Below are 62,686 nucleotides of genomic sequence, written 5' to 3' on the forward strand. Positions count from 1 at the left end.
TTTCCTTAATACTTACTAGCTAGTAGGGCTGACAAATCGTGCGGATTGGGTCGTTATCAGGTCAACCTGATAATGACCCAATCCAATAAGGCCTAACCCGAATCCGACCTGTTAAGGAAACTGTAAATCTGAACACGGACCCGACCTGCTAGCTTCAAATCCGAACACGACCCGCACCCGACACGAACCCGTTATCGGCACGATATAATATGGGTTGACACGACACGATAACAACCCGAACCTGATATTACACGATTAAAACCTAATATTACACGATTAAACCTTAATTTTTAACCTAATTTACACAATTAAAATTCATTTTATACTATTTAAACCTAATTTGTAAGAAATTAAAAAATTAAAGTAATATATATTTTTAAATAATAATAAAAATAATATTATTATTTCTTAATGGGTTACCCGTATCCGACCCGAACCCGACCCGAAATTATTGGGTTCTTAATGGATCAACCCGATAAGGACACGGATCCAATAAGACTTGACCCCAACCCAATAATTTCGTGCGGATTCATATCAGATTATCGTGTCGTGTCGAAAATTGCCAGCTCTACTAGCTAGTCAAACTTTTTTACTTGATTCTCAATTTGAAAATTAAGGTTTTGGTGTTTGTGGAATATGTAGGGTAGGTAAAAAGATCGAAATACTGATACATCGGATATCGAAAAATTTGTATCAAAGTTTTTGTATACCATGATTTTTTATATGGTATGATAGCTTCGTTACGGTTTCATATACCGTGATAGTCCGTCTCTAAAAAGTATGAACTTTCTTATTTTGGAATAGTTAAACAACACATTGTCATAAATATCATTTTATTTACAACTTATACAATTACACTAAACTATTAATGACGTGGAACTCACTTTCCATTAACACTATTTATACTACTTTTTATCTCTCTCTTACTTTACCAATTATACATTAAAACTCATGCCGAATCAAATGTTCATACATTTCAGAGATAGAAAGATTAATTTTTATTCATACCGAATTTTCTGTATTGTATACCGTGCGTACCTATCCCCTATAGATATGTGTGTTAGCTAACGTTTAGTAAAAAAAAACACATAATTTTGGTTTGCGGTTGAAAACTACTATAGACTACATTTAAAAAGTAGCCCAATAACACAGTAGCTCATTTGGTAGGCAATAAAACAATAAATCCATGAAGAAAACCTAATTGTAAATCCAGAAAGTATGGGCCGTTCCACTATTCACCCGTCGATAGTTATGTAGATAGATTATAGATATAGATCTGCAAACTGTATTTTGTGAGAATACTAATTGTGGAAAGGGATTATATTTCAAACTACTATTTGTTACTACCTCCGTCCACCAAAATTCGTCCCAGTTTGACCGGACACGGGTTTTAAGAAATATAATGGAAAGTGGGTTAAAAAAGTTAGTGGAATGTGGGCTTGACTTTTATATATTAGTTTTATAATAAAATGTGAGTAGGAATGAGTTAGTGGAATGTGGGGTCCACTACCAAAAATGGTAAAAGTGAAATGAGACAAATTTTGGGGGACGGACGAAAAAGGAAAGTTGGGACAAATTTTCAGGGACGGAGGGAGTATATCTCTAAAAAATTACTCCCCATATCTCATAAAAATATACCCTCTTTTTCAGTTCATCTCATAAAAACATATATTTTCTAATTAAAAAAATTTTGATACTCATTCTCCCTCGACAATATTTTAATTATTTTTATTTCTTGCATTAAAAATCACAGGGAAGGAAAAAGTAATAAGCATGGAGTACTCCATTTAGTTATAGCATTAATCAATTGATAACAACCAAAAAAATTGAAAACTAATATAGACAATAATGGAATTCAAAATTTTGTTGGTGTTTTGGTGTAAATATTCAAAGAGTGATAGTATTATATATAGAACACACATACATTCATACAACGCCTGGGCATATATCTCTCTCTATTTCAATTTTCATCTTATCTCCCTTGTCGTCCTAGCTCACCTTCTCTATCCTCTCCCTGACCCCCCTGAGTGCCGCAAGCAGCGCTATCGTCTGTGGAGGTTGTATTTGATGCCGCAAAAGGGGGCGAAACACTGTTAGGAGGAACCCTACCTCAGACTAGCCGCCTCAACAATTAAAACCCTAGATCCATCAGATTAACATACATATACATATATTTTTTGTTGATTTTCGAATCAAAAAGATGGCGACTTCTGCGCCTCAATCTCAATCTCAATCTCAGCCTCCCTCCGCTGACGAAGAACTGCTCAAGAGGAGCACCGATTGTGTTTACTTTCTTGCTTCGCCTTTAACTTGCAAAAAGGTCCTTTTTCCTTTCCCTGTTTTTCCTCTCTGCGATTTTTTACAGTGTTTTCTATGTGTATTTTCCACACTTCCTGTGATTTATTTGAATACAGACAAATTCGATTTTTTGTTAATAATTCCACTGAGAATTAGATCTTCCTTGGGGAGGATTGTAATGTTTTTCCGTAGATTCTTGGAATTTAGTGAAAGATTAGGGCCTTAATTTAGGATTTATTTTCAAATACTGGTTAATTTCGGTTAGGATAGTGCTTTGTAGTTTGGCCTTGGGAAAATGACGAATTTTACATACATAAGTTTGATCTATTTTTTCCTGCATTCATGTCTTTATCTGTTTGCATCAGAATTTGATGTTATCATTAAAAGTGCTGAACTCACAACATGCTTGGGTTAAGGAAGGTATGGAGGAACGAATGACTAATTTACCTATGAAAATTGTAGATTATGTGTTGCTGTTTTGTTTCTTAGTTTCCTTTCTTGATTAGTGGAATGGATGATTAGTGTGAGGAAGGAAGATGTATGATTATGCTGATATGATTCATTGATTTCTAAGATACTACATTTTCCTTACATTGGATAAGATTCTGCTGAGCTAGTAGATAAAAACCCTCTCTGGAACAATACATCCCTTTGCTGAAAATATTGTTATAGATTATGTTCTGTGTATGCTTGTTGATTGATTTATATCTTGTAATTTTATCCTTGTGGGAGTTGGGTAAAGTTTTGTAGAGATGTATTCTTATATTCAAAAGCAACTCCTTGCCCAGATTATTCATGCCAGTCAATTTTTTGATTCTGTAGTACAGGAATTTTTATCCTTCATGGTGTTTCTCCTTTAGAAAATTTCTTGATGCAGTAATTAATTGGAATTTCTTAATAGAATATGTACTTGTATTCAGTTCTGAAACAACTGATTTCTTATTGGATTTAAGATTACATAAAAATTCAGTTTTGCGCATTCAAAGATTGAGTGATGTGATGATGTCGTTTACATGGACCAAAATTCCACATCAATGATTATGTATTTGAATTCTTTCTGCAGGGAAGCGAATGTGAGTACCGCCATAGTGATGTTGCACGGATGAATCCAAGGGACTGTTGGTACTGGTTACATGGCAACTGCATGAATCCGAAGTGCGCGTTCCGTCATCCGGTTAGTCTGATATGAGTTCTCATATAAAATATTCCTTTTAGTGATGACTTTTCCTGGATGAGCCTGGACTTAATGTGTCTAGTATTTCTGTTGCATTGTGCTGCTTAATAAGATATCCTTTCTATCTCTGTACTTTTCTCTTCAGCCTCTTGAAGGATTGCTGGGAACCCAAGGGCCTTCATCTGCTGGACCCTCTGCACCTGTGCCTCAGGCTGTTATAGGGCCTGCATCACATGGCCAAAATGCCTTTTTCAACAAGCCATCCGCGGCATGCGTATTTTTTCAAAAAGGGCACTGTTTAAAAGGTGATTGGTGCCCATTTCTTCATGCGCCAACTGCCTCAAATACCAAAGCCATACCTGTTCCAGTAACAGGATCTTCTGTTGACTATGCAAATATAAGTAAGCCTTCCAGCGGAGTTGAGAAGCCTTTGCAACAGAAGGTTACACCTATAAATGTAGCCAAATCATTTAATGATACTGCACGGGTAAAACCACTGCCTGCAGTTGAATCTACTGCTCCTAGATATGAATCTGCTGTAAGCAGGAAGGTTCCACAAACATCAGGGAGTAATGTATTCTCCAGGTACAGGACTGCTACTCCTGTATCTAATGGGCACCCAGGCAGCTGGTCCAATCACGCTCAGCAATCTCACCTGCTCGATGAACCTGAAAGCATGTACAACAAGGATGCAGAAGAAGTTTCAAGGGAGCCTTCTCCTGGATTTGATGTTCTTGTTGACGATGAGGGAAGAAATTCTGAGTTCTATCCAGGTGAAGATAGATATGGGATGTCCAGAGAACATGAACATGGGAGTGAATATGAAATTAATCGCTCTGCTGACTACAACTTGATTGCTGCTAATGATGATGATATTTATCTGGGTTGTCATGGTTATGACTCACTTGATCACCACAAGGGACGGTATGCTTGGGAGCAACACCGAGCTTCATCTGAAAGAATGTCTGGAGGGTCTTATCATGAAAGGAGGCCATATGGTCGGCAAGAGAATCATGGTCAAGTTGATGAACATGATCTCAGGCACCGTCTATCAAAGCATAAGAAGCCTAATGGTTTAAGATCTGTCATTAATCATGAACATGCCCGTGATATGCATGTAAGAGAGAGAAACTACTGGGGTTCACATAGGGAGGAGCAACGGAATACCTCGAGGGAGAATTCTCATGGAAGTCGCCTTCGAGGGAGAATACGACTTCCTGAAGGATCGTCTTCTCCAAACAACAGGGATATGATTAGGACTACTGATCGTATCTCCTCACAACCAGGAAGAATCCGTGACAGAATAAAAGGAAGGCCAGAAGAAGCTTCCAATGGTGGTGCAAAGAACTATCGAGGTCCAGACTTAAGAAGAGACTTTGTAGGCGAGAATAACGGTGATTTTGCTAAACCAAAAAGCCTAGCAGAACTGAAGAACCAGAAAAATGCTGATTCTAGTAGACAGGACATGACCGGTCAACAATCACTTGGCAAGAGAAAATATGTGAGTGATTGGCATCAACATAGTGAAAATGATCTTGCATTTGAAGGACCTAAGCCACTACTAGAGATTCTAAAGCGGAAGAAACGTGAAACAAGTGGAACTATTGTGGGTATGAATTCATCGGGCGCTGAGGGTGTCACAGGGGAGAAAGTCCAGGAAGAAAGCGAGGGTGCAACTGAGGAGCCCATTACTCAAATTGGAAATCATAAGGAAGTTGATAAGCCTATGTCAATTCAAACGATGGAGGCAGGAGAGGGTAAGCCAGAAGCTGAAGATGGTGAACTTGGTGAGGATCCAGAATCTGAACCCTATGAGCAGAAAGACGGGGAGTCCGATTATGAACAAATGGGTGGGGAGGATTACGTGATGTATGAGGATGGTGAGAATGGAGATGCTGTAGAGGAATACGTTGATGAAGAAGAAGAAGACGACGATGAGTTTGCAAAAAAGATGGGTGTTATGTACTCCTGAAATCCGAGGCTCTTGACGCAGCCTTTTGTCTTGAGAAGTGGCAAGTTTATAATAGACTCGCCTAATTTTGATTTCAGAAGTAGAGTAGTGCCGTATGTACCATTAGAAACCTCCTTTTAATGTGGAGTATTAAACCTCTGGCTGGATCTTTTCTTTTTCCCTTTTTGTAGTTCCTATATTTACCAGTTAAATTGCTCAGAGTTGGATTATGATTTTAACATCAGAAGATGAATAATAGTTGTTGGCATCATGCCTTTTTCTCCCACATTTCTTCGTACTTAAAAGGTTCTCTGTGGGAGTATGTTTTTATTTTCATTGCAGCCAAAATTTTCAGTTCTAGTTGTGGTTGTGTATAATTGGGAACTACAGCAGTTGGATGTCAAGACCGCATTCTTCCACGGAGGAGATTTGGACGAGAGTGGTGTGAGCCCATGAATAGTGTTGAACAAAGTTTTGAGCTAAGGGCATCATGCTAATGCTCTCGATTTTCTCAACGTAGCTAATTATCTGGAGATCATGAGTTGATGTTGTTGTACAATAACTTTGTACAACAAATATACTTACTATAAAATGAAAAGAATTACTATTATTAATTTATGTCATTTATTATTATTATTAGTAGTATTGTTCTGCTAGCAAATTAGCCTCTTCCAAAATAACCACAAACATTCTGTTGTGTACATATATTTACTGGCTGCACAAATAGTTATGCGTTTACCAAAACAGATACAAAGACCAAAATGACGTGGAGTAGTATATTATATCTTGACGACCTCAAGAACATGTCTTGTCAAATCAAATATGAATAAAATTGGTCTCTCAAAGAATACTTTGTCCTAGAAAACCTTATATTATATGTAGTGTAATTAAAAATAATTGCATTCGGTAAAGAAAGCTTGAGGCTCAACTCAATAACAAATGAACCAATATAATCAATGGTATTCAACTCGGCTAACAAACACATACACAGAGGGCAAAAGAACAGAGATGACAGATCATGCACTTCTAATTTCAAAAGTACATTTTCCACTTTGACGATTCGAAAGCAAAGAGAGAAATTTTGTAAACTGCGAGTGAGAGGGTTGGATATGGACACAACTTAAAATGATTGATCATCACATTTCTGCTCCAAATTCATCGTATCGCAACCCTTCATATCCAACCATGTCCAGCACTTGGCTTTGTCACCTGATAGGATGATACTGTGTGATCCCTCGTTTCGGAGGTAGTTTTCTTAATATGAAGAGCACCAGTGCTGACGGTAATATCTCCACCAGCTGCAAAACCATTTCTTAACCACATCACACCTTCTACAACACAATCATAATCACAGAACTAAGTAGCATAAGAACTACTAGTAATTAACAAGAGAGCACATCCACACACTATGATTCTGTCAAACTGGCTTCCTTGAGCATTCAATATATATTCAAGCATCTAAGACTTTCTGGATGAGAAAATAAAGCTGAAGATTACATTTCCGGAACACTGTATTTAGACATAGTACTGCTTAAGTACAACAAGCTTCACTATTTAAGGCAGATTAATTTTTCATTTTACATATAGTCTTTAGTCCACCAAAATACAAGTGTGTTGTTACTTTTAGGTGCAAGTGTGGGGCAATTGAAAAAACAATATTCAAACAACTCTTAAGATACGGCTTCTATACCAGATTTGTAGTACAATATAGCAGGAAAAATTTCTCAACACCAACCATCTACACCAAAAGAGCCCAGATATAAAGAAACCGAGATAAATAATGACAGTTTCACTTATTTTGTTTCAGTTAGGGTATGATGAGCATGAATGACAAATCAGTAGCAATTCTCAAAATAAAGAGCATATGAATCCTACCAGATAGTAGATAAAATTCAAGATAGGATGATCCAGAAGATCCAGATCAGCAGCTGGGTCAAATGCATCGAAGCACATCTGTAGGATGTGTCACAATGGAAGAAACAAAGTCAGGAAGCAAAAACTGGAAGATTTGAGTCAAATCTAAGACTACAAAAAAGTACAATATATAAAGAATATGTACATTTAATATGAAGATGAACGCACCCAAAACAAGTACACTGGCATACCAACATGTGCATATATATAGAAGGGTGCATAGCAGATATGAGGGACAATATAGAGTTATTCTATTCAGCATCCTAGAGCACAAGAATATCACAGCCCTCTGTCCAGAGACATCAGCCACACCATTTAAGACCAGAATTTAAGGTAACTTCTAATATGGGAAAGGCATTTGGCTATTTCCAAATATATTACTTTGTGAAATACAACTCTCTGTACTATGTGATCTACATGCATCTGTAAAGCATAAGTAGAATTTCGGGGACAACACGCCATTTTTATCTATCTTGGTGATTTCTGTTGAACTTATTTGGGGTTAATTGCCGGAAATAACACAATGCTTCAGAACTTGAAATTTATCATACCTTTAGTTAACTACCTAGATGGGGTTGAGTTCAGGAATGATTTGCAAATCAAATTTCTTTGAAACGGTTTTATTATCAATTTCAGAACATCTTACATGACCCTCAAAATAGAAACGGAGTTATCTTCATGACCAATAAACATTTACCGATTGAACTAACAAGGGTTTTCAAAGTCAAAGATGACTAGAAGTCTAACACAAACCAAAGTATATCATTTCACAAGTTAGACTAAACACAAAACAAGCAAATAGCAATCTGAATCTTAAGAGTAGGATAGGACTTACCATAATGCATCTAACCAGAAAACACACAAAACAAATCGTGGTTACATAGCCAACCTGAGTGAGCAAGAGAGAGGAGTAAGGGAGAATTAGAACATGGACAACCAAATAAGAAAACCCCACAAGAAAAATAAACTTAAAAACCTCCTAAAATAAATCCACCACCACCAGTCCATACTCCACACCATACCTCCTGTAGTTTCTTGCGACGTCCTTTTGACTCCACGGGGAATCGTTGTAGCATTAAGAATAACCTTCACAAAGAAGACATCAGGTTCAGGTTCAATATGAATCCACAAAATGTTACTACAAGTAGAAGAAACTATATGAACATTTTTCATAACCCAAAACCAACCGTACATGAATGAAATACAAATTAGGTTCAAAATAAACTTTGTAAACCAGATTCCGGAAGAAAATATGCAGACAACATTTGAGAATTTTATAAAACGACTCTGCACTGCAATTATAGAATCTTGCAAAGTTATACAGACCAATTTTATCGCAGGCACTAGCGTCAACAGGTTGAGACTATAAATCATACCCTCCCCCTCTAACAGTTTAGATAAGGTTGTCATTAGTTCAAGTAGTTAAGGGGTTAAAATTATTACATAAGTCTGACTATAGTACAAATCAATTGTCTAAGGGAGGAAAATATACCTTCCACCATAGAGAAGAAACCCCAGGGAAGCAAATAAAGAAATACCTGCACATTTCAGGTTCCTCAAACAAAATGAAAAAAAAAAAACAACTGATGCATGTAGACAAGATTAATGTAATGAACCTGCAAAGAACATCTTGGATAAAACTACCACTACATGTACAGGCTTCCACCATAGAGCCAACCATAAAATCATCTGCAACAAATTACAAGAGAGGTCATTTGAGAAAATATGTTCTTTATGAAATGTTTGAATTTGAAACAGCCAGCACCCTACTGATTTACTAAGATAGCATATATTTTAGGTGTTGCAACTTGCAAACACAACCAATATCTTTTAATCGAAATCCATCATCATAGCACAGGGTGCACATCAAGGGAGAATGACCTCCACAAGAGTAGAAACTGGAATTTGCCAATCATTCGGAATATAATGGTTCTATAAATATTAAATAAAGAAATTGTATAAAACATTTGCACCCAAAGAGTGATACATTGTCTAAGAGAAAATAGTATAAATGCATTCAAGAAATGTGGTTGTAGATAGGTCATAGGTGGAACATAAACAAGAGCAGGTTCAGTACACTCAGTACAACATCTCACAAACAAAGAACCTTTATGATTACTCGAATAAATTCCTATCCAGAAGAGATCTAATTAATGAACTTCATCTGATCTAGGTGTTCATTTCTACAGCAGCCCATTCTCAAAATCAAAGAACCCTGTCACATGACAACACATCTTTGTATAGAAGTATAGAACCATAAATTTAATGAACTTAAAAATGAAATCACATGATCCTATCATCTACTTCACACGAGATTAAAACTGGGCAAGATAGTTCACCTGAATGAAATAAACAACACCATTCACTGTGTAAAAGGTGGGCCTCAGACCGTCCGTAGATACAGCACGAGCCTGCCATATTTTTTGAAAGTAAATATTTTGCCAAATAGGATATCGCAATCAAAGCAAGCAAATCATAACGAAAGGATCTAGGTTGAACCTGATAGTAAATTTCTGCCCAAAATAGTACAAGCAGCGCATACGTCGTGAAAAACGCAAGACTTGGCAAATCAAGCAACACGTGATGCGTAATCTTCCCAACAAAAATATCAATCAGAACATAATATTACTCCAACATTAAAGAGAGAATAAGAATGGAATGCAATCGATACCTCTGGTTCCAACTTCTGAACATCCCGACGAAATACAAACACAATGCAGCGAACTAACAAACAACAAAACATAATAATTATTTACATGACAAGGAACTAAGAAACTACTGGATAAAAGAACATCAGGCGAGGTATAGAAAAATTGCATATGAAATGAGAACTTAAAACTAAATGTACATGATACAGACCTCCATTGACCAAGAAATTTAGAAAATGGAATACTTTCTGAGTCGTCCAACCATACTCAGGTACTCTCAACTGTATCCTAACCAGTTGCACCTAGTACAAGGCAATGCAAATAACAAAATCAATTCAATTAACTGTCAACAAGATATTTCATCATAAGTTAGCAAACTTGAAAGATTCTACAAATATAATTAAAAAAAACAATGACATCGAATGCTCGAGAAGTATTCCCACGATGCCAAATTCCAATATAATAAAAGTATACCATTAGATCAAAAATTTAACTTCGACAAGGAAGAGTTGGATTTATGGGTAAAAAAATTCATTCCGCACTATTTATTTGATTTTATCCTGGAAAAGCCAATCCATCATAAAAATTAACGTCGATGCAAAACAAAATCAAATCAAAAGGGCGTGAATAGTTACAAGAGCAACAATTGCGACGATCCCATAAAGCGCAGCGAGGACATGGAAAATACGGTCCTGCCAAGCGGCAGAGTGATTGACTATGTCCCACCAATTCGTGGCGGCCTTGAGGTGGAGCGCCACGAAGGCCTCCTCCGCCGAAAGGCCAAAAAGCCCCGCCACCATATCAGCAGGCCGGGCAATCAGAGATTGAGGATTGAGAAAAATTGGTCCAAGAAAAACCAGAAATTGAGGGTTAATTGGATTTGTTTGGAATTGCGGTGAGGGAAGGAAGGGCGGAGAAGAAAGTATATGCGATGCGTAAACACGTGGATGCGTGTTGGATTTACAATTTACAAATACAAGGGAAGGAGAGAGCTTTTTCGTTTGAATGGATTGTGTTTTGCCAATCAGAACCAAAGAAGAAATCTCTCGACTTCGATCACCCGCTTGGCTCTATTTAAATTTCTAATTTTTTCCAATATAACTATAAATCAATCAAATTAAAACTAAAAATTACACAACATCTCTTTCAATATGAATAATAAATCATGAAAAAAATAATACGTCTGATTATTTGCTTCTAAATACACAATTTTTTAAATCTATATAATTCACTTTTGAATTTTTTCTTCAACAAACAATTTCAATCAATAATTTTTTATTGTATGAATAGCACAATCTAATTTATTGAATGAATGACAAATTTTATGAAATATTGTGTATACATTTGGGAATGTTGGATTTCAAATTACATTTGGTTCGATATATTTACAATTCACTATAGTACAATCGCGATTTGTAGCTGCGCCTATTACATATGTATAGATTAAACAAAATCATCTAACTCTGTTCACAAAAACACATCAAGCTACTGGAACATATAAGAGGTGTTCGGTTTGTAAGATTGTATTCGAGATTAAATTTGTAGCTTTGTTTGGTTCATGAGATTCAACCTCACAATTCAATCCTAGATGAATAATCATGAGATAATTAGTCTAATCTCTATGACTAAAATAATCTCACAACTCAATCCTAGATTGTATCTTATTGTTATTTTTTATTGAAAACCGAACACCAGATGTGAGTTTTATCATACATATCTAAAGTGAAAACTAAAAAAAATATTACTACTAAAATTTATGTATTGGCTTTCAGGTCTGAAATTACCTCTGTTTCCTCTTCTCCCTTACCAAATACTTTTCTTACTTCCAATTTTACTCTCGTCTGATTTGATTCAGTTGTTTGATGCGTTATGGTTTTTCCTTAAATGAATTTCTTGGCGATTTCAGTTGTTAAAGAAGCAAGGATGGAAAGAAGGAACTGGTCTTGGTGTTTCCGAACAGGTTGGTGTTTCAAAATTCTAATCACTATCTATCCAGTGTTTTTCTTTATCTCATATTCAAGTTAATGTTTTGTTAGATTGATGGATTTGAGTTCCCAAAATTTGTGAGGAAACAGAAAAGTAGTCTTTTTAAGGGATCCTGATGCTTGTGAGATCTTATGTGCAAAACAGAGATAGTTTTGAAAAGTCATACTACTAAATGTTAAGCAGCGTATTTATGTGGCATATATTGCAGTCATGGGTAGTTTGTCTTCCATGGTCATCAAAGAGTGTAACACTTTGGCCCTGCTATTCGAAACCATTTTGCATTGCACATGTAGTTTTAAGATATTATACCTCTTTGCTAGTGTACTTGTCGTTGATAGAGGTCCTTAATTAACACAGGCCAGGCTGGAGCCAATAGCAACTGCTGTCAAGAAAAACAAAAGAGGTGTAGGTGTGGGAGCAGAAGAGGCAAAAGTTCGTTCCAATCAACAAATCAAAAGTTAAGAAGGATAAGAAGGATGATGCAGAAGTAAGTAATGAATTTCTGTTTGGAAGATCAATTGATTTTTTTGGTGTACTTTCAGCTACATGGTACTCATGTTTAACTGTTGTAGCTTCAATGATGCACGTGTATGTTATTTTTCATTAGGTTATGTTTTGTGCGGTACAATCATATACTATTCAAACTGCAGCAGGCTGATGAAATGGAAGAAACTTTCAAGTTGCTAGAATATTTGTTTAGTAGAATTGCAAATCCATTTAGATTTGTATGCGCAACTAATAATTTTGATACTGGACATAATCACAAAGAACACTGTTAATGAGATGTATAATGCCTATGAACTTGTTTTGATGACGTTAGAATATACCAAACAATCTTGAAAAGGTTTTTTTCTCAAGCTTTTGGAGATGTCTATGTGAGCAGTATACAACTACTAGAAAATTGTATCCTATTAAAACACTTCAATTATTTGGATTCCTTATTGCCTAAATTCATCAGGAAAGCCAACAACTAGGAGTACTAGAGCTAGGGAGAGTTGAATAAGGATGGATATTGTGATTGTTGTATTGTGGGACAGCCAGTTTCCACATATTTGCATGGCATCAGCATTATGTAATAGTTGATTTACTGTGTGATCATTGCATGTTGTAGTCTCTGATTTATCTACTACGACAAAATATCAATTTAAAAACTCTAGGTAATGCCTTATAGTGAGAGGTACTGGTATGCAAAATATTAAGTTACTTGGCATAAGCAGATGATGCAATGGAACCAGAATCAGGTTCGAATGATAAAACCTGGCAAATGTACTAATGGTGTTTTATTTAAGGAAGTATAGTTTTGGTCTTTGGAATCCAGTTCAGAAATTGTGATCATTTCACTAGGATTAGTAAATATCCCTATTTTCTAATCAGTTCATCTTTTCAGTCACCTGAGACTAAAGTACGAGGCGCCTCAAAGAAGATAAGGAAGGTTCAAGAGTTTGAAAAGAAGATGCAAGAAAAGGAATTTGATCGGGATTTCTTCAGGATGTTCTGGCCAGATAACGTCTGAAAATTTGTTTGTCTCAGGAGTCAGGAAATTGATCTGGAAAAGGTACTTCAGGATGCATGATATTGGCATTTCTGTTCTGTCCAATGACAGTCGTGAAAGTGCTCTTATATGAGTTATGGTTTAGCAGCGGGCCTTCATTGTTATCTGAAGCTTTCCTTCCAATCGAAAGTTATTTCCTTTACCATGTTACTGCCTCTCACCGCAGTTCTCACATAATGTAAAATGAGTGAGAAAATTGGTTCATTATTTTTTCCAGGTAATTCTGAAAAGTTTGCGTATGTCCTCTCCTTTACTAGTAAATGTTATGCAGTGGCTTTTTTTGTGGACAGCTCATGAAGGAAATATAGTGTATATGTATATTGCAAAAAAAGAGGTAACAATGGGGAACACTAATTCTTCATTTGTTGAGTCTGTATAAATAATTATGTATACTTTTTTTGTACGTAAAAATTTAAAATGAAAATTAAGTTGTGAAACATAGAAATAAAATAAATTTTAATTTATGTTCTTGAGTAGAACCGAAAATTAACGAACCCGAAAGTGCAGAACGGAAATTAAACTAAAAATCTCTATCGATCTCATGATAACCGAAATATTCTATACAGTTCTCAGTTACCCGAGAACCGATAAACCGAATCATCAGTCTTACTTAAAATGGGCAAAAATGTGCAAGTCATAAACCCCAAGGACCTGTTGAAAAAATTACAGACTATAAATCTTTCCTATAATTCCCAAGCGCTCGAAGCCCACTGTCAGCTTCACAATTCATCGCCATGGCCGCACCTTCGAGAGAGAGAATCAACCAGGACGGCGTCCGAAAAGCCACGAACGCCCTCCTCAAGTGGAAGAAGAAGTCATTCCTCTCACATTCCCACGACGAAAACGCCGCTAACGAAGAAGAGGCCGACGATTTCATCTACCTCTCCGTAACCCTAAAAAAAGTCCCGCCGCGAAACCTCTCCGCCGCTCCCCACCAAATCCTCCTCCGCCGCTCGCTCCTCTCACAAGACTACACCGCCTCGAACATCTGCCTCATCGTCGACGGGAAGAGAATCACCGCCGAATCGGCGCAGAAGATTCTGCTCGCCAAGGGCATCCCCTTCGTAAAAAAGGTGTTCAAGCTGGGGAAATTGAAATCGGATTACGATTCCTTCGAATCGAAGAAGAAACTCTTAGATTCGTTCGACTTGTTTCTGGCTGACAAAAGCGTGGAGGCGATGCTGCCTAAGGTGCTGGGGAGGGTGTTCTATAAGAAGAGGAAGAAGATTCCTGTGCCGGTGGATTTGAGGGGCGATTGGAAGGAGGAGTTGGAGAGGGCGTGCAGGTCGAGTTTGTGGTGCTTGAGCAGTGGGACTTGCAGCTCGGTGAGAGTGGGGAGATTGGGGGCGATGGAGAGTGAGGAGATTGTGGAGAATGTATTGGATGCTGTTGATGGTGTAGTTGGTATTGCTCCGAGAAAATGGGGTGGGATCAGGTGTTTGCATTTGAAGTTATCGGATTCATTGGCATTGCCCATATATGTGGATGAGGTCTCTGATGGGAAAATGGGATCTTCTTTGGTGAAGAGGAAATAGTTTGGTGATTTTATTCAGTTGCAAGTTTTGGCGAAGATTAGTCTCTGATTGATGAGTAAGTTATTACCAGTTTTGAACTTTTATTGGCTTTGATGAATGGCGATTCTTGTTTGTTCTTGTCAAAGTTTGATTTTGTGGCTGGTTGACATAATTATTATGAATTGATGTTGGAGGAAAGATTGTATCTTGATTTGAATTCTAGGATTATAAATTCTTGAAACATGAGAGGCAATTAGAACTAGGGTAATGCTTCATAGCAAAGCAATTTAAATGGACTAGAGAAAATGACAACTTTGATAGTGGCAACAAAATTACCAATACACTTGATCAAGGATAATCAAAACACAAATACTAATATGAGCAAACAAGCAGCAGCAAAACAGTCGTATAAAGAGAGGGTTTGGTCAAAAGAAGCTTTCAAGCTTGGACATAAGGTAAAGGTAATCTACCTCCTCAAGGTAGATCTTTGTCTGATCCAGCACTCGCCTTCATCTTGACCTCCTTCAAGAATTCGTCTAGACCAAAGGGATCTTGCTCCTTGTCAAACTCAACAGGCATGTCTCTTGGGCCAGACCTCTCGGATGTACCTGTGAATGCCCTGTCAACCTTGACGCATTTTATCTTATCAAGCTGTTCATCGGCACCACCATACATCTCATCATCACGGTCATTCAAAGCAGATTGAGCAGTAAACAGGCCCTTGTCGTAGATGTTGTAAGCGTCGTCCGTGCCAAAACCAAAACCAGAATCCATCCCTTTCTCCTGGTTGAAGAGCCTCTGATCATACATAACTTCACCCCCTCCTGCACCAGTGTTGGCCATCCCAAGAGCCACTTTCTCACTGATATCGCGGTCTCTATCCCGGCTTATCTTCCACTTCTTCCCCTTGCCACCATCTTTTGCCTCCAGTCTTCTTTCCCTCACTCTCTCTCTTTGCCGAATATTTTCCCTGTCAATCTTTCCTCTTTATCTTCTTCTGTTTCCTTGTGGCCATCTCTATATCCCTTTCACACACCACAATCATATAACCATCATCAGAAGAAGCTACTCCACTTTTCTTAATTCTAGCCTTCTGTGCCAACACCCGTAGTTCCATATATTTCTTCTCCTTCATCACCATCTCCCTTTGAACCTTTGAACGTGCTGCAACAGCCTCTCTAGCTTTCTGTTCTCCAACGTACAGAGCCTCGGATAACATAGCATTATTATCACTAATCCGAACCTCCTGCAGCCCACTGCCATCAGCAGCCATCCGTTTGTCGAGAGGAATCACATAGCCTTTAGAATTCTTCCAGTTAGATATGCTAGGTGGGATTTTCCACTCCTGCTGGTCCTTCACAGTCACGGGACGAGGGGGAGAATGCATAACTGGGACTGGTGGAGAACCCGAACCTCTCGGAATTCTCTTGTGCTTGAACTTGGGAGGCTCCAAAGGATCTACCGCCATTCCCACCACGCGAATGATTCTCCCTTTAGCACATGCCGACTGCTGAGACGGCTTATACCTGATGAACGTAGATTCCGCAGACGATTTAGGAACATTTTTTTGGCTGTGAAGCACTCAACCTAACATTCACAATCTGCTCTAATGCAGCCCTGGTTTGCTGTGTTGTCTCATCAATCTCCATCTGCTTCTCATCAAGATCCATTCCATCCTCCTTCGCAACATCCTAGGCAAACACTGGAACAAGATCCGAGTGCTGATAATACACAATCTTCTTCGCATTCTCACCCTGACTCAAAGAATTTGCATAATCAATCCTCCCAATCCCAAATAGATACTACGCGTAATGAATCTCAGGAAACGCCCCTCCATCCCCAAAATCCTCAGGCTTCGACGGCTTAAACCCTGCCCGTTTCATATAAGGAGGCACTGAATTAGCCGCATTATCGAACTCCACCATGGTTCGATTCGATTCGATCAGCGAAAAACAAATGGAGTAGAAATTTTTCGAACGATCAAATCAATCGCAAATTGAAAAAAAACTACTCAAAATCGCGGAGGAGAAAGAAGTTTCAATGCGAACGGAGGAGAAGATGCGTACTGATTATAATACCTAGGGCTGGGGAAAAATACCGAAATACCGAAATACCGGCCTTATCGTACCGAAAAAATATCGAAAATACCGAATTTTTGGTATACCGTGACTTTCGGTACGGTATGATACCTTACCGAAAAATTTCGGTAAGGTAACGGTATGGATTTTCAAATACCGCGGTATACCGCTGCATACCGAAATTCGGTATATACCGTAAATTAAGGTATATACCGTAAACTAAGGTATATACCACAAAAATATAAGCACAATTATATATAAAATATATTTTATATATTTTTAAATTAAAAAATCTATTGTGAAATATAAATATAATTATGAATAAATTATATTTAATTTATTTTTAATATTATAAAATATAAATACTATTCTAAAAACTCTAATTTTCTATTTTAATTGATGTTGAAAGTCAGGTATACCGAACTTCGGTATGGTATACCGAACTTCGGTACGGTATCGGTATGGAAATTCGTCATACCGAAAATAAGGTATACCGAAGTTCGGTATACCGAAAACTTTGGTAAGGTAAAGGTATGATTTTTTCGCATACCGTATTTACGGTAAGGTATACGGTATGGTAGTTTCGGTAAGGTATACCATACCTACCCACCCCTAATAATACCTTGTGTTTCAATTTATAAACCCTCCTTTACAATTCCAATAAGGAAAAGATCGAATATGGCAAGTATATCAATATATTTTTTCCCCTTTTTATGCTTAGTTTCCATCTATAACTTTTAATAAAAGTTATATGCAAGGATGGATCCTAAAGGGGATGTGCATCCTACGTTCGAGATTTATTACAAGGAAATCCGTTCGGTCAAAGCTTGCGGTTCTCTAATTAAAATTTAGGAAAATTAAATAAAAGATTCATTCCTCACTTCGAGCCCAAAGCTATAATTAGTGAGGGCCCAAATTTCTCCTTTCTTCTCTAAAATTCGGCCCACATTAAAACTATTAAGAGACCACACAAGAAAAGAATTTAATTGGCCCAGAGGGAAGCCCAACACCTAAAACTAAGTGGAACCCTAAAAAAAAGTCTCCAAGGATCAAGTAGAGGTAGGCGCCTCTTTCTCCCTTCCCTCACATCTCACGTCTATCTCCCTCTCTCGTCCCCTTTCTCCCGGCTAGTCTTGGCGTCGCCGGCGAGCGACGCCGGACGCCGATCGATCTGCCTCCCTCTCGTTTATCTGTCTCCCAAACTCTCCATCCAACCGTCCCTCTCTCTCTCGGCCTCCCTCAGTCCCAGCCAGAAGTCGGCTGCTCCCCGTCGTCGCCGCTGCCGCTGACGGAGTACAGAAACTCTGGCCGAGGTAAGGTTCTTTTCATCCTTAGTCATTTTCTTAATTAAGTGACTCCATACATTTGTGATTCAAGAGGGCTAAGGGTTTTTCCTATTCTACGCATAAAAGGTTAAATCTTGAAGAAATAATGAACACGCTTGAACTAAGGATTTGGAAGTGTTTACGTGGAGTGCTTGTTGGGATTTAAGTTCCTTCTAAATCTGGGTCGTTAGATTAGATTAATCAAGGGACCGGATGGACTCTTTTTTTATTTATCTTGTGTTGCATTATAGGGAGGATTCTGTGCATTATAAGGGTAAACTAGTAAAAATACAAAATTGAAACCGCCAGAAACGGAAGGTGCAAAATTTAAGCGGGTATTGATACACCCTTCCATCTACTCATTCTCTCTCATTCCAAACGTCAGACTTCCTCTCCTCTCTTCTGCATTCCGTCTCCCCATCTTCCACAAATCTTCCAACCCCAGCTGCCACCACCTCTGGCGTCGTTTTTACCGTCCCACTAGCACTCCGGTAGCGCGCGTTTTAATTGTTCACGACGTCGACAAGGTAGGGCTTAAGCAAGTGATCTCGTTGATTATTTGCAACCGGTAGCCGACGGTAGAGCCCGACATGTAGTTGATTTCATCAGTTTTAAACACGAAAAACAATGATTTTAACATCGACTTGGTTACGACCTTTCGAAATCAAAAATTGGTAGTCATTTTGGTTAGGGTTTTCTCTTACTCCGAAAACAGACAATTTTTTTGGTTTAAAATGATGGATTCGGGGATCTGATTTGTTGTTTTTATGACAGATTTACAATGACAAAAAGAGGTCGTCCGTCGCGATCTCAATCAACATAGGCTGCAGGTAATCAATCAATTTGATTGAGTGTATAATTACCTCAGTAGTTCGACATCAATTAGGCTTGCATTGTGCATTCATCTACAGATCTAGTAAATGGCTGGATGGGTAATTGCAAAACTGGTTTGTGCATTATTTATTTGCTTTGATACATGATTAAATCTGGGCGTACACATTATCAATCGTGTGGTTTTACCTTTGTAAATGCTTTTATACATGGGAGATTAACTCAGTAAAGTATCAATATGCGCATTAGTTGATTAAAATTTTACATTATTTATGTTCTGGGATGCATTATTTGTCAACTATTTTGCATTATGTGTCTGCTTAATGTCTGGTGTGGGAAAATTGGCCAATGAAATATAAATATGTGCATTATTTGATTGAGGCTGTGCATTATGTATCAAGTAGTTGTCATTTTTTGCAATATAGTATGCATTATGAGAATTATTGTGTATATGGGTGAATTGCTGCTTATCATAACTCAAATGTTTGCATGTGCATTATGTGTTTACTTTGATACATGATTAAATCTGGGCGTACACAATATCAATCGTGTGATTTTACCTTTTTAAGTGCTCTTATACATGGGAGATTAACTCAGTGAAGTATCAATGTGCGCATTAGTTGATTAAAAATTTACATTATTTATGTTCTGGGATGCATTATTTGTCAAGTATTTTGCATTATGTGTCTGCTTACTGGCTGGTGTGGGAAAATTGGTGAATGGAATATAAATATGTGCATTATTTGACTGAGGCTGTGCATTATGTATCAAGCAGTTGTCATTATTTGCAATGTAGTAGGCAGTATGAGAATTATTTTGTGTATGGGTGAATTGCTGCTTACCGTAACTCAAAGGTTTGCATGTACATTATTTGTTTGAAACTGTACATTATTCATTTGGTACTGTACATTATTTATTTGGTACTGTACATTAGTTGTCATTTATTATGCAATATTCGACTGACTCTACCCATTTTGTCTGTAGTAGTATATATTATTTACCTTGTATTATTCATTATAAGATTTTATGTGTACATGGTTGAAAGGATAGTAAGCGGAGTTGAAAAAAATGCTTTATTTTCATTCCCTTGTGCATTATTTTAATGAATATGTGCATTCTGTAATTAGTATTATGCATTATAAAGCACATATTATGCTTTATTTTGTTTGTAATAATAAAATTCTGATGTTTTATGTTGATGATTCCATATCAGAGAAGCAGCTATGACTGGAAATCGACGAAGTAGTCGATGATGTTATTCCAGTAGCCCTACCACAAAAATTTAGGGAACGATTGGCCGAGGCAGGCCCAAGTACGGCTCCAGAACAGGGTGAGCAGAAGAAAGCCAGAGGAAGAAAGGTCGACCATCTGAATTCCTCAACTGCTTGAAAACGTTGACTCCAAGACAGAAGGTAGTTGTTTCAGAAATTGACTTCGGTGCGATACTGCATTTCGACCTAAAGGAGATTCCTGGTTATTTGGCCTACTAAGTGTTCAACGCCCTTAATCTAGCACGATACCAGATACAGCTGACGGGGGGTGAGAGCCTGACCCTCGACGAGGAAAACGTCCATTTGACGTTGGGGGTTTCCGAGAGGGCCGACACCAATCTCAAGGCCGTTCGACAAACAGACCACCTTCGCCTTCAACGACATGGTTGCTGAAAGGTGTCAGAAGGGTCGTTTTAAAATGACCCCAAAGGACATAGCTCAGCTCATGATGGTGGAAGTTGACGGTGGGGAAGAGTTCAAGAAGCTCTTTATGTTCCTCCTCGAGAATGTTGTAACTGAGACTCCCAGCGACGGCAACTGCAAGCCAAAGATTCGTCATTTCATCGACGATGTTGATGAGATAAGGAACATGAATTGGTGAGATTACGTCCTCTCCGTGCTCGAGGCCACTCACCCCAGCTGGGCAAACGGCCAAAGTGTGTCATTCACCGAACCTATACATTTCCTGGTGGTAAGTGAATAAAAAACTACAGTACATGATTATTTGCATGCATTGCTTAGATTAACCAAAATGAAATCCTGTGTCTGCCACTTTAAAATTCACTATACATATAGATGGTTACATTATTTACCCTTTAATGTTGCAGTCATGTAGATATGTCAATTGTAGCATCAGTTCAGTGGTGGTGTCATTTACGTTAATGTGGTTAATATTTTGCATTATACCTCTATATATCATGCATTTTGTTTATATTAATTTGCATTATTGACCAGTTACATTCTGTGGTTAATAATATCAGTGTGCTTATGTGGACCGCGTGGTTCACATCCGGAGGCGCGTCATCCGTGCCTGGCCGACAATGAAGGGGTGGACAACAGAGACCCTGAGGCAACGAGAGGACGCTGAGCGCGACCAATTCGGCACCAGGAGGTTAGAGGCCCGGGTAGAAAAGGAAAGATTTCTGGAGGAATAGGAAAGAAGAAGGCTGGCAACGGTGACTGGAGGAGAAGGATCATCTACAAGCCGGCATAGAGCGAAGCGGATAAGAGACAAGTTCATCGCTTCAAGCTTACCGATGGCCCACGCAATCTCGACGTGGGTCGATGATTTCAAGAGTATACCTATGGAGCTGCTGGACGATGATTGCTTCCGAGTGGGGAGTCAGATTGGTAGAAAATTGTTGGGAATGGAAGATCGGGATGTGGTGGAAGATCAAGAGATCGTGACAATGCTTACACAGGCAAGGGACGGCGAAGAGGAGTACAGTCAGGATTGGATTGAGGAGATGGAAAAGATGATGGCCGCGTATGATAAGAAGAATACCATCAACACCAGCTTTGCAAGGCCGTCCTTTGTTTTGGATGAATTCGACTGCCCTGACCCGTTTGCTACACCGCTGACCCCTGCCTCATGTGTTTGTTGTGTAGCAAACGGGTCAGGGCAGTCGAATCCATCCAAAACAAAGGACGACCGTGCAAAGCTGGTGTTCATGGTCTTCTTCTTGTCATACGCGGCCATCATCTTTTCCATCTCCTCAATCCAATCCTGACTGTACTCCTCTTCGTCGTCCCTTGCCTGTGTAAGCGTTGTCACGATCTCTTGATCTTCCACCACATCCCGATCTTCCATTCCCAACAATTTTCTACCAATCTGACTCCTCACTCAGAAGCAATAATCGTCCAGCAGCTCCACAGGTATACTCTTGAAATCATCGACCCACGTCGAGATTGCGTGGGCCATCGGTAACCTTGAATCGATGAACTTGTCTCTTATCCGCTTCGCTCTATGCCGGCTTGTAGATGATCCTTCTCCTCCAGTCACCGTTGCCAGCCTTCTTCTTTCCTCTTCCTCCAGAAATCTCACCTTCTCTACCCGGGCCTCTAAGCCCCCGGTGCCGAATTGGTCGCGCTCAGCGTCATCTCCATGCTCGAGGCCACTCACCCCAGCTGGGCAAACGGCCAAAGTGTGTCATTCACCGAACCTATACATTTCCTAGTGGTAAGTGAATAAAAAACTACAGTACATGATTATTTGCATGCATTGCTTAGATTAACCAAAATGAAATCCTGTGTCTGCCACTTTAAAATTCACTATACATATAGATGGTTACATTATTTACCCTTTAATGTTGCAGTCATGTAGATATGTCAATTGTAGCATCAGTTCAGTGGTGGTGTCATTTACGTTAATGTGGTTAATATATTGCATTATACCTCTATATATCATGCATTTTGTTTATATTAATTTGCATTACTGACCAGTTACATTCTGTGGTTAATAATATCAGTGTGCTTATGTGGACCGCGTGGTTCACATCCGGAGGCGCGTCATCCGTGCCTGGCCGACAATGAAGGGGTTGACAGCAGAGACCCTGAGGCAACGGGAGGACGCTGAGCGCGACCAATTCGGCACCAGGAGGTTAGAGGCCCGGGTAGAAAAGGAAAGATTTCTGGAGGAATAGGAAAGAAGAAGGCTAGCAACGGTGACTGGAGGAGAAGGATCATCTACAAGCCGGCATAGAGCGAAGCGAATAAGAGACAAGTTCATCGCTTCAAGCTTACCGATGGCCCACGCAATCTCGACGTGGGTCGATGATTTCAAGAGTATACCTATGGAGCTGCTGGACGATGATTGCTTCCGAGTGGGGAGTCAGATTGGTAGAAAATTGTTGGGAATGGAAGATCGGGATGTGGTGGAAGATCAAGAGATCGTGACAATGCTTACGCAGGCAAGGGACGGCGAAGAGGAGTACAGTCAGGATTGGATTGAGGAGATGGAAAAGATGATGGCCGCGTATGATAAGAAGAATACCATCAACACCAGCTTTGCAAGGCCGTCCTTTGTTTTGGATGAATTCGACTGCCCTGACCCGTTTGCTACACCGCTGACCCCTGCCTCATGTGTTTGTTGTGTAGCAAACGGGTCAGGGCAGTCGAATCCATCCAAAACAAAGGACGACCTTTCAAAGCTGGTGTTGATGGTCTTCTTCTTGTCATACGCGGCCATCATCTTTTCCATCTCCTCAATCCAATCCTGACTGTACTCCTCTTCGTCGTCCCTTGCCTGTGTAAGCGTTGTCACGATCTCTTGATCTTCCACCACATCCCGATCTTCCATTCCCAACAATTTTCTACCAATCTGACTCCTCACTCGGAAGCAATAATCGTCCAGCAGCTCCACAAGTATACTCTTAAAATCATCGACTCACGTCGAGATTGCGTTGGCCATCGGTAACCTTGAAGCGATGAACTTGTCTCTTATCCGCTTCGCTCTATGCCGGCTTGTAGATGATCCTTCTTCTCCAGTCACCGTTGCCAGCCTTCTTCTTTCCTCTTCCTCCAGAAATCTCACCTTCTCTACCCGGGCCTCTAACCCCCCGGTGCCGAATTGGTCGTGCTCAGCGTCCTCCCGTTGCCTCAGGGTCTCTACTGTCCACCCCTTCATTGTCGGTCAGGCACGGATGACGCGCCTCCGGATGTGAACCACGCGGTCCACATAAGCACAATGATATTATTAACCACAGAATGTAACTGGTCAGTAATGTAAATTAATATAAACATAACGCATGATATATAGAGGTATAATGCAAAATATTAACCACATTAACGTAAATGGCACCACCACTGAACTGCTTTGGCCGTTTGCCCAGCTGGGGTGAGTGGCCTCGAGCACGGAGAGGACGTAACCGCACCAATTCATGTTCCTTATCTCATCAACATCGCCAATGAAATGAATAATCTTTGGCTTGCAGTTGCCGTCGCTGGGAGTCTCAGTTACAACATTCTCGAGGAGGAATATAAAGAGATTCTTGAACTCTTCCCCACCGTCAACTTCTACCATCATGAGCTGAGCTATGTCCTTTGGGGTCATTTTAAAACCCCCTTTTCAGCAACCATGTCGTTGAAGGTGAAGGTGGTCTGTTTGTCGACCGACCTTGAGATTGGTGTCGGCCCTCTCAGAAACCCCAATGTCAAATGGACGTCTTCCTTGTCGAGGGTCAGGCTCTCACCCCCCGTCAGCTGTATCTGGTATCGTGCTAGATTGAGGGCGTTCAACACCAGTAGGCCAGATAACCAGGAATCTCCTTTATGTCGAAATGCAGTATCGCACCGAAGCCAATTTCTGAAACGGCTACCTTCTGTCTTGGAGTCAACGTTTTCAAGCAGTTGAGGAATTCAGATGGGGTTCATCGACAATAAAGATGGTCGACCTTTCTTCCTCTGGCTTTCTTCTGCTCACCCTGTTCTGGAGCCGTACTTGGGCCTGCCTCGGCCAATCGTTCCCTAAAATTTTGTGGTAGAGCTACTGGAATAACATCATCGACCGCTTCGTCGATTTCCAGTCGTAGCTGCTTCTATGATATGGAATCATCAACATAAAACATCATAATTTTATTATTACAAACAGAATAAAGCATAATACTAATTATAGAATGCACATATTCATTAAAATAATGCACAAGGGAATGAAAATAAAGCATTTTTTCAACTCCGTTTACTACCCTTTCAACCATGTACACTTAAAATCATATAATGTATAATACAAGGTAAATAATATATACTACTACAGACAAAATGGGTAGAGTCAGTCGAATATTGCATAATAAATGGCAACTAATGTACAGTACCAAATAAATAATGTACAGTACCAAATGAATAATGTACAGTTTCAAACAAATAATGTACATGCAAACCTTTGAGTTACGGTAAGCAGTAATTCACCCATACACAAAATAATTCTCATAATGCCTACTACATTGCAAATAATGACAACTACTTGATACATAATGCACAACCTCAGTCAAATAATGCACATATTTATATTCCATTCACCAATTTTCCCACACTAGCTAATAAGCACACACATAATGCAAAATACTTGACAAATAATGCATCCCAGAACATAAATAATGTAAATTTTTAATCAACTAATGCGCACATTGATACTTCACTGAGTTAATCTCCCATGTATAAGACACTTAAAAAGGTAAAACCACACGATTGATATTGTGTACGCCCATATTTAATCATGTATCAAAGCAAACACATAATGCACATGCAAACCTTTGAGTTATGGTAAGCAGCAATTCACCCATATACACAATAATTCTCATAATGCATACTATATTGCAAAAAATGACAACTACTTGATACATAATGCACAGCCTCAATCAAATAATGCACATATTTATATTTCATTCGCCAATTTTCCCACACCAGACAGTAAGCAGACACATAATGCAAAATAGTTGACAAATAATGCATCCCAGAACATAAATAATGTAAATTTTTAATCAACTAATGCACACATTGATATTTCACTGAGTTAATCTCCCATGTATAAAATCATTTACAAAGGTAAAACCACACGATTGATAATGTGTACGCCCAGATTTAATCATGTATCAAAGCAAATAAATAATGCACAAACCAGTTTTGCAATTACCCATCCAGCCATTTACCAGATCTGTAGATGAATGCACAATGCAAGCCTAATTGATGTCGAATTACTGAGGTAATTATACACTCAATCAAATTGGTTGGTTACCTGCAGCCTATGTTGATAGAGATCGCGACGGACGACCTCTTTTTGTTATTGTAAATCTGTTATAAAAACAACAAATCAGATCCCCGAATCCATCATTTTAAACAAAAAAATTGTCTGTTTTCGGAGTAAGAGAAAACCCTAACCAAAACGACTGCCAATTTTTGATTTCGAAAGGTCGCAACCAAGTCGATGTTAAAATCATTGATTTTCGTGTTTAAAAATGATGAAATCGACTACTAGTCGGGCTCTACCGTCGGCTACCGGTTGCAAATAATCAACAAGATCACTTGTTTAAGCCGTACCTTGTCGACGCCGTGAACAATTAAAAGGCGCGCTACCGGAGTGCGAGTGGGACGGTGAAAACGACGCCAAAGGTGGTGGCGGCTGGGGTTGGAAGATTTGTGGAAGATGGGGAGACGGAATGCAGAAGAGTGGAGAGGAAGTCTGACGTATGGAATGAGAGAGTATGAGTAGATGGGAGGGTGTATCAATACCCGCTTAAATTTCGCACCTTCCGTTTTTGACGGTTTCAATTTTGTATTTTTACTAGTTTACCCTCATAATACACAGAATCCTCCCTATAATGCAACACGAGATTAAAAAAAAGAGTCCATCCGGTCCCTTGATTCATCTAATCTAACGACCCAGATTTAGAAGGAACTTAAATCTAAGGGATGAATAGGATATTAAAGCTCCCCTATATATATATATAAGGGAAGGTATATTTGCGTACATATGTGGGAATATAGTTGTACAGTAGTTAGTGTATATAGCTAATTATAAGCCTTAATCATGTAGAAATATATGAAGCTAATTTAAATGTGCATTTATTATATAGCATCAAGTGTCGTGGATAGAGAAGGAGGAACAAGTGCCCGACTAGATTACTTATCATAAAGGTGTGTATAAATCATATTTTTAATTTTACATGTTTTTTGTGCTTATTTGCTTGGTGTTTAAATAAAGTGAATAATTGGACTATATGATGTAACTCTGGTATGATTATGTTACTTGATATCAATGGTGAAATATGATGCTGAGAGTTAATTGTTGCAATTGATATGTTTACACATGCTTTTGAAATTATTTTGAATCATTGGATTAAAGAGGATCTGTGACAGCCTTGTACTGTATCTGAAATTTTAGTCTTGTATTGGATCTGAAAGTTTAGAGGGACTTACGAGTCCAATACAGAGGGACCTATGAGTCCAATTACAGAGCGACCTTCGGGTCAAATACAGAGGGACCTATGAGTCCAAATCCAGAGGGACCTTCGGGTCATAGAGGAATCCCGGGAAGATACCGGGCTTGATTTGTCACACAATAATAAACTGAATAGAGTGGCATATGCATATGTATATGGAATTATTTTTAATATTTGTGGATTATTGTTTTATATATGGGTTAAAGAATATGTTGATCTTTGGCTATGGAATTAAATGTATGATTGATATACACTGAGTGGTGGCTCATATAAATCACTATTATTTCCAGGAATAAGATATCAGTGAGGTTTTGGTTGACGTGGGTCGTAGGAACTGCACGTGTTATCAGGTTCGGCGGCTGACGCGTTTTGGCAACCTTCTCCTCCCCATCATTTTTCCATATAGATAAATGTATAGTATATAGAGTGGTGAGAGGGTCTCACTACTGTTCAGAATGTTTTAAAATATGTATCTAATAAATGTTGGTTTTTGAACTTATTAATATATGTGTTTTACGTAGTTGACACGTGGATTATTTATTTTAAATTTTGGATTTATGTATTTTATGTGTATACGTCATAGGAGGTTGGGTGTGACAACATGGTTTTACATGGATAATTCTATGTTTCAAAGGGAGCAAACTATTACACAAGAGTTACAGACTTCTTACTAAAATGGGAAAGTTGGCAAATTAATCATTCAATATACCAAAAATAGCAAGAATCTTACATCTTGTCACTCAAAATGACGGCTAGCAAGTACGACCGTCGTTTGGGAAACGTGTGTCGTCGTTTGGGAAACTGATACACTTTTTATTAGCACTAAATAATCCTGCAAGTATACATACCGGATATCGAACACAAATTGGATTATAGACACTAGGGTTGTTATCGAACACAGGGAAAACGAACACAAATTGGCTATCTTCTAATAAGCTTCTTTTACTATTTGGAGAAACAAAAGGTTTTGGATTTTTGAAAATAAAAACTTGTAAAAAGCAAAGAAAACAACGATTGCAAATAAATCACAGAGAGAATGCAGATGAGATAAGGGAATTCTGAGGATGTGCTTTCACATTTATGGTTTTACAAATGCCAACTACAACACCCTAGCACGGTTCATACTTCACTAGAATGAGTCACAACTATATTGTCCATACTTCACTTCGAGGCTAGGAATTCGAATTGGAGACTCGAATTTCAATTTTGTTGTTCAGTACCACTAAAATATATTGATATGGAATAAAATTCCAATTCCACCAATTCCACATTTTAAATTTCATAGCTTAATAAAAGAATCATAATTCCAATTCCACGTTAAAATGAGTCTGATTTAAAAAAAAGCGGATCTTTACCAGGATCGAAATAAAGAAAAAAATTCACTATGCTGATGCACTTTTTATTAGCACTACAACTACTTGCAAGTATACAAGGCAGAAATAGTATAGCTAATGGTCAGTACCGGATATCGAATACATGGAAAACTATCACAGACTGTCTACCTTCTACTAAGAGTCTTTTACTATTAGGAAAAACAAAAGGTTTTGGATTTTTGGAAATAAAAGTTGTAAAAACAAGAGCAAATAACTAATGCAGATAAAACACAGAGATTAATCAGATGAGAGAGGGAATTCCAGGGATGTGCTTTCACAGTTGTTGTTATACAAATTCCAACTACAACACCCTAGCATAGTTCATACTTCACTAGAACAAGACACAAATATATTGTCCATGCGGCACAAAGTGGATTACAGACACTAGGGGTGTAAATCCTAGATTTGTAACTCCTAAAAGCTCCTAAGACTCCTAATGTTCTCGCTCTCAATTAACAGTGTCGTTTTAAGGGAAGCTAATTGTAACGTCAACTAAGTTCTTCTAACTCGCAAACCTCCTCTCACAATTATGTTGCAAGTCAATGCATCATCACAGAATGTGTCACTAAAACGTGAAGTAATTATTCAACACTTAGAATAGAAGCAAAGTAATGAACAAAGCGGATATTAAATAAATAGAAATCGTATAACCAAAGTCGTTACTAACACATCCCTAGAATTCTATGAATTTAGTTACACATAATAGAATAATCTAAAAACGTAGTTTGTAGGGAAAAACAAGAAAACATAATAACTAAAATGATAGATCCCAAAGGTTGAATCTTGCAGCCTTGATCTTCTCTTGAATTCTTCTTCAAATGCCTTTAATGTTCATGAACAATGGAAGAACTCTCAAAATCCTATTGATGAAGCTTGAGGGGGTATTTATAGCCTTCCATTTTGTGCCCCATAATATGACAATTATTCAGCACAGCATGATAAATCTTGGAGAGAAAGTAGGACAAATCTGTGTGCCGCGTTTTCCCAGCGGATCGGTGCACGTTGTTCAGCGATCGCTACACATTGGTCCGTAGCCTCTGTCTCTTGATCAGCGGTCGCTGCACTTTGTTTCAGCGGTCGCTAGCAATCATCCCGTAGCTATGGATCTTCCGGAGCGGTCGCTGGGCGTGTTCCTCTTTTCAGCTTAACTTTTCCGAAGTGGATTGCTACCTATTTAGCGGTCGTTGGCGGCCAGCGGTCACTGGCAAAGTTGCAGCGGACCACTGGACGACTCGAATACTCCATATTTCCATCTTCGACTTTTTGCTATCTTTTAGGCTCTAATTCGCACATTTCTCACAAAACACGTCAAAATACCAAAATAGATAAAATATGTAAATAATGGACATGTAATGCAAGTTTGACACTAAAAATGGACCAAATAATGGCCTTAAAACAGTGCAAAATCCGAGCGTATCTACTCCCCCAAACTTACATCTTTGTTTGTCCTCAAACAAAACACAAAAGAAACAAATATAGACGCACAGATTGCATAAGAACTAGACGTCGTAATTGCCTCAAAACATGAAAGATATAGATTAAGCATGACTTAACGCAATCAAATCAAGTAAGGTTTATTAGTGCACTTTCATTACTAACTCGTATATCACCTTGGAATCATGCACTCACAAGTACCCCCTCCGTCCCAAGGAAGATGACCCATTCCTTGGGCGGCACGGGATTTTATGCAACTTTATTTTGTGTGTTAAATGGAGAAAGGAAAGTAAGAGAGATGGAATGAAGTAGAGATAAAGGTGATGTCATTTTTAAGTAATGAGTCATCTAATTGAGACAAACCAAAAAGGAAAGTGGGTTATTTTTAATGGGATAAATGGAGTAGTTAAACTTAAGATGGGAAGTATGTTTCCCTCGCATCTTCTACAACAAAAGCACACCGATCATTAGTTTAGTCGCGTGGGGTAACATATGGACTTAAAGAAAGAGATAGAAGTAGAACTTGTTGGAATCTCTAATATAAATGAGATCACGTCGATTTTCCTCTTCTCGAATCATAAAAAAACTATAATACATATATCACATTAATTCATCTGTGTGACAGTACAATTTCTAAATTATAGCCATAGATCATAAACAGTTAATGGTTCAGATTACGTACATGGGAAAGAAATGTTTTATTTGAGTATCCCCGATATATTATTGAATTTCATAATTTGATTTTGCAATGGAGATTTTTCTGTACAAATAAGATAATCCTGCTTTTTTAAATACAACGATATTATAATAATTTTATACACTGGCAGAAACAAGACCGGTATAAACAAGGGTGGCTGAAGCACCCTGAATAAATGTTACTTCCTAAGTTACCTCATAGTAGAGTCATTTTTTCCATTTTGGGACGTTCCTTCATACTTGAGTCATTTTTATATATAGTAACTTTTTTCTTTTTCTTGTTTTACTCTCTCTTATTTTATTTTCTCTACTTTATTCACTTTTTATTTTATTCTCTCTGCCTTTTTCTCTTTCTTATTATATCTATTTATTTAACACACTCAACATTCCTTTTTTAAACTTCATGTCGAAAAGTTTCGCCTCAAAGCATCCACATCCATGCTCTTGCCAAAGAGCATGGATATGGGCCTGGACCCACATTTATTAATTTTTTACTCCCTGCTCTTCCCCAAGAGCACAAGACCCACATCCATACTCTTCCACGAGGACATGCTCAAAGGTCTCACCATTCCATTATTTAATTTAAATACTTCAATTACTAAAATCATTTCTACAATATAAAAATACATTAAAAATACTCGAACTACTATTACAAATTTAAAAAATATAAAAATTACATAATTAAATCCTAAAAAATAAAAATTACATACTTAAAATCCTAAAAAATAAAAATTACATAATTAAAATCCTACAAATTAAAAATTACATAATTAAAAATACCCCCGTGGAAGACTAGTCCTCTGGCCCTATCCCTAATGTTTTTCGGAGACCCCGTATCATTGCCAGATGTGAATCAAGTTGCTCGGGAGTCATCCGAGACTTATCGGCCAAATTGAGTTGAGTCAAAAGGGTCCACAACGAGTTGGTGAGGGGTTGAGGTGGCACAAAGGGAGCGGGAGCGGATGGAGTCGCGGCGCGACGACGGTTGACCGTCGCGTTCTTCCTTCCTTGCGGCGGGCGTTGGGAACTGCTCGGGCCGGCGTCGGGGCTACCCAAGTTAGCTCCGACAAGCTGGCTAGCCACCTCATCGGAGCCGCCGTCGGATATGGATAACGACCTCGAACGTTTGCTGGAGGAGGATGATAAGCCTCTCCTATACTTCGGATTTCTACGCACTTGCTGCCAAGCGCTGAGGTGCTTGAATGGTTTGTAATGCATGGATTGGTAGGTCGACATGGTGGCCGTGATGATGTTGGCCCCGCTCGTGCTGCTCCTCGTCGACTACTGTTCCTGGAGGTAATATCCCTGAAACTTTTGGATTTCTTCGTTGGCTCTGAAGATGGCATTGCGCACCATACTCTCGTTGCGCTCTATGGTTCCCTCCGGTCAGTTGGCATTGTACCGGCAAGAGACGCGCCACCAAAACCTTTCCCCGGTTTGGTTCGTGTCGGTTTCCGGATCTTTGGATATTTCCAAATAGGCTTTGAACATCTTCTCCATCTCCGGCGGAGTGTACGTGGTGCGAATGTGAGGGTCACCGCCACGACTATGAGTAGGAACACTACGAGGAAGAGGAGGAGGAGAGCTGGGGTTGTCCTCTGGAGTTTGGGAGCCGCCACTCCCTCCCGATCCTTGTACGGGTGGCCACCCATATCGCCCATCGGTGGCATCTTGCTCATCCACTGGATAAGGCCGTAGCCACTCGGAATTTGAGAACCTTGGGTTTAAGGAGGGGGCGAGAATTCCGTATCCGGATGAGGGAATGGTATTGGGCTGAACCATTCGTGGTTCCATCCGTGGGAGTTGGATTGGTGATCGCCGGAGCCAGACATTTTTTTTGCAAGAGTGAAAGATTGAGAATTGATGAGAAATTTAGATGATAATTGTATAGTGTAGTGTGAAATTTTTTGTGTGGAAATGAGGGTATTTATAGATGAAAAATGTGAATTTTGGGGAAAAAAATGAAAAATAAAGTAAAAGTGGAGAGAAAACGGATATAATATATTGGGAAGTGGGAAAATATTTTTTAATTTAAAAATGATTTTTAAATTAAATTCGAACTTTAAAAAATATATAGAAAAAAAGCCAACGGCATTGTCGTTGGCCAATAGAATGCTGCCACGTCGCCCTGCTCAGCGGCACGGACGTGCTCGATATATCGAGTAGCGGCGTGCCGTCGGCACGAGCACAGCGACGGACATGGGTGTGTTGCGCCGTCGGCACGGATGCGGTCCGCCTCATCGAGCAGCGATGAGGATGCTCTCAACTATGAGGGAACGAAGGGAGTCGTGTTTAAAATTCTTATGAAATCGTTAGATATTTTATGTAAAATGTGTGGAAAAGTCCACGTCAATAAATTGAATCCTAAAAATAGTATCTTTTCAATTTTTTTAACTCGATATATATCTAATTAACTGGAACTCCAATTAGTGATGATTCCTTCATTCTAATAGAATGTGTTTAACAAAATTTGTACCAGGGAGTTTTAAAAAAGGGGTAAACGGATTAATGTTGTTAAAGAATCTCCATAGTCCAACTATATAGGCTCATTTACGGGCGACATGGGATTGCTCTTGAATTTGTTTTTCTTTTCAAACTTTTACCATCTCCAACCACTTTCGTCAAATTCAAACTCAAATTTATTTTTAAGTTTATACACCATTTTTAAATTTGTCTCGCAAAATTTTTACTCCAACCATTTACACCAAATTCAAAATATAGACCATTTTAAAATTTTTGTCTCACAAAATTTTTATAGTAGCACCATAGTGTAGAATTTATGAGCATTAAAATGGAATCATTTTGATGTTATTAACTTTTAACGGAGTATTAATTTTTCAAATTTATTGTCTAACAAAGTTTATGTATTCATGCTACAAATACTCCCTCCGTCCCCCAAATATTGTCCAGTATGAATTTTAAGAAATGTAATAAAAAGTGAATTAAAAAGATTTATGGAATGTGAGACCTACTTTTATATATTAGTTTTATAATAAAATGTGAGTAGAAATGAGTTAGTGGAATATGAGACGGACAGAAATAGCAAAATGGGACAAACTTTCAGGGACGGAGGGAAGAAATAGTAAAATGGGACAAACTTTCAGGGACGGAGGGAGTACTGTACCGGACAAAGTCATGCAATTATTTAAAGAAAACAGAGATTTTTATTTTTCTTTGGAGATTATGGTTATTTATTTTCACTCCTAGTTTCTTTTAAGAAAAAGTCAGATGAATAAGGGCATTCACTACGCTGTTTCCCCACCGTTCCTTAAACTATTATTACGGGCCCCACTGTACTTTTTAACTCCATTCCTTAACTAAGAAACGGAACCTGCAACCCTCTGTTCCTTATCCGTTTCTTAACTGTTCCTTAAATTACTATTCATTCAATTTCATTTTTTATTTTTATTTTCAACTCAATTCAATTAAAACAAACACACTTCATTAACAAACACACAGCATAAAAAAAATTACAACTTAAAATTCTAAAAAATAAAAAACACACAATTAAAATCCTAAAAAATTAAACGTTGCATAATTTAAAATACAAATTTAAATAAAATAAAAAACTACTCCGACGGCAGGGGAGTCGAAAGGCCAAGTTGTGCTGCCATATGCACAATTCCGTTCCATTAGGTCGCGTATTGGGAGGGTGAGAAGCGGGAAGTGTCCGCTATTGTGGCGGTCATGTACACCACCATAAGGGTGTTCGAGCCTCCCCCGAGCCCGCCTGGCTTGATTCACCTCGGCTCTTCCTCGCTCTAGCCGCCTTCGCCGCCTTCGTCCCTTGCGGCCGACGGCTGGATCCCCCGTCATCGCCGGCCGTACCCGCAAACTCCGAAGGTGCACCCTCTTGTCCGCCGCTGCCCTCACCGGTGTCACCAGACAAGTATTGGCCACTCGTCGTGTGCTTTGTGCGATTCGAGGTTGAGCCCGAGCTGGAGCGGACACCGCCGGCCCACCGTTCCTCGTCCTTGTCAGCCTGCCAAACATCAACAAATCTAAATTGTTTGCCGGTGTCCTGGTTGTAGATGCTCAAAGCCGCCCTCAGAATGTCGGCTCCCGAAGCTCCGCTTTGGTAGTGCGCCGCTTCGGTCGAGTAGATGCCGCAAAATTTTTTGACCTGTTTGTCGACTCGGCCAAAGTGAGAGCAGAGCATTGTATATGTGCGCTTCCGGAAGCCTTTCGGCTTAATCTGGTGGTAGACCTCGGTGACCTTTTCCCAGAAGCGCTTGTGGGCTTATTGATTCCCGACAATGGGATCATACGAGACGGTGATCCAGACGTTGTACACCGCCATCGTCTCATTGTTGTTGTACGGATGCCGGCCTAGATCCTCCTCCTCCTCCTCGCCCGCCTCGGCCTCCTCCCAGACTGGGTTCAACGGGGAAATCCTCCCGAATCTGGGATAATCCCTGCGAATACCGCGGGGCGGAGGGTCGAGCGTATGCATCCACGTCGAAAGTGGGTGGTTGGCACCCACCTGGCGTCGCCGAACCCGTCGTGCCCGGCGTCGACGTACTGGAACCACCAAGTGTTTTGTACATGGTCCCCCAATCGGTAAACGTGTTAAGATCCCACCCGCCGGAGCCGCCACCGCCGGAGTTGCCGTCGCCGGACATTTTTTGATGAGATGTTAGATGAAAATTGAAGAGGAAATGAAGGTGATTTAGGAAGAATAGATGTTTAGTTGTGTGTGAAATGATGATGAATTAGGAGTATTTATAGAGTAAAAAATTTAAAAAAAAAATTTAAAAAAAAGAAAAAACGGTAAAAATTAAACGGTCATATTACCGTTTAAAAAAATTATAAAATCGATTTTTTTTAAAAAAAGATTTATTGCGTCAGCACGTGACGACGCCCACTCGCGGGCCGGCGAGTGGGCGTCACGCACGACGCAGGGGCGAGCCACGTCGCCGAAGCGCGTGGCAGCACAGGCCGTGCCGCGTGTCGCGACGACGGCACCCGCAACGGCATGGGCACGACACGGCGACGGAACGCATCCCCGCAACGCGTCGCGCGCCGGTTTCGTTCCGCCGGCACGAAACGCGGAACGCCGGCAGCCCGCGTTGCGGGTGCTCTTAAAATTCATGTATTTGGATTTAAAACTTTTTCAAGAGAAATGCATATCTATAGACAAATAACTCATTCAAAATAGCATGTGGCCGCCATAGTCTACCTAAAAAATAAAAATAATATAATAGTATAAAATACTAGTAATATCTTCATAAAGTAAATAAGTACGAATACTACCTCTTAAAATTTGGTAAAAATCCTATTTTTCCACTAAATCAATACAAGAATAAAGGATAGAGAACGGTTATTTAAAAGCCAAAATCTTGAAAAATGGCCCTCAGCTTTCACTCTCCATGAAGCACCAACGTAGAAAATAAATGGGAACAACAAAATTAAAAATCAAGTCTACCAAACAAGAGAAGAAAATGTTTATTATACTGGTGTCTAGAAACAATACCAACTAAACAAAAAGCACCCATTTTATTGCTATATACTATACCACATATGGCATCATGCTTCAAATTTAAACGGTAAAACAAAAACTAAAGTGATTAAAGCAGAAATGACATGTTTGCCTGGTTGGTCCTATATAAAATCCGAGCCGTTATGGAAGTGCTCCAAGTCTGGATGTAATCCTCCTCCAGATCTTGGTGGATTTCTGGATACATTCATGTTCAATTGTGTCACATATTACACTAGTATTTAATTGTCAAGGGAGGAAAAAATTTTACCTACGGTAAAATATAGTCATGGACAGTTCGACTCATTACTCAACTAGACAACGAAGTCAGTGTAAACTACCTGGCAAATCGACCAGGCTCAAATCCAGGTACATTAGGAGGTCCATAGGGATCAAAGCGGGCACCAGGGGGTACACCTCTGTTCAGAAGATACACGTATTAGCACATCAAAGAATACATAATACTTTCTGTCACAGAAAGAGAGAGAAAGAAAGAGAGAGAGACAACACTCACGGTAGACCACCAGGAAATCCAGGGCCACGAGTTCGATCCCCAAAGAACCTCGGATCATCAGGACCTGCAAACAAATGATGAAAAGTTAAAGACAGCAAAATAAGCTATTTTCGATCAGACTTGCAGTTGACACCAGACACACGTACCCACCAACATGCTTCCACCTCCAAAATCACCCCTACAAGAAGTTGGAATGAATGTTACCAATAAATGCACAACTCATTTTCATGCATTAGAACTCGAAAGTATATCAATATACCAATGAATAGTCAAACCTGGATGGGTACATTCCAGCCCCTGGGCCAGGAAAGAGGTCACTGCCGCCAAAACCAGGAATTGGTGGAACAACGTATCTGCATAGTGATATGCGCAAGTGTAGTAAGTATTGTAACCAACATCAAATTTATCATTTTAGAGTGCATTCAGTTTCATCTTGCTACTGAAGCAAATGAAAAGTAAAAGTGGTTGACCTAAAGTACATAACATGGAACCCCTTATAAAGTAAAATACGTAACTACTTATTGCTGTGGAGTACATTTACTGTAGCCTCATGAGAGTCACTTATATATGGTCTTTAAGAATAATGCAAATGTCCACTGCAGGATCTAAAGTATGTAATTCAGATCATTCAAAGATATATGGGAAAGTGACTGTGTGAGTTAACCAAAGTGCGTATCAAATATCCTACCACCGAACATCATATAGGCTAGAACGCCTAAGAAAGTGGACCAGGAAAATTACCCAGGATGTAAGGGCGTGTAAGGGTCTTCTGTGTCAGGTCCTACCCTGAGCCGATCTCTTTCTTCTCTTATACTTGCCTCTGTACTATACAGTTCACATAACAAAGCAACTTAAGAAATGGATACAAGAGGCCTGAAATAAACTAAAGTAAGATTATGCAGAGAAAGCAAAACAGCACAAAAGGAATGCATATACCAACAACCACCAGACAAACAGAATTCAACCATCTATTACAAATACCAAGTGTAGCACACATGAAATGAGCAACGCTCTGGCATGGCCACTACCACAGTTACATTAGAACCAAGTAAAGAGCAACGATCAACCAACATAAATAAGTACCTAGAGCTTTTCGCTGACGAGCTAGAAGCCGACGCAGCATCCAGTTTGTTTAAAATTTCCTTGTTAACATTTTCCACCAGCTTCCCCAAATTCTTGAACTGCGAACCATAATTGCTCCCGGCATCCTCTCGGACATATTCACCAGCACTACAAACCGATATACTAGTGAGTCGACCGCCTCGAAAAACCCTTTATATGTAAGCAAAGATAATACTATGAAAGCTCTTATACTTATTCAACTTACTCCAGTTCAAGATGCAGAGGCTCGGAGCCTCCTTCCTTGAGAACATCAACGATCAATTTATCATTCATCACAAGGCACTTCACGAGCACCTTTTTCGAACCCTTCTCCGGGTTCGAGTATACGAACGCATAATTATGTTCGACATCGTTCCAACCATCCATCCCAACTTCATCTGCACGAAATCACATCCGCAGCATAAAACAAATTCAACATATTAAATTTGGAGAAATACCATTCCAAATCCAAAACGACGACTCAACAATGTAGCGCGTTCTCAATTTATGAGAGATCGGAAAAACCCTAAAATAGTGAAATTAGCGTAAATTACCTTTGCAGGATACGGAAAGAGCGTCGTCGGCGAAAGCAGGAGGACCGGTGGCGTGGAGGACGTATCCGGTGGCAACAAAGGACGCGTGGACGGCGTACGCTGCCTTATCAAAGGCGGTGCGGAATTGTGGCCGCGCCGCCCGTATCACCGCCAAAATCGACTGCTCAGTAGCCATAATCTGGGTTTCGTACTGCTACTCTGTAGATTTTGGGTGTTGATGCTAAATACTTCGCCTACTTTCTTTCTTCTTCACCTATTTATCGAGGCAGGGCGGTGGGCGTGGCGGCGAGGAAAGCTGGTGGGCATGGGTGAGGCCATCTCACTTATCCGTCCCTTAACCGTCTTATCCGTCCCTTAACCGTCTCTTAAATTACTATTCATTGGTCCCACAGTACTTTTTTACTTCATCTCTTAACTATCATCAGCACTAAAACTCGTCCGGCCACATCATCAGTACAAGCAACTGGATAAGCAATAGTCTTCAATAATAATATTAAAATTTTAAAAAGTACATTAATTAAAAAAAAATACATTAAAAAAAATTACATTACTTTAAAAAAAAACTCCTACTCCACGCACGAGCCCCCCGCCTCCGCCTCACGCCTCTTCGTCGTCGCCGTTGTCGCCTCTATCCGGGACCTCCAAATCTGCGCTATCTGCGCCCGCGTCTGAGCCCCCCACCTGTGCCGCGGTGGCAGTCAATCGGCTCGCATACTCACGAGCAGTGCCTGAAAAAAACTCTTCTCCTCGGGGTCAGTGGCATTCTTCCAGTCAGATATGACCTTACACATCTGAGCCCGCGTTTGTTGACGCACCAAGAAGACGAGGTCGGCTGTCGGGATGCCAACAGTGGGGGATGGCGACTGGACCTCCTCGGACCTCTGGCGAGCCCGTTGCGCCCGCCTTAGACCAACCGGGCGAGTTCGGCGAGTAAACGCGGGAGGGGACGGGATCTCCTGAGCATCTTCGGGGAGGTCGTGGGAACCGCCGCTGCTGCCGCCGGCGTAATCACCGGTATAGTTCAGGCGCTGCTTCTTCGGCCAGCCAGCATCGACTCCTGCCCGAAACTTCTCGGAGTCCATTAGCACCAGGTAGCAATTCCAGTAGGTGAACTCCTTGTAAAGCCCGGGCACGGGGAACTCTTTCTCCGCTATCCTCCTGCAGTCCTCGTCAGTTTGACCAATGGACTGCATTCGGAGGGTGTTGGTGTACAAGCCCGAAAATCGGGAGACCCCTTGCCGGATTCGGTCCCACCCCTCCGGGCAAAATGCCTTGTAGGCTGCTGCTATCTTAGCTCACAAGTTGACGATCCTCTGATTGTTCGAGGCGAGGGGATCATCACAAACACTCACCCACGCCTTGGACACCGCGACGTTCTCCGCGTCCGTCCACTTCCTCCGTGCCGAGCTGCCGTCACCAGCTGGCTGCGATGACTCGCCGACCACCCTCTTCCCCTTCTTCTTGTTGGGCGCACCCCGACCCCGCCCTACTCCCCCCGTTTGAATGGGAGTGTCCGCATCCCCGAGATCTAGTCCCAACTCCTCTAAGGAGAAGGTTTCAAACCCAGTGAACTGCATCTCCGCTGGGGTCGATGTGTGCGAAGCAGCAGTAGCAAAATCAAAACTGGGGCGATAGACGTGCTCCCCCCCCCCCCCGGTGTCCCCTGCATCCCCGGGTACCTCGGCGTCCCCTGCATCCCCGGGTACCTCGGCGTCCCCTGCATCCCCGGGTACCCTGGCGTCATCTGCATCCCGGGTGTCCACCCCCGCATCATCGGCATAGGGGGTTGCATCCCCGGTCCCCCTGCCTGCCCGGAACCGCCGGCCCGCCCTGCATCGCTGAACCCCTCGGCATACCACCCCCGGATGCCACCCCCGGCATCATCTGCTGCCAAGGGTAGTAGTACCCGGGCATCGGACCCCATCCACCTCCCCCGGGTACCGTCGGAGTTTGAGACCCGCTCGTCCCTGGCTCGTTATTGTGCTCCATTTCGCGTTGTTGCTCTTGTACAGAAATTAAGATAGATAGAGTACTCGTTAAAACAAGTGGTGCAAATGAAAATGACGTTCAAATCGCGTACATATAGTGTTTCAAAAATTAAATTAAAAAAACCCGCTTGCCGATCTCTCGTCGATCTGGAGCCTGCAATGGCGGCCACGAGATCGGCGAGCGCATCGCCGAGCGCTCGGGAATCGGCGTGCGCTCGGGAATCGGCGTGCGCTTGCCGTTTTTCTCGCCGATTTGGCGCTCACTGGCTGCAATGGTTCGGCGAGCGGACCGGCGAGCGCCCAGAATCGGCTAGCCGGTGCGCTCACTGCTATTGGAGATGCTCTAAGGGACGGAACCTGCAACTCTCCGTCCCTTAACCATCCCTTAAATTACTATTAATTTAATTTCATTTTTTATTTTTATTTCCAACCAAATTAAATTAATAAAAACACACTTCATTAAATAAAATAAACTTACAACATAAAATTCGTAAAAAAACATAATTTAATAATTTCTTAAAAAATTAAAAATACATAATTTAATAATCTCCTCCGCCAAATTTTACCTAAATGTGCTCCATTAGATTATCTTGGAGTTGGGCGTGGGCGGAAGAGTCACGTGTCCTTGCCCGAATAGACAATCGTTCTTGTATAGATGGATGCACTCCACTGCGTGGCGGACCACTTGCGATAGAGCTTCCGGGGGCTTCAGGGTCGAACCAATTTCCCGCCTCCGGTCCTTCGTCTTGGAAAATCATGTTGTGTAAGATTATGCACGTATACACGATGTCGATCATGCTCTCCATGAACCACGTACGAGTCGGGGCTTTGATGATGTTGAAGCGCGCTTGGAGAACCCCAAACGCCCGCTCCACATCCTTCCGAGCAGCCTCCTGCTTCTGCACAAAAAGCGTCTGCTTTGCGTTCACAGGCCTGGTGTCACGACCGCACTAGCTAAGGATAGCATAGCCGAGGAACCATGACTAGGGGTGGAGGTATAAGAAGCGGGGATAGAATTTAGGGGAAATAAAATCAAACATTGGTTGCGAGACATGACTAATCAAGTGCTGATACATAGAAGAAAATATACTCGATCATGAAAACTCGAGTATTTGTTTATAAAAATTTCAAAATATCAGAGTTTTGAACAAAATAGACCTGAGTCTTTTAAGATGCACAACGGAAGCAAATGAACGTGGTTCCATGTATGAAGACATGAACCTCCGAGAGTCAAAATCTGACTGAATTAAATGTCTTGTCTCAATAGCACTTCCTCCACCACTTCGCTGCTCAACCTGCACATTTAGAAATATATGCAGGGCAGAGTACAAAAAGTACTAAGTGAACACATTGCCGAAAATTACACATATACATTTGAAAATATTGTCAAGCCATCATCACAGTAACACTCGGGGGTGTTATTGAAAAGGACCCGAGCTTACTAAAAATATTCACATTGAACTGCAGTCCCTTTTTCCTGTACTTAGCCATATCTGATCACATTGTGCCGTCGAGATGGTGTTCTCGCACAGTCAGCTTCTCTGCCCATCATGTCAGAGGTATCCTTGTACCGGGAAGGTGGCCACCTTCCTCGGTCACCTGCTCTGCCCAACATGTCAGAGGTAACTTGTGTACACTAGTCCGAGCGGGGACACCACCCTCACTGGGACCCGAATTCGACTTATATCATCATTCATAATTTCTTTGGCCTTAGCCAAACAGATAGGCATCATACAAAAACATTTATGGCAAGACAACATCTTTAAGAATCACAAACATCTATTCGTGTTTTCATAAAATACGATTTGTATTTTTAGTATAGGAAAGCTCACCTTGATCGTTTAGTTTCTTTAACTTGAATTTTCCTGACTCCACCCTTAACTCACGGAGATAGCCTTTTGAAAACAAACAACGTACTAATAAGACTCGAGAAATTCACATACTTATAGGAATGCATGCCCCTACTTTATTTCTTTTATCATTTGTTCACCGTTAGAAAATTTTAGAAACTTACATATTAATTAAATTGGGAAATTTAATTAATAGCACTTCTTTATTAAACTTAATTATTTCTGTGACTTGAGAACGTCGTCACCCTCTTTCTTTCCATTTCCTTAGCGGCCGCCCGAGGCGTCGATTGCGACGCCGGTCGGTCGCTTATGCCCAAAATTTCTCCGTAGGCTCCTCGTATTTTCAACCACGATGTCGAATTAAAATCCCAAAATTATATAAGCGTTTAACCGAATTATCGCAAGTATTTCCCTTTGTTAAGAAAAAATTATATGTTTTCCGGACTTAGGATAAATTATTCATACTTCAAATTTAATTCGGGATTTAATTAAATAATTTCGTCACGATTAATTATCGACCCAAAGATTTATTTAAAAGCCCAAAGCTTAATTATTTCCCCGCCTTATATCTCCAATTAAAATTTTAAAGTCCAAACAAATAAAAATATGGAGCCCAAAACAATTAAAAAAAAAGAAGCCCAAAACTAAAAGTCCAAAAAGAAACAGAATACTCCCCTTCTCCTCACTATCGGTCATCCCTCACTCCATCTCCACCATTTCACACAAAATCCCCAAATCACAAACAAAAATCCCTAATTGGAGAAGACCTCAGTTCCGTCGCCTTCCGTCGCCCGACGATTGCGTCGTCGGCGTCGTAGATCACGCTGCGGATCTCACGCACCAGTGCCTTTAGCGTTTCATCCTTGAGCAACAACGCCGATGATTCCACCGCCGGGAGATGGAGGCGCGGTTCCACCAACCATGGCTGCTTCGCCTGAACCGCCGCTGCGGCTGCTGCTCGTCGCCGGGAGAAGCAACGCCGCTGCTGTCAGCAGCGTCCATCCACCGCCGTAGTCAGCAGCGCCCAGCAACCGCTACCGTCAATGCACAGAGCCGTCGCCATCGCTGTCGGCTTCTCCGCCGGTTCGCGCAGTTGTCCGAACTCGCCCCGAACAGCTCCGAAACGACACCGCACAGCCCCGAAACCAACCCGAACCACCCCGCAGGTTAAGTCCCTTTTACAAATTATGTTCTTTCGCAGTGGGTGTTCGTTATTGATTGATGAGAAATTGTTCGAATTAGGTTTGCTTGTTGATTGAGAGTTTATTCGCATTAATTGTGGGAGATTGGTGTTAAACTTGCTATGTATTGGTTAATTTCTGATTTAGGCAGATTCTACTTTCTCTTTAGATATGCATATGGTTGTACGTATGTGCAAGAAAAGAAAGGTTTGGGATTTACCTTTTTATGGTGAAAAAAAAAGTGTTGTTGGATTGTAGGACTTGATCCTACAATTATCTGCAGCTCTTCACCTTCGATTCCTTGTCAATCCTATGTCATGTTGGTGTGTGTGTGAAGAGAATTTTGGGATGTTTGATGGGTACTTCAAAGTGCAAAGACGGGGGGTTTATATACTTGTTCCTTTGCAAGTTGCTATGCAAGTTGTGGGGAGTTTAAACTTGGGTAAGGTTTAACATGGGGAAGGTTTAACATGGCATAATCTACTCCGTCAAATCTTGTGATGAAATCTTCAAAGATTATATGCATTAAATGCACACAACCCACTTGCAAATTCCTACTTATATCACATCATATTTTATTTGATATAATACGTGAATCTTCATAAATGAATGCCTAGGTAAATCTTTGAGAAAATCTTCAAATCCATAATGCTACATTATATTTTGATTTTGGCATTATTAAGTCCAAGATCTTATATAATTTCCACTCTCGCCCAAAACCAATTTATGCAGGAACATTCATTTAGGATGTTGGTGATACACAGGATCGACCCTCTCTTTTTTTTGTATTTTATTTGTTTTTAAATTAATTATTTAAGTATTTGTTCACTTATTCTTTTAATTTGGTGTAGGTATAATCGGTTCAAGTTCGTGGCTGTCCGTGCTGAAGTATCCGATTTTCTTAGAAAGCATGATGTATAGATTAAATTTTGTTGGACTTTTGTTGGATGTATCGGACATTAAAATTTTGATTTTGGAATCTTATTTATTTATTTAAATTTATTATATTCATATAGGTATAATATATTTACGTGTTCTATTTACTTGCCTAACGTCAAAACAAACAACAAAGGAAATCTATCGTAGCTCGGATTTAAATCGCATAAAAGTTACTTGCTAATAATATAGTTTATAATAATATCGGCTCAGCGGGTCGTTACACCTGGTGCACGTCTTCACGAAGGTTGACCACTTCGGGTAGATGCCGTCGGCAAGATAGTACCCCATTTTTTAGCTCCGGTTGTTAGCGGTAAAGTTGATGGCCGGCGCTTTACCATCCAAAACTTCGGCGAAGAGGTCGGATTAGTGGAGCACGTTTATGTCGTTGTTCGAGCCGGGGACCCCGAAGTACGCATGCCAGATCCATAGCCGGTAGTCGGCAACGGCCTCGAGTATAACGGTGGGGTGGGTGCCTTTGTGGCCGCTCGTGTACGACCCCCTCCACGCCACAGGGCAATTCTTCCATTGCCAGTGCATGCAATTGACGCTGCCAAGCATCCCGAGGAATCTGTGCACTTCTTCGTGAAGGCGGAGCACGAACTGCCAATTTGTCGTGCTTGGCTTCCGGAGAAATTCGTCAGTGAAGGCTGCCCGGACACCTTTGCAGAATTGGAGCAAGCACATTCTCCTAGTGTTTTCTCCAAAGTGGAGGTATTCGTCGAACACATCCGTCGTTTGTCCAGTCGCAAGCTGACGGATTGCTGCAGTACATTTCTGCAACGTCGTGTGGTTGGGACGGCCGACGGCATTGAACCTTTCTTGGAAGAACTCTTCCCGGGCCGCCAATGTATTTGCGATGTGGAGAAATAGCGGTCGCCGTATGCGGAAACGGCGACGGAAGTAGGTATCTCCCCACACCGAGTTATCGCTGAAGTAGACGCGGACTAACCTTGACGCGGCTTTCTCCCGGTTACGATGGATGTAAGTCCGGGAGCGTCTTTAGGGCGGCGCGGCTTCCTCCGCCTCCCGACGTCGATCTTCTTCAAGTGATTCTTCCATTATTCGACGCATTTGCTCATATGGATCCATTAGATCGATTAAATTTGGGGGAAGAATAAAAGAGATGATTTGAGATGAAAATTGGAGAGGAAAGAGAGAGGATTTGAGAGGTTTAGATGTGTGTTTGTGTGTGAAATGATGATAAAATAGGAGTATTTATAGAGTAAAAAAATAAAAAAAATAAAAATAAAAGAAAACGGTCGAAAACTGTAATATTATCGTTTTCGAGTTTTTATTTTTATTTTATTTAATTCGAAAATTTTTTTAAAAAATAAATTATTGCGTCAGCGTGACGAAACCCACTCGCGGGCTGGCGAGTGGGCGTCACGCATGGCCTGGGAGCGCGCCACGTCACGGGAGCGCGTGGCGAGACGTCTCACGCTGCGTCTCGGCGTGACGGGCGTTCCGGCGGGATGGTGACGGGACGGGACGGGATGCTGCAACGCGTCCCGCCACCGTTTCGTCACGGAGGAACAAAATTTGGGCCACCCGCGTAACGCGTTGCGGGTGGCCTGAGGCCGGCTGATGCAAGGCAAGTTCCGCCGGTTGAGAGAGAAAGAGGGAGAAGGCTAGAGATTGGAAGAGTAGTAGGCGCCGCTTTTTCACCTAGGCTTTCTAGGGAATTTTAATTTATGGAGTATATTAGGGCATCCACTATAGGGCAGGCGCGCCGGCCGCCCCCATGTCGCCGTCGCCCCCGCCTAACTATAGTGCGGGTAGCGTCCGACCCGGGGCAGACGCAATTTTTAGGGCGGAAGGCCCTCCGGCTAGAAGAGTGCGAGGACACACCGACAGGGATGTGCCGCGCCGATAGGCCCGCCGGCCTATAGGGCGGACAAAAATTTATTTTTTTTTATTTTTTTATAAATTCAATTTAATTTACCTATAAATACACTCCATTCCCTTCATTATTTTCATACCAATCCAACTCTTCACTCATACTTTCTCTCACTAAAATTTGTGGATTCAATTGGTATTAAAAATGGACGATTTGTGGAATGACGCGTGGAATTCTCTGATTCAAGAGGTGCAGAACCAAGCCGACGAGGAGGATGCAGAACATGCGGCGGAATTGGCGGAGGCCGCGATCCCTCGTGCGATTACTCATCGTCGAATCATCCAACGAGACCATAGCGGAGCGCACCAGCGTCTAATGGCGGACTACTTTGTGGATAACCCCCGTTATCCACCCGAGATTTTCTGTCGGCGGTTCAGAATGTCGTAAAGGCTCTTCAACCATATAGCGACGAATTTGGCGGAGCGGTACCGGTGCTTCACCCTTCGGTGTGATTGAACTGGCCGGATCGGGCTGTCTACTTTTCAGAAATGCACCTCTGCAAATAGGCAGCTTGCCTATGCCGGACCGGCTGATATGTTCGACGAATACCTACAGATGGGTGAGACAACTAGTCTAACGGTGCTCATGCAGTTTTGTAAGTGGGGAAATATTTGGTCTGGAGTTCCTACGAAAGCCAACCTCTGAAATAAATGAAAAATGAAATAAAATGAAAAGTGGCTAAAAAAAAGTGTCCACTATATCTGCGGACACTTTTTTTTGTGGGCGCGGACAAATAAACTAGGGCTGTGGACATAAAAAATGGCGGGGCTATTGGAAGTGTCCGCATAAGTGGATGCCCTTAGTATTTGGGCTTTATTTGTGTTGGATTCTTCTTTACCTATCTAATTAAATTTATGCACTACTATTACTACTATAACTTAATAAGGGTGTCAGGTAGTTAGAGATATTTTTAATAGATAAGATATACTACGGATAGGGTATTGATTTAGAGACATAATGTTTCTATGCCATAATACACTATGTCATTTTTGTCATAAATTTAATTTAAATATAGACTAATATACCCTTATATTGAAAACATACTTAGACTTATGATAGTTAAATTAAAACATGTTTATTATGTTATTGTATTTATGATTTTAGTTAAAGAAATTATTTTTTAAAGTTATTATTTTTTAAATAAATCATTGATGTAGATTATAAATTAATTGTTATTGTTATAATATTAAATAATACACTACGTAACCAAATTTTTATATTTAATTGTAAAATAATTTGATAGTTTAATATAGCACGATATGTTTCTTCGAATAAATTTTTATTTAATCATTTTACACTTTAATATTTAGTTTTTTCTTTATTTTTTGTGTTATTTTTTCATAGATTATTTTTTGGTTAAATTTTCTAAAACATTTATCAAGTGGTGTAACAATAAAATCATTGTCTTAATATACGAACTAAATATAAAAAATTAAACATTTTTGCTATTGAAATTTGAATTGCATAATAAAATAATATAGTCATTGAAGCATTTCTTTGTGTTAATTGTTTTTTGTTTTATTTCTTTAGCTTGTGTTACATATAATAATTTTTTTTATTTTAACTAACTACTATTAGTAAGACTGCGCCATTTGATGCAATAGAATTACGCTTAAAAAAAACACCAAGAATATGTGTTCCAATATTTAAGAATTTATAGAAATTAAATTTTTTTAAAATAAAGCATTAAAATAAAAATGAAGGAATTCTTAAAATTAAAACCGTTGTCAATTATTATTAGTGTATTACGTAGTACTATCAATTTTAATTTGTCTCCATGATATTGTGAATTGAGCTAAAAACTATAATACTCCTATTTTATAAAGAAAAAGATAAAATTAAATAATTTAAATAGATGAGTTAAGAATATATATATATATATATATATATATATAGGGTAGTGATCAAGATATAACTAATCTTAAGTGTATAACTAGAGAACAAATCTCAGCCACACATCTTAATACTCCAAATTAATCCTATGGCTTAAACAAACTTTCAGATTTTTATGAAAAAAACTTGTCCAAGGGCATTTTGGGAACTCAATACATGAATGTGAATATGCCAAGTGACTGTCGGGCTCGGTTGTGACCCTCCGCCTCCCCGCCGCCGCCCACTCCGACGCCTTCTCAGACGGCTCCGGCGGCTGCACCGCCGCCGTCTGTGGTGATCTCGTCAACTTCTTCGGCTCTGGCGCTGTATGCATAGTCCGTCGGTGGCTGTACCTCTACGTCGGACTCACCGGGATCAACGTCGGCACAACGCGATCAGCCCTCCTGGGGGCGCCTTATCTAGGAAGCATCAACGTACGCCGCCTCGTCCTCCAACTGCGTCAGGTGGCCGAAGCGAGGAGTGGGGATTCCGGCGGTCAGCTCTGCCCGTGTCGGACAATTTGGCGTACTTGGATAGCAGCGAGTTCGATACGGTGAAATCTGAAGTGAAGCCGAGTTTGACGGCGTTGCAGTGGAGATGGCGGCCGAGAATGCGGGGAGATTGGGAATGGGCGCATGCTTTGGTGATGGAGGGGACAAGAAGGCGGTGTCTGTGGTTAATTGGGAATGTTCCTTTAAATTATAAGTACGTAATCATTAACAAGCAATATTAATAAAATAAAGTAGTAGGAGAAAAATTAGTCCTTATTTTTCATGACTTTCGAGGCCAGATTCAATTGTACCAATGATTAATCTGTAGATTATGTTATAATCATGACAGCTTGTATATTGATGGCTCTTAGAAAGTGTAACAAATTAAATGAGGTTACAAAACACATCACTCTTAGCATGATTTACTTCACTCTTGTTTACAAAACACATCACTCTTATTCTGATTTTACTTCACTCTTGTTCTCAAAATACATCACTCTTATTCTGTTTTTACTTCACTCTTGTTCACAAAACACCTCACTCTTATTTTGATTTTACTTCACTCTTGTTCACAAAACACATCACTCTTATTTTGATCTTACTTCACTCTTGTTCACAAAACACGTCACTCTTATTCTGATTTTACTTCACTCTTGTTCACAAAACACGTCACTCTTATTTTGATCCTACTTCACTATTGTTCACAAAACACATCATTCTTACTCTGATTTTACTTCACTCTTGTTCACAAAACACATCACTCTTATTCTGATCTTACTTCACTCTTGTTCACAAAACACATCACTCTTATTCTGATCTTACTTCACTCTTGTTCACAAAACACATCACTCTTATTCTGATCTTACTTCACTCTTGTTCACAAAACACATCACTCTTATTCTGATCTTACTTCACTCTTGTTTTGTGAACAAGAGTGAAGTAAAATCTTGCTAAGAGTGATGCGTTTTGTAAACAAGAGTGAAGTAAAATCATGTTAAGAGTGATGTGTTTTGTAAACAAGAGTGAAGTAAAATCATTAATATTAATACCAACACAAAACACAAATTTCTTATTGATTGTACTCGATTAATATAGACAAGTCATAAATCACAAATTAAGCACAATTTTCTTATTTTATGTACCCATATAGATAAGTTATAATTACAAATCACAAATTAATGAAACTGGGGCTTTCTTCCAATCTTCATTCTTGCTTATTTGTTTATCATTTTGTTCTAATTCCATTGATTCTGCTCAATTGTGTTTAGCATTTCCAAAAAATGCATAATTGTGGTTAAAGAGATATTAGAGTACCAAAGCCTAGCATTGATAATGTTTAGTCCCAAAGTATTATTGTTCTAAGATTAATTTTTGTTTAGAGTCCCCAACTCCACCTATATACTAAGGTATTCGGTACTCCAAATGATGTAATACAATGCAATCCAATTCAATTTCTTCTTCCCAATATAGTTTAACATGGCATCAGAGGGCAGTGTCGGATCGGTCACTAGCAGCGTCAGAGAGAAGAGGACTGATATTGCCTCATCCTCGAAAGCTCAATTTGGGGGATCGGTAGAGGAGGGGAACATCATCATCGATTCGGGGACGACGCTGACGTTCGTGCCGCAGGAGATCTACGAGGGGGTGGTTTCGGCGCTGGCGGAGGCGATCGACGGGGAGAAGGCTACCGATCCGCAGGGGACTTTTGGTTTATGCTACAAGTTTCGAGCGGGCAGGGGATTGAATCGCCGCCGGTGACGGTGCATATCGCGGGGGCAGATTTGGTGGGGGAGGCGGTGAGCTAGTTTGTGGAGGTGGGGGAAGGTTTGAGCTGTTTGACGATGGTGGCGACGCAGGATTTGGCTGCAATGACAATTATACCCCCGCCTTGTTATTGTGGAGTAAATTTGTGATTGAGGGAACTAATATCTCATTAAATTCGAAAATTAATACTAGCCCTTGATTTTTTTTGATCTTGTGGCTATTATTTGTTCTCTAGTTATTTGGTTAAGAGGTGTTTGCCATAGATCACTACCCTATATATATATATATATATATATATCAAGGTTTGACAATGTTCCATAGTTAAAATTTTAAAGAAATTAAAATTTTAGAAGGTAAAGAATTAAAATAAAAATTGTGAAATTCTTAAAAATCATAAACTCAATTAGTATTGATATATCATATATCAAATTATTAATTTGTTTAATTATATAGTTAATTGAGCTAGAACTCTAATACTTTACAAAAAAAATAAAAATATTAACTACTTCCTCCGTCCCACTTTAGGAGTCATGATTTTCCATTTTAGTCCGTCCCATATTAGGAGCCTTAATTAGAATATTCCATAAATGGTAATATGTCTCACGTTCCACTAGCCTCATTCCACTCACATTTTATTATAAAACTAATAGGAATATACTAAATTGGATCTCATATACGACTATAACGTTCTAAAAAAATCAAGAAATCATAAGTTGATTGAAAATATACTATTTACTCTATAATAAAAAAAATACTATAGAAACATAAATATCTATAAATATTGTAATTTATAGAGAGAAATTTAATTTGGACAAAAATGATGAAGAAGGAATTGATCATATGTGTATTGTAATTTATAAGTAATGAAAATTTTGTAAGTGAGTTTTTCATTGTTATAGAAATATATTAGAAATTGAGTAATTAATAGAAAACAAAATTTTGTTAATGGAATACATAATTGAATAAGACGAAAAACAAGAGAGAATTAATTTGACAATGAATTAAAAATAAAAAATAATAAAATAGAGTTAGATGTTAAATAAATCCAACTAGACTTAATTGAAATGCAAGTAACCGTTACATTACATAGGGGTAACTGGGTAAGAAAATATATATACCAAATCCAAACTTAAATAAAATTAAGGGCAAACTGCCCTAAAAAGTCATAAACTATTTTCATTTTTCGGTTTTTTCCACAAACTAAAAAATTGGCGTATAATATCATGAACTTTACTGGGTAGTTGGAATTTCCCATTTGACCCGACCTTAGAGTTTTCCGGTCGAAATCTTGCACACGTGGCAAGCCTGAAATCTGACGTGGAAAACGCCGAAAATTCATTAACCCTAAAAGTCACAAACTTTTCCTATTTTCCGGTTTTTCCCACGAACTTTTCCAATTCTCTCATCGCGATTTCTTCTCCCGAGATTTCAGTCGTAATCCAATTTTAATTTTTTTTCCATTTCAAACAATCGATTTTTGGTCAATTTTGATTGAATGTGCGATTTTTTGATTTGTTCGAAATTAGTCAATTTTCTGGTTAGAATGTATAGTTTCAATTTCAATTTCATTTTTTGAATAATCATTCTAGCTCCTAAAATCTTGACCAATTCAACGTATCTTTCAACAATTTAAACGTCTCCATTCCAAAAGACCTTGTGGGAAAATCGAAGGAATAATTTCTCGACACTTCTCTTTGTGGTAAGCCTCTTGACACCGTGTGCCCCAAAACTCTGGCTATTGCCGCGAGTGGCGGCGGCGAAGGGAAGAAGAAGCTCTCTGGTGGCGCCATTGCGGAAAATGCAATTGGATCTGTTTAAGGCGGTTTCTCTTGTTGTTACTATTGTTTATCCTGTGTAGGAAGGGTAGGAAGAAGTCGCGGTCAGTCGACGTGGCAGCTTTAAAAAATCAGGAAAGTGAGTCCTCCGCCGCCACGCAGAAGCCCCTCGCTGCCGTTGTGCTCATTGTCGTCGGCACCGAATTGAGAGTGAAGTGAAAGGAATTTGGGGATGAATTTAGGGTAAAAAAATGGAGTGTAAATTATGGTAAATTTAGGGATTTTGTGGGTTAAAAGGGCACACTCAGTATAATTAGGGTAAGCATAATTTTAACACGTCAATATACACTCAGCACCCACTCAACCACTATGTCAGCTTAAAAGGACACGTCAGCAGGATAATGTTTTAGTTCGTGGGAAAAAATGAAAAATGAGAATAGTTTGTGACTTTTAGAGCAGTTTGACACGTCAGCAGCCACGTCAAATTAAAAAGACATGTCAGCTTGCTTCATGGCCGGAAAACCCGTCATGGGAAAACATGAACCGAATGTAAAGTTCATGACATTATACGCCAATTTTTTAGTTCATGGGAAAAATCAAAAAATGGAAAAAGTTTGTGACTTTTAAGGCAGTTTGCCCTAAAATTAAATGTAAAAAAACAAATTACTACTTAAACCCCATTATGGAATTGCCATTATGTCTAAAAATCATTTCCCTTACATCACCAGTTGCTAATTTTTCTTAAATTGCTAACTTGCTAACTCATTAATGCAATATATTAAAAATGTCAACACGATGATACTGAAATGTAAACATAAAATTAAGTTGATATTTTAATGCATTATGTTGACATTGATATTTAAATATCAACACAGTTTATTAAAATGCCAACATAATTATGTGTTGACATTTTAATGTAATCGTGTTAATATTTTTAATACACTACGTTGATGAGTTAGCAAGTTAGCAATTTAAGAAAACTTAGCTTTTTAACGCATCCATATTGACATTATGTAAAAAGATATTTACGTCACTTAAATATTTATAGTTCTAATTGTGTATACTTTATAATGGATGACAGTTTCAGCATTACTAATAAATCATACGATATCAAACTTTGATGATTCGTGTTAAATATTGAAATTGCAATACCAAATCCTAAATTGCCATACTAATCTGATCAAAATGTAGTTGACTTTCAATTTTTTATCGAACTATATTACTCAATACATTAGTATTAATAATATATAGGACCAAAAGTGTGGATGACTAATTATAGACTTTAGTATACTTTTTATAATGAAAAAACGTTTTCTAACAAGATATAATAGTAATTAAAAATGTAACAGTATAATAAAATATCTTTAAAAAATTTCATTTATAGTTGAGTAATATGTTCTGAGTTGATCAATTGCCATCTACACCCGTCTAAGATCACTAATAACTACTGTACGTATATATTTTCACATTCCGTAGTTCTCATGATTACGATATCTTCGAAAAGTAAATTTCCTAAACTGAAGCCAAAAGATTATCGATTATGACTGAAATTATTGATAATTACAATAAAATATAGTACTATAATTATTTTAAAATTATAAAAGTACGCTATTAATAATTTGAATAATATGCACACACTCCAAGAAACTCCACTGAGTCAACTGCCTCGAAAAGCCCTTTATATGTAAGCAAAGGTAATACTATGAAAGCCCTTACGGTGTCCACGATGGTGGCCCTTGAAGGCCATCAAAGTTGGCTCTCTTGTGGCTCTCTTGTGGCTAGGGATGTCAATGTAGCCCGTAACCCGTGGGCTGGCCCGATTAGCCCGCCAAATTTATAGGGTTAGGGTTGGAAATTTATAGCCCGATAAAATCAAAACCCGATTAGTCCGCACCCGATTAACCCGCAACCCATTAGGGCCAGACCCGAAAACCCGATGGGCTGGCCCGAAAACCCGATAAAATTTCTATTATTCTTTTTTTACTCCTAATTCGACATTTCATTGATTAATTTTAACTAAAAAAATAACTTTCAATTTTATATTAAATATACAAATTATATATTGAATTTTTATTAATATAATAATTGACAAATAAATTAAAAACTTCAAATTCATAAAAAAATATTTAAATTTCTAAAACATGCATTAAAATTCTACGAAATATCTCAAATATTAGTATTTGATCATGTTTATGATTGAGTTTAAGCATATATCTCAAATATATCATAATTAAATGTTTTACATTGTATGAATATTAGTAATTTTAATCATTATTTATTGGATTGATCGGATGCTAATATTATCGGTAGCAACCCGATTAACCCGCTGGGCTAGCCCGAAACCCGAGCTTTTAGGGTTAGGGCTGAGCTTTTATAACCCGAAAGAAATCACAACCCGATTAGCCCGCACCCGATTGACCCGCAACCCGAGTAGGGTTGACCCGAAACCCGACGGGCCGGCCCGATTGACATCCCTACTTGTGGCCCTCCGCAATGGTAAATGAACAAAGTTAATAATAACAATAAGGGTCATAAAATGTGACCCTCTCCAAAAAAAATTTAATTTATTTACTTTTTAATGATATTTTTTAATTTAACTATATTAAATTTTATTAGACTTATAATTTGGAAAATAAACATAATTTAATAAAGTTACGAATTAAAGACAAATTTTCGTCGTACTATAGATAGAAGAAAATTCTACAACGAAAATTTTTAAAAAACACAACATCAAAAGATAAAAAAACGCCACCGCCTCCTACTCGGTGGCGTCATCGGAATCCGGCACATCTTCTTCACCACCTTCTCGCCCGCCGCCACCGCCCTCACTGCCGCTAGCTTCGCCCGGACCCCTCTGCTGGGATGATTGGACCCGGTATTGGGGCGATTGCGGACTCCACATCTGATTGGGGAAGTTGCCGTATCCCGAGTCTCCGTACCCCGGGCAATCACCATCTCCACCTTGCATTTTTTGTAGGATGTTAATTAGGGATTGGTAGTGTAAAATGAAGTGGAAAAAATGAAAATGGAAGTGCATATTTATAAAAAAAAATTCGAAATAAAAAAAAAAATTTCCCACGGCCCAGCCGCGTTTCGTGGCTCGCTGCAGTAGAGGGCCGCGGCTCACACGGCTCAGCCGCAAAACGTGGCTCTCTGCAGTGGGGGGCCGCGCACCGGGCCGCGGCTCACACGGCTCAGCCGCAAAACGTGGCTCTCTACAGTGGGGGGTCGCGCTCCGGGCCGCGGCTCCCCCACTATGGACACTCTTGTACTTATTCTACTTACTCCAGTTCAAGATGCAGAGGCTCGAAGCCTCCTTCTTTGAGAATATCCACGATCAATTTATCATTCATCACGAGGCACTTCACGAGCACCTTCATGTATAACTATTTTGTGTGTTGATAATAGAAATTAATTATCATTACATAAATATTTTATAATATTATATAATACTTGCTTTTATGATATAATTATAATTAATGAAAAATTTTGAATTTTAGAGCATGAAAAAAAGTATACCAAATCCTTTGTTTGGTATAAATTTAATTTTTACTTAAATTCTAGTTCAATTCCGAATCCTTCGTTTGAGTTGCTAAACAAAGGAGTTGGAATTATAATACAATTCCATACCAACTCTTTAATTATACGGTATAATTTATACCAAACAAAGGATTTCGAATTGAATCTGAGCTCCATCTAATTCAATTCCTCCTTCTAATTCAATTCCTTAGAATTTCAGTTGTAATTAATTCCAATTCCATTCCATTCCATTTACTAGTTCTTTGTTAGCAATTTATCATTTCACCCGGGACCCAATAAAAATTCATATATAACAAAAAACAATATCCGCATCAAAAAATTTGGGATCCATGTTATTACATACTCATATTATGAATTGGAATTGCTAGCGCTACAATACAAAGCTTATCTATAATTGGCAACCAAAGAATTGAGGTCCTACAATATGTTGGTAGGTTACGCAGATCCATTTTTGGTCTTCTCCTTTACCATAGTCTTGATAAACAGCTCTCCCGCCCTGTATGATGATCGAACCTAGAACACAAACAAGAATGTTGAACAGATACTTCTTGCTTCAAAATTTGCTCTAGTGCCAGTATAAAGAAAATAACAATTGGTACTTGCTAATGAATAAGATACACAGACAAGTATCTTGATGGAAGTTTCAGCATGAGCAGAAACAGAAAATGAAAATTCTCCAATGAAAATGAGTATTAAAAGTGTAACAGTTTACCAAGGGTCCACTGGCAACATAACGGAAACCAATTGACTCTCCATAATCTTTCCAGAAAGCAAATTTTTCTGGGGTAACATACTCCTTGACAGTAAGATGTAATGGAGTAGGCTGCATGAAACAGATTGCAATTTGGTGTTAGTTCTTGCGTATGTGCTTCCGTTTGAAGAAACTAGTTGTATGACAAATGACTACAGGGATAATCAGCTAAACAAGCACCATCAAATTAAGAGTTCTGGGGTTATTTATTTCTTAGGGCGACTTAATAGAACTCGGGAGCTTTTTACTTGAATTAGATAAATGAATTGCAACTCCATATCATTATAGATAAAACAAATGGAAAAGTTACATTTTATCATCTCTGAGAAGTACTATCATGGAAAGCTCATTAGCTCTGCTCACCTGTAAGTATTGTCCTAGAGTCAAAATGTCAACATCAATCACCCTTAAATCAGCCATGGCTTCCTTCAATTCATCATCACTTTCACCAAGCCCTAACATAAGAGATGATTTTGTTATCATCCCTTCCTTGTCGAGCTTTGCATGTTTCAAAACTGATAAACTTTGCTCGTATCTGTAACATATGACCAAATATATAATAATATAAAAAAGTGTATAAGTACCATCAGCATTGATTTACTAAAAGAAACAATGTTGAACTTAGTTTCTTGAAAAGAAGTCAAAAGATGGCGGATAGGGTTCTTCATCGGGTTAACAAATGGAAGGATTAAGTTTCCACTAAGGGCATCGGTAGCCTTTTTTTAAAAAAACAGGACCTAGTGATATACATGAAATAGCAACTACAGTAGCAAACTATGGGATATTTAATGCGGTGACCAATGCTTTATGAGAGCCTTAAAGGAGGCGCACAGTATCAAAAAATTCCAAAGCAACAGTAGGCAGAGTAGGAAAAGGAGAAACAAGAGAACAGAGCAAAATAATTGACACGAGAAGTTGAGGCAAATGCACAAAAAGACTGAAGCCTCTTATAATCTCATTCTTGTAAGAGAAATACAAACACAGGTACTTCCTAGTCCTATTGGCTTGAAAGCTTCAAATGTCAGCTACTCTACCAAGGACTTGCAGCTTCAAAAATTATGTTTACGAAATCACCAAGTTTCCTCTCAATCATGAACTGGCTAGGATTCTCTGAAATTGTTAAAATGATATCAAGACAAAGTCACTTACCCAGCCCTAGGATCCCTTACTATCCGCTGCAGTCGTTTCACAGTTTCAACATTGTGAGCAAACACATCTAACCCCGAGTGAACAAGCGTAGATACAGCCTCTAGATCACCTCGAAAATCTGATGTTAAACACTCAACCATGATTTCGGGATTAAGTGCCTGCCGGAAAAAGTTAGCTCCATGTTAGATTTACTCAAGAGTGGTCATCTTCACATGAACTGAATGCTAACTACAAATACAAGTACTAGACTTTTCCATGCGTGTTACAAGTACTAGACTTTTCCATGCATGTTACAAGTACTAGACTTTTCCATGGATGTTATCAAATATACACATATGCACCTATGAAGCAGCCATTGTAACACTCAGTTCCTACGAGATTTAATTCTACTAAAGACACATAACAAACCTTCATTGCTTTCACTGTTTCAGCAAAATGGCCACTTCCACCATCAGGTATATCATCTCGGTCCACGCTGGTGAGGACAATATAATCTACACTGGAAAATAAAAGCAAGGCAACTGTCAGCCTGTGATACATGCAAAGTCTCTTTGAGATAGTAAGATTCATTGTTTGTTGCAGTCATAGCAGAAGAAAAACATACTTTACCTTTTTACTAAATAAAGGAACTAACACAATTACTTAATCATTTTGTTCAACTTAAAATGTCCAAAAAGCTGATTCCTTCCGGTTCCAACTTTTAGGTCATTCTAGAAATTGCTACTGGTTAAATATATATCATTCCCTATATATTGATGGCACCAAGTAAGTTCTTCATACACCAAGGAAGAAGAGGTTGATGGATTCATTTCATTATTGCCTTCAATGAATAGATTATACAATAGCATAAGCACCCAAGATTTGGCAAAGTCGTGGCAGAGAATAACAAATCTCCTACTTAATAACAATTAACATAACCGATATGCAACCGTTTCTCATGCAACACACTTAGTTATACAAAGTCCATCCAGGCGTATACTCTCCCAAATCAAGCCGAATCACATTAGAGTCCCTGACTAATTGCACTACTAAAAAAGCAAACAGGTGAAGAGTACCCAAAAAAAAAATTCATGTGTAAGGCCCACATTTCACACGATTCGCTGGGCGTGTTAAAGTAGTTTCCCATTAGCATCCAACTCAAATACAAATTCCTATACATTCTTCTCCCTTCTTTGAAACTGATAAGATGCTATGCTACCTCTTACACATGGAACTCACATCACAAAAGATGAATTCATTCAATTTCTCTATTACCAACCAGAACTCCTCTAATATATTGGCTTTTTGCAACAAAATTTGTAAAACAATCAAACTGAAAGGAGCGACTATCAAACATGAAGCAGCATAGCTGAATTCACACAGTAAATTGGAAACGGGGAAAGCGAAGAGCATGAATTACCCCCAACTGGCAATAGCCTTGGCAGTATTATAGGGCTCCATAGGATCGGGCGGCGACGGGTTCCTACTCGTCTTCACGGCACAAAAACGGCAGCCCCTGGTGCAGGTGTCGCCGAGTAACATGATGGTGGCGGTGGAGATGCCGTCGCTGCCGCCGTTCCAGCACTCCCCAATATTAGGGCACTGCGCCTCCTCACATACAGTGTTGAGCTTGAGCCTCGACAGCGATTCCTTGACCTCGTCGTACTTTTCCCCCTGAGGCGCCTTCTGCCTCAGCCAACCCGGCTTCTTCACATTGGGGTCCCTCCCCGTGTAGGGGAGCGGCGGCGCTTTCTGCTCCAATTGACAGCGGATGGTGGACTTGGTGAGGGTTTTGTGTCTGGAGATTGGTGAGGGAGGCGGAGGCGCCTTGGAAATGCATCGGTGAATCATTGTGATTAGAGATCGAGGAGGAATGCGTGATGGATTAATTTGGAAATGCGGCGGAGGAATCCAAGTGTGTTTCCGGCATTGGAATCTCCGTCGATGCTGTTTTTGTTGGGATTTTCTTTGCCTTTCTCTATTTTAAATTCTTTTTTTGGCGAGGTGTATTTTTTTAACATTCATACCGTAGTTTTTAAATTTTAAGTAGTTTATATTAAATTATGAAATATTTATATCACACCCGTATTATGCACGGCCAAATTTATTTATATCAAATTATGAAATATTTATTTGAAATAAAAATTATATTATATAAATCTAAAATTGTAAATGTATTTAATAATAAACATATACAATATCACTTTTGATAAAAATGTTTTAATTTTTAATTTTATTAAAACAAACTTGTTATATAGTACAAAATTAGGAGTTTAATATAAGTTGGGTAAAAAAATATACTATAAGAATAATAGACTCATATAAAGATATTAATGATAAATGTGCATAAATAAAGAAAAAAATTATATTAAAGCTTTATCACGATTTAAATTTAAAAATAAAAATAAAATTATATTATATCTCCTTAAACCCTAAACCATAACTCTAAACTCTAAACCATAGGAAAAAAAAACTAAACTCAAACCATAACTCAACCCAAAAGCTAACACATTAGCTTTGTGGGTGATCGTGCCATGTCAAAAATTCTCGGTCCTGCATTTACCATAAGTACTTTATGGCTCAATTTAGTTTGACATGACACAATAACAACGTGAACATGATATTACAAAATTAAAACCTAATATTACACAACCTTGGTCCGTCATTGATCTGCAATAAGAATAGAGAGAAGAAAAATATCAATGGTTAAACAACTTAAATATAAAATATTCTTCTAGACAAGTTGAATATTGTCTGAATAGTGTTTATTCTAGAAAATATGACTGGAGACGGAGATATCGTCCGTTGACACCAGATTATGAAGCTTTTCAACTCTATCTTGGTCCGTCATTGATCTACAATAAGAATAGTGAGAAGACAAATCAAATTTTAAACAACTGAATTATAAAATATTCTTTCAGACAAGTGGAATATTGCATTGATAGTATTTATTCTAGAAATTTGGATGATCAACTTGAAATGTACAATTCCAATTCGAAAGTAGTATTTATAGTTAAAAAAAGTATTAAGATTATTCATAATCTTTTCACATTCTTCTTCCTAAATCTTTTCATTTTCCACAACCTAATTATTTTCATCTGTAATGCAGTATTTATTTCAACGTAACCTAAGAATTGATGCATATGATTAATTAGAATTGATGCATATGATTAATTAGAATTAAATAGTGCTATGTCAACTAACGCATAGTATTTCCTCTGAATTTGTTATTGGATACATAATGATTATTACTCCCTCCGTCCCGCACTACTCGCACTTATTTCCTTTTTGGGCGTCCCAAGTTACTTGCACTCTTTCCATTTTTAGTAAAAAATTTCACCTACAGCCGTCATTTTTTACTTTCCTATACACTCATTTCTTAATCTCCGAGCCGAAAAGGAAATGAGCAAGTAGCCCGGGACGGAGGGAGTATATGATAATTAGTATAATGCATTAAATATTATTAATACAATTGATACTTTTTATTAGCACTAAAAATACCTGCAAGTATACAGGGTAGATCTAGTATAGTTAAAGGTCAGTACCGGGATATTGAATACGGGGAATATAATTGCAACTGACTATCATGTACAAAGCGTCATATACTATCTAGAGAAACAAGAGTTTTGGGTTTAAATAATTAAAACAAATAAATAAAGTAACTAAATTAGGCAAATAAACAACTAATTACAAATAAATCACAAACATAAAGTATAAGAGGTAAGGGAATTCCAGGGATGTGTGTTCACAGTTATGGTTTGACAAATTCCTACTACAATACCCTAACACAGTTATTACTTCGATAGAACGACTCACATAAGTTTTGCCCATGCGGCACAAGCGTAGATTACTGACGCTAGGGTTGTCAATCCTAGATCCGTAACTCCCAAAAGCTCCTAAGACCCTTGAAAAGTCTCCACTCTCAATTAACATTGCATTTTTAAGGGAAGTTAATTGTAGTGTCTACTAAGTAGACCAAACTCGTCAACCTCCTCTCACAATTATGTATCAAGTTATATTAATTCATCCCAGAATGTGTCACTCAAACGTGAAACATTATCCAACAACTTAGGGAAAAAACGAAGTAAAAACAAAACGGATATTAAATAGAAAATGGAATTGTATAACCAAAGTTGTTACTAACACATCCCTAGAATCCTATGAGTTTAGTTACACGTGATAGAATAAGCTAAAAACATAGATGGAAGGGAAGTTGTCACGACCGTCCATACTAAGGATAGTGAAGACGGGGAAAATGTGACGAGGGGAGGGACTAAGGAGCGGGGAAGAAAAGGGGGAAGCAAATATGAAAAACCCAATTAACTTCAAAAAGGAAATATTTTAGTTTATTGAAAAGTTAAGCAACGGATTTTAGCCTCAAAATACTTAATGTCATAAAACGGTATTAAATAGTGCGGAAGACTTCTAGAAATTTATTTCAAACACGGGAGCGGAAAAACAAGTATTCAAGAGAGTTAAAGGGAGACGCCTATGTATGAAGGCACGACGCATCCGGAATTTCTTAAGGCTAAGACTCAACATCCGCCGCAACATCCCGCTCAACCTGCACATAAAGAAAACATATGCAGGGCTGAGTACTTGATATACTCAGTGGACACACGCCAAAACATTTGATAAAAGTTATGTCATCCATACCATAGTGAACTCGAGTTTTTACGTTTATTAAAGAAATATCACGAGTATCACAAAAACATTTTTCACAGACCGGCCGGTCAAAACAATCTCCCCACTTTCTCAACAATCAATCAATCACATCCTCTTACCATAGTGCGACGAAAGTGTGGCCACACTCACGAGACCGGCCGACTAGCAAGGACGGCTCACGATCCCCTCTGTGTACACAGCCTGATAGGGTTTGCGGCTCTAC

General features: G+C 39.3%; 5 protein-coding genes, 1 long non-coding RNA gene and 1 pseudogene across 8 annotated transcripts; 3 read left to right on the plus strand and 4 right to left on the minus strand.

Moving 5' to 3' along the window:
• Positions 1-1,941: 1,941 nt before the first annotated feature.
• Positions 1,942-5,709, plus strand: LOC121759380 (zinc finger CCCH domain-containing protein 17-like). Its single transcript, XM_042154940.1, has 3 exons — positions 1,942-2,320; positions 3,362-3,472; positions 3,618-5,709. The coding sequence occupies exons 1-3, from the start codon at positions 2,201-2,203 to the stop codon at positions 5,442-5,444; spliced, it is 2,058 nt and encodes a 685-aa protein (XP_042010874.1). The 5' UTR covers positions 1,942-2,200; the 3' UTR covers positions 5,445-5,709.
• A 611-nt stretch (positions 5,710-6,320) lies between these two features.
• Positions 6,321-11,051, minus strand: LOC121758059 (protein TOM THREE HOMOLOG 1-like). Its single transcript, XM_042153499.1, has 11 exons — positions 10,621-11,051; positions 10,197-10,287; positions 10,009-10,061; positions 9,837-9,929; positions 9,677-9,748; positions 8,954-9,026; positions 8,830-8,875; positions 8,360-8,423; positions 8,173-8,226; positions 7,299-7,376; positions 6,321-6,721 (listed from the first exon to the last, which is right to left on the minus strand). Exons 1-11 carry the CDS (start codon positions 10,783-10,785, stop codon positions 6,629-6,631), a joined length of 882 nt encoding a protein of 293 aa, XP_042009433.1. The 5' UTR covers positions 10,786-11,051; the 3' UTR covers positions 6,321-6,628.
• Positions 11,052-14,257: 3,206 nt separating this feature from the next.
• On the plus strand, positions 14,258-15,058 carry LOC121757487 (ribosomal L1 domain-containing protein 1-like). The gene has a single exon (XM_042153025.1). The coding sequence runs from the start codon at positions 14,258-14,260 to the stop codon at positions 15,056-15,058; it is 801 nt and encodes a 266-aa protein (XP_042008959.1).
• Positions 15,059-15,511: 453 nt separating this feature from the next.
• On the minus strand, positions 15,512-16,962 carry LOC121757488 (annotated as a pseudogene).
• Positions 16,963-18,153: 1,191 nt separating this feature from the next.
• LOC121758698 lies at positions 18,154-28,030 on the plus strand. Of its 2 annotated transcripts, XR_006041538.1 has the most exons (5): positions 18,154-18,428; positions 19,215-19,270; positions 20,485-21,233; positions 27,109-27,169; positions 27,765-28,030. It is a non-coding gene; the product is annotated as an uncharacterized LOC121758698 (long non-coding RNA). The 2 variants fall into 2 exon arrangements; XR_006041537.1 differs by lacking the exons at positions 27,109-27,169; positions 27,765-28,030 and adding an exon at positions 21,523-21,659.
• Positions 28,031-36,399: 8,369 nt separating this feature from the next.
• On the minus strand, positions 36,400-38,946 carry LOC121759356 (probable proteasome inhibitor). Of its 2 annotated transcripts, none has more exons than XR_006041648.1 (9): positions 38,623-38,946; positions 38,295-38,466; positions 38,051-38,197; positions 37,709-37,792; positions 37,243-37,320; positions 37,114-37,145; positions 36,968-37,031; positions 36,725-36,872; positions 36,400-36,651 (listed from the first exon to the last, which is right to left on the minus strand). XR_006041648.1 is itself a non-coding variant. In XM_042154911.1 (9 exons), the coding sequence occupies exons 1-9, from the start codon at positions 38,795-38,797 to the stop codon at positions 36,579-36,581; spliced, it is 903 nt and encodes a 300-aa protein (XP_042010845.1). In that variant the 5' UTR covers positions 38,798-38,946; the 3' UTR covers positions 36,400-36,578. The 2 variants fall into 2 exon arrangements, 1 of the variants encoding a protein (XP_042010845.1); XM_042154911.1 differs by having other exon boundaries at positions 36,795-36,872.
• Positions 38,947-56,178: 17,232 nt separating this feature from the next.
• On the minus strand, positions 56,179-59,801 carry LOC121759736 (lipoyl synthase, chloroplastic-like). The gene is made up of 6 exons (XM_042155418.1): positions 59,219-59,801; positions 58,228-58,318; positions 57,820-57,977; positions 57,034-57,205; positions 56,632-56,742; positions 56,179-56,432 (listed from the first exon to the last, which is right to left on the minus strand). The coding sequence occupies exons 1-6, from the start codon at positions 59,647-59,649 to the stop codon at positions 56,355-56,357; spliced, it is 1,041 nt and encodes a 346-aa protein (XP_042011352.1). The 5' UTR covers positions 59,650-59,801; the 3' UTR covers positions 56,179-56,354.
• Positions 59,802-62,686: the final 2,885 nt, after the last annotated feature.

The sequence above is a fragment of the Salvia splendens genome, chromosome 12, assembly GCF_004379255.2.
Source record: "Salvia splendens isolate huo1 chromosome 12, SspV2, whole genome shotgun sequence".
In the NCBI taxonomy this organism is placed as follows: Eukaryota; Viridiplantae; Streptophyta; class Magnoliopsida; order Lamiales; family Lamiaceae; genus Salvia; species Salvia splendens.

Bases quoted from the DNA above. Each gene is read 5' to 3' on its own strand.
- LOC121758059 (XM_042153499.1), bottom strand. From the start codon at position 10,785: ATGGTGGCGGGGCTTTTTGGCCTTTCGGCGGAGGAGGCCTTCGTGGCG. The intron at 8,876-8,953 runs GTTCATTACATT...TGAAATGTGCAG, and splicing joins ATCCAAGATGTTCTTTGCAG to GTATTTCTTTATTTGCTTCC. The intron at 8,227-8,359 runs GTATGGTGTGGA...TTGCTCACTCAG, and splicing joins GTCGCAAGAAACTACAGGAG to GTTGGCTATGTAACCACGAT.
- LOC121759356 (XM_042154911.1), bottom strand. From the start codon at position 38,797: ATGGCTACTGAGCAGTCGATTTTGGCGGTGATACGGGCGGCGCGGCCA. The intron at 38,467-38,622 runs GTAATTTACGCT...GATTTCGTGCAG, and splicing joins TCTTTCCGTATCCTGCAAAG to ATGAAGTTGGGATGGATGGT. The intron at 38,198-38,294 runs GTAAGTTGAATA...ATCGGTTTGTAG, and splicing joins CCTCTGCATCTTGAACTGGA to TGCTGGTGAATATGTCCGAG.
- LOC121759380 (XM_042154940.1), top strand. From the start codon at position 2,201: ATGGCGACTTCTGCGCCTCAATCTCAATCTCAATCTCAGCCTCCCTCC. The intron at 2,321-3,361 runs GTCCTTTTTCCT...TTCTTTCTGCAG, and splicing joins CGCCTTTAACTTGCAAAAAG to GGAAGCGAATGTGAGTACCG. The intron at 3,473-3,617 runs GTTAGTCTGATA...TTTTCTCTTCAG, and splicing joins AGTGCGCGTTCCGTCATCCG to CCTCTTGAAGGATTGCTGGG.
- LOC121759736 (XM_042155418.1), bottom strand. From the start codon at position 59,649: ATGATTCACCGATGCATTTCCAAGGCGCCTCCGCCTCCCTCACCAATC. The intron at 57,978-58,227 runs GTTTGTTATGTG...TTTTTCCGGCAG, and splicing joins AAACAGTGAAAGCAATGAAG to GCACTTAATCCCGAAATCAT. The intron at 56,433-56,631 runs GTAAACTGTTAC...TTTGTGTTCTAG, and splicing joins ATGTTGCCAGTGGACCCTTG to GTTCGATCATCATACAGGGC.
- LOC121757487 (XM_042153025.1), top strand. From the start codon at position 14,258: ATGGCCGCACCTTCGAGAGAGAGAATCAACCAGGACGGCGTCCGAAAA.